Genomic DNA, 72,089 nt, shown 5'->3' with positions numbered 1-72,089 from the left:
CTGAAGATGGGCCATGTATGGATCTTTCAGCATGATAATGACCCAAAATATACCACAAAGACAACAAAGGAGTGGCACAAGAAGAAGCACATTAAGGTCATGAAGTGGCCTAGCCAGTCTCCAGACCTTCAAACTTCAAGTTGCCAAGCGACAGCCAAGAAACCTTAAGGATTTAGAGAAGATCTGTAAAGAAGAGTGGACCAAAATGCTTCCTGAAATGCATGAAAATTTGGTAACCAACTACAAGAAATGTCTTACCTCTGTGCTTGCCAACAAGGGTTTCCCCACCAAGTAAGTCATGTGTTACTTGGGGATCAAATACTTATTTTACTCATTAAACTGCAACTGAAAACTGCAACTGAATTTATAACATTTGTATCGTGTTTTTTTCTGGATTTTTGGTTGATATTCTGTCTCTATCATTTAAAATACACCTATGATAAAAATTATATATCTTTCATTTCTTTGTAAGTGGTCAAACTTACAAAATCTGCAGGGGATCACATAAATATTTTCCCCACTGTATTATTTACACAGGTTCTGAGGCTAATTTAATGCAGATAATGTGCTAAGTAAGTTTAATTACCACCATAATTAGCAACAGAACCTGTGTAACTAATATGTGTTCGGGTTTAAAGGGATGAGATGGCACCCCTAGTGGCAGGGCTGAAGTATACCACGATGTTGAAACCTTTGGCAGAAGAGCACAGCATGATTTTATAGCTTTGTCTGTAAGGAATATCCTCATGTTTTAGTAGCTGTCAGCAAGATTTAACTATAAGCAAGTTCGTACATCACATGCCTGCAGGTAAAGCCAGAGGCAAGACACTAAAAATGTGCTGAAACAATAACAGCCAAAACATATTTTTGCTAACATTTCAATGGTTACTGAACAATCACATTGATCTCTGACTTTCATAGGTAACCATTTGCATTATTAGTTATAGGCAGGATTTAAAACAATTTAAAGGGCGAGTTAGGCAAGTAAAAGTGGTAGGTGATGCTAAATGTGCCACCACTATTGGGTCACTCCGCTTCTAATTACATCATGAAAGCAGAACTCAATATATCATTTTTTATATGCATATATAGAGACACACTTGCAATACTCTCTGTCTTGTGGCATTTCCAGAATGTTACCCAGCTGCTGTACAGACATAGTATAAGACCTGCTGGGATTCTTAATGACCTTTTGGCTTCAGCTCTGCAGGCTGCACGGCCCGGAAGTCATAGGTTTTCCACACCTTTCCTTTTAGTATGTCTTATATTTGCATAAAGGGCAGAGACCATCACCACACAGAACAGTGTGGCTCCTCCAGTTTCATTGTGTGTTCTATTTTGATTGACACCCTCAATTGCATCTAAAATATGTAACAAAGCAGAGAAGAAGGTGCTTCTAAGTGCAGTAATAAAACACTTGAAGGACAAGGAAGGGTTAATATACTTACAAGATGGAAGTGAAAAACAGGCATATGAATTAATCCATAACATCCAGTGGTATGCCTCCTTAGAGTAAAAACAATTGCAGGTAGAAGTTTCAGCCGACCAGCAGTGGGAAACACTGTGTCTCTGATCCAAGATGGAGAGCCGTGCTGTCAGGGCCAGCATGGAATACCGGCAACTGGAAGTGACATCAGAGTGGGTGGGACATGTTTCGGAGCATGACCAGTCGCTCCTTCTTCAACAAATTGATTCCATGCAGGCCATGACAGCATGGCTCTCCATCTTGGATCAGAGACACAGTGTTTCCCACCACTGGTCGGCTGAAACTTCCACCTGCAGATGTCTTTACTCCCAGGAGGCACCCTGCTGGATGATATGGATTCATTGATTCGTCTGTTTTTCGCTTCCATCGTGTAAGTATTTTTAACCCTTCCTTGCCATTAAAGTGTTTTATTACTGCACTTAGAAGCACCTTGTTCTGCGCTTTGTTTTTCCTATAGAGTGTGCTTTCCTCTTGTGAAGTGCTACTGTGGTTCCTTAATCACATTTCAAGAGCCAGTCATGTACAGTTTGTAAAGTCTTCTTGTTATCCAGAGCTCCCTATTCTCCACACTCCTTAAAATAAGTAACATGAGGTAACAGGGAGGTTTAGGGTATGGATAGAACTGCTCTATCACACATACACACTTCCTGGCAAAGAATGACAAAAATTCATTAAAAAAAACCTTCCAGTGAGGGGATGACGTACATTAGGCATGTCCTAAGCATCTATGGAATAAAGCTCTCCCCCATTCAAGTTTCAAGGCTGTGCTGTCCGCTTTCCCTCCCCTGTTGCAGCAGTGCTGTGCATGTGCACTCCAGTGAAGCTGGGGGTGCATCCAACGTATGGGGGTGGTCACCGATCAAAAGCAGGAGAGCGCAGATCAATCCCAGTAATATTTTTTTTAGCCAGGCCGTGAGTGAAGGAAATAGGCTCACAGGTATGGTAATGAAATTAAGCTACTTATTTTAAAGTTACACAGTGTTTATAAAAGGCACCCTTTATTGCATTGAGCATTTTACTGCATAAGTGAGTCTACCCTTTTACCATTGCCTGTTCTCCAGAATCAGTACAAAAATAGATATAAAGGTGGTCTGCTAAACTTTTACTTCTTATCAAAGATCAGTTTAAAAAGGACCCTGCCAGGGAAGCCTAGTGACCCTATTTCTTACGGGAATAAAATATTAAAGGAGAAGTATGGACAAAGCTTTTTTGGTCCTACTTCTCCTATGGATCACAGGAGTGCAGTTCATTCTGCACTCCTGTGACCCATTTTCAGCTGGTCCAGGTGGGGGAAAGATCCAGACTTTACAGTCGGGATCCACCCAGATGCCTGGATTGGCTCAACCTCTCAGCTGCGCCACTGAGAACCTGAGCCAACCACTACCTCCCCAGCCCAGTGCTTCAGTGAGAGCCTGAGGAGCAGACTGACAGTCATCGCTCCCTGCTCAGCACAGAGAGGAGAATTGGGCAATCAGCTATGTTTGATCATTTCGTTCTCAGGGCAGAGGCGGTGGGGGACAGATGCAGCATCAGGTTGATGCTGCATCCACCTAGGTAAGTATATATATTTTTTTTTTTTTCTAATCCCATACTTCTCTTTTAAATGACTGTAAGGCAATGTGATCTCAGACTATGGATCAGAAAGTGGTCACTACATGCCAGAGAGGAATTTCTGTTGTATTTCATGCTAAACAGTCTGCATTATCCTTCCTATATACACTATATTGTCAAAAGTATTGGGACGCCTGCCTTTCCACCCACATAAACTTTAATGGCATCCCAGTCTTAGTCCGTACAGTTCAATATTGAGTTGGACTATCCTTTGCAGCTATAACAGCTTTGACTCTTCTCGGAAGGCTGTCCACGTGGTTTAGGAGTGTGTCTATGGGAATGTTTGACCATTCTTCGAGAAGCACATTTGTGAGGTCAGGCACTGATAGTGGACAAGAAGGCCTGGCTCCCGTTCTCTGCACTAATTCATCCCAAAGGTGTTCTATCAGGTTGAGGTCAGGACTTTGTGAAGGCCAGTCAAGTTTCTCCACCCTAAACTCGCTCATCCATGTCTTTATGGACCTTGCTTTGTACACTAGTCCAAATCATTTGGTGGAGGGGGGGACTATGGTGTGTGGTTGTGTTTCAGGGGTTTGGGATTGGCCACTTAGTTCCAGTGAAGAGAACCCATAAGGCGTCAGCATACCAAGACATTTTGGACAATTTCATGGTCCAAACTTTGTGGGAACAGTTTGGGGATGGCCCCTTCCTGTTCCAACATGACTGAGCACCAGTGCACAAACAAGGTTCATAAAGACATGGATGAGTGAGTTTGTGGTGGAGGAACTTGACTGGCCTGCACAGAGTCCTGACCTCAACCCGAAAGAACACCTGTGGGATGTATTAGAGCAGAGACTGTGAGCCAGGCCTTCTCGTCCAACATCAGAGCCTGACCTCACAAATGCGCTTCTGGAAGAATGGTCAAACATTCCCATAGATAGACACACTCCTAAACCTTGTGGACAGCCTTCCCAGAAGAGTTGAAGCTTGATAGCTGCAGAGGGTGGGCCAACTCAATATCGAACCCTACAGACTAAGACTGGGATGGCATTAAAGTTCATGTGCATGTAAAGGCTGGCGCTCCAATACTTTTGACAATAAAGTGTATCTACACGCAGGGCTTTAGGCATCATGCTGCCCTAGGCCCTAGATGACACCCTTTTGCACAAGCTTAGCTCCTTGTGTAATGTTATTATTGCAGTAACAAATAATAGGATGCACTATTGAAGGCAGCATGCTATCTCTTTTATATTAGGAGCTACTTTTTATCTTCATAGACCAACAAACAAGAGAGGGGGGGTGGGTAGGTGATTTTGCATTTCTTGAACCATAAGCTCCCGAATGTCCCTGATTTGGAGAGACTGTCTCTCTGCTGGAACCGAATCCCTGTGTCCCCCTTTCCTCGTCATTTGTCCCTCTTTTTAGTCTGATGTATAGACCTCTATAAAGAAATTTACTATCTAGTCACCAGAAATGTTATACTGCAGTAAACCGTACATCCAATCACTAAATATTTTAATTAGTTAGTAGTGATGGGCACCCCCACCAGAACATCTCGAACAGAGGAAAAGTTCTAGCAAACATTTGAACTATATTAAAGGCTATGGGACACGAACATGAAAAATCAAAAGTCCTTATTTTAAAGGCTTATAAGCAAGTTATTGCAATAAAAAGTGTATGGTTACCCGGGTACTGCCCTGGGTGACGTGCATCAATGCAAAAAAAAAAAATGTTTTAAAACAATCTTTTTTACAGGATCAGTGATTTTAAGGATGCCTAAAGTGAAACAATAAAAATGAAAACTTACTTTAAATATCGTGCCTGGGGGGGGGGGGGGGGGGTCCCCTTAATGTGCCTGCAAAGTGGCGCATTTGTACGATGCATAGATCTTGCTGCAGCAATACTGACATTTCTAAAGGAAAAATGTAATTTAATCTTGCTTGCAGCTGTAATGTATTGTAGGCTCCTGACAAATACAGATAAAAAAATTGAAAAAAATGGCGTAGGGACCCCCCAAAATCCTTACCATACTCTTATTCAAGCACGCAGCCTGGCAGGGCAGGAAAGGGGAGGGGACGAGCGGGCGCCCCCTCCTGAACCATACCAGGCCACATACCCTCAACATGGGGGGTGGGTGCTTTGGGGCAGGGGGCTCTGCACTCCCCCACCCCAGAGCACCTTGTCCCCATGCTGATGGGGACAAGGGCCTATTCCTGACAACCCTGGGCTGTGGCTGTGCGGGTCTGCGGGTGGGGGGCTTATCAGAATCTTGGAGCATCGTTTAATAAGGGGACCCCCAGATCCTGGCCCCCCCTCCCTATGTGAATTGGTATCAGGTACATCGTACCCCTACCCATTCACCCAAAAAGTGTATAAAAAAATAAACACATAAGATAGTTTTTTTAAAGTCCTTTATTCAAAAATCAAAAAAATAGTGTCCCCCAATGTAAATCCATCGTCAATCACGCAGCCCGCCACATCTGCCGACCCCAAAAAAAAAAAAAAATGTCGCTCTTGGTGAACGCTTCTCCCAGACTGCCTATTCGCAGTTTGACAGTTCTTATATAAGGAATAGGTGGGGCAATGGCAGTGACGTCATCCGGTGGTCCCGCCCCTTGTGACGTCACAGACCAATGCATGCTGGGTCAGTGACATAGCGAGGGGCGGGGCTGTCGGGTGATGTCACCAGTGTGGCCCCGCCAATTCCCTATATATAAAAACTGTCAAAACGCGAATAGGCAGTCCGCGGAAGGCGTTCACCGAGAGCGGAGCTTTTTTTTCCTTTCTTTGGGTCGGCGGGTGCAAGTGCGGGTCGGCGGGTGGCGTGATTGAGAATGGATTTACATCGGGGGACTTTTTCGATTTTGATTTTTGAATAAAGGACTTATCTGTTTATTTTTTGTACACTTTTTGGGTGAATGGGTAGGGGTATGATGTACCTAATACCCATTCACATGGGGGGGATGGGATCTTGTTAAAGGGGGCTTTCAGATTCCAATAAGACCCCCACCCGCAGACCCCCACAACCACAGCTCAGGGTTGTCAGAAAGAGGCCCTTGTCCCCGTCAACTTGGAACAAGGTGCTTTGGGGGCACACCAGAGCATCCTCCCCATGTTGAGGGCAAGCAGCCTGGCATAGTTCAGGAGGGGGGTGCGCTCGCTCGTCCCCCCTTTCCTGGTCTGACAGGCTGCATGCGCTGAAAAGTTTCTGCTATGGATTTTTGGGGGGACCCCCAGCCATTTTTTTTAATTTTGGTGTGAAGTTCCCCTTCAAATCTATACCAGACCCAAAGGGCCTGGTATAAATTTTAGGGGGGACCCCACGCCATTTTTTTTCTTATATCTGTCATAGGGTTCCCCTTAAAGCCAGCCGAGATGAGACCCAAAGGGTTCCCCAAGCTGTTTATATCTCAATTTTTTTTTACTTACATTTTCTTTTTACAATTATTATTTTTTTTAATTCAGCTCTCACCAGGGAAGCCTTAATAACCGATTGTGTCAGGTCCTGGACTTGAACCTGGGACCTCTGCTGTGTCTGGCAATGTCTCTGCTTGCTGAGCCACCTGGAATGCTGGACAGTTTCCCGGACAAATCCATGAATGATCCTGCTTTGAATCTTAATTGTCTTGAACCTTGAACCTTTTGCTCCCCCCCATGAACTTCCCAATTTAAGCAATGTCTCTGCACTTCCTGGTTGCCAGAATATTATGCCTTCACCAGCCAATATCTTGCTTGTCTCTCCTGCTGCCGATCGTATCTTTTGTTACTGACATTTGGCTTGCTGCTCGACCACACTTTTGCTTGATTCCTACCTGCAACTATTCGTTACCGACCTTTGGCTTGTTCCTAGGGTTGCCACCTCATCCCTTTAAACCAGGACACATATTTATTACACAGGTTCTGAGGCTACTATAATGCACATAAGGCACTAAGTGAGTTTATATACAACCCTATTCAGCCACAGAACCTGTGTAATTAATGTGTGTCCTGGTTTAAAGTGATGAGGTGGCAACCCTACTTGTTCCTCGACTACGCTTCTGCTTTATCCTTACCTGCTATAGCTGCTACTGGACCCTGGCTTGCTCACCTCCTGGTGGGGTGATCCTGAGGACTGCGACCTGGTGCTAACATGCAGCAAAATCCATATACACCATCAGGAGCTCTGGTGAACACTGGTTAGTACTTAGACTCCGCACCTCAGGTGAGCCTGCGTCATCTGCCAGGGTGACCTGCCTGCGTTCCTATCCTGCTGGTTCCTGTGTGAGCTTCCACTGCTATAGCAACTGGTCTTGGAGCCTGACCCCTGTTCGTGACATATTGACTGTGCAGTCGGCGGGCAAAACATCCTGCTAAGTGCCGAAAAAGTTCAGGTGTTGTGCGAGTACCTGAATGGGCGATGTTTAGGCCAAACTTATGCTTGGCCCAAACCGTTCACCCATCCCTAGTGGTGCCTGAACACTGTTACCCCTAACAGTTGCTCTTGCTGGCTGCAGGAATGAGCCCTGCTGTTAAAAATTAGAAACAAAAATTGAAATTATAATGTACTTGTCATACAGGTGCAGAAAAATTGGGCCTTGGGTGTTGGTGTTGCCTGAACACTGTAACCCCTTACAGTTACTTTTGCTGGGCGCAGTAACGGGCCCTGCTGTTAAAAAATTAGAAACAAAAATTTAAATTATATGCACCTATGATGCAGTTGCAGATAAATTGGGCCTTGGGTGTTGGTGGTGCCGTAAACCAAAAACATTGTTGGAAGCTAGCATTATCAAGATTCGGGAAAGAGATAGGCAGCATAGGCAGTTTTCAAGGGATCCCAGATCCCTAGAAAATTCAACCAGTTACATCAACATCAGGGGCTTGATAGCTGCTGTTTATCCAGGACTGATTCATTTTGATAAATGTCAGCCTGTCAATGGAGTCTGTGGACAGTTGCACTCTTTTATCTGTCACAAAACCTCCAGCAACACTGAATGTCCGTTCGGAAGCAGGACAGGACAGTAGCTCCATTGCATATTGAGCAAATTCTGGCCAGTGGTCCATCCTCAAGATCCTGTAACACAGTGGATGCTCAGTTGGAAAGGTTTCCAAGTCTGCTCTTGCCCCTAGATAATCCTGCACCATATGCTGCAGACGCTGCCAATGGTTGCTTAAACCTAACAGTCCTGGACGCTGAGGACTAGGGATGATTGAACGGTTCGGGTCGACCATCGGTTCGGCCCGAACATTGGGTGTTCGAGGTTCGGCCGAATTTAGAACTTTTTGCCCAAAAAGTTCGGAATTCGGCAACCAGAACCAACCAAAATGCAATGCTTCAGGAAATGGGCTTTAAAAGCCCGTGATTGGACCAGAACCATTAGCAAAAGCCAATTGAGTGGGCAGGAGAATGCTAGGAATGTGATTGGAGTGACTAGGGGGTCCCTAGACCAATCATTAGTGAATACGCCCCCCAGTATATAAGATCGCCCCCGCCATATTCCTAGCATTGTTATACTGGACATGGAAGAGAGTGGAAGCAGTTCTGTTAATTTTACTTTAAAAGTGTCATTTAGCTATTTATTAGTGTGAGGAAAGGGATATCTAGTGTAGTTAGAGTGCTCCTTTACACTTAAGTTAGCTTCAAAAATTTAGTTTCTGTAGGGAAAGTGTTAAGTGTAAAGGGACCGTAGTGTAGTGTAGGGTTAACTGGCAGTGACTGCTATGGCAGGGTGACAAAACCCTTCCATAGCAGGGTGACCGCTATAGAGAAATGATAATTTCTCTGAATTGCTTAGGCACAGGAATATGGCTTCTCACCAGCCAAGCATTTTTTATGCTGCAGGGGCTGCCACTGCCAGTGCTTTTTTGAGGAGTCATGTTTGATGTCAGACATGACATCTGAACATGTGTATAGGGGGTATATATACACATATATGTCTGTATATATACCCCTAGACATATATAGGTGTGATAGTAGCAGAAATAAATGCTTGCGCTAATGAAATCATTTACAGTAATATATTTCTGCTACTATCACACCTATATATGGCTAGGTGTCTATATACATATAATTATGTGTGTATATATACCACTATACACAAGTTCAGATGTTTTGCCTGCCTCAAAAGAACCCAAAAAAATGCCAAAAAAACGCTAGCGTAAAAAAAAAAAAAGTGCCCAGGTGTGTTTTTGCTGGCATTTTTTGGGGGGTTTTGGAGGCAGGCAAAACATCTGAACTTGTGTATAGTGGTGTATATACACACATCCATATATTTATATACACACCTAGACATATATAGGTGTGATAGTAGCAGAAATATATGCTTGCGCTAATGAAATCATTTACAGTAATATATTTCTGCTACTATCACACCTATATATGGCTAGGTGTCTATATACATATAATTATGTGTGTATATATACCACTATACACAAGTTCAGATGTTTTGCCTGCCTCAAAAGAACCCAAAAAAATGCCAAAAAAATGCCCAGGTGTGTTTTTGCTGGCATTTTTTGGGGGGTTTTGGAGGCAGGCAAAACATCTGAACTTGTGCGCAGTACCACTATACACAAGTTCAGATGTTTTTCCTGACTGCAAAGAACCCAAAAAATGCCTGCTTTGAAACCGGCAAGGTGTGAAAACCGAGGAGAGAAGCTAACCCCCTGAGCTGAAAGTTTTCTAATACATACAAAAATTTTTTTTTTCCCCCCAGACACAAAATCACACAAAAAAAGTTCTTAAAAAGTGTCATTTTTGATAAAAAAAGACAATTATTGAAAAAATTAAAAAAAAAGAGAGATTTTTTGATTTTTACTTTGGATTTCAGATCTGGGGGGGTCTAAAAGGTGTACATGTGATGTTTCAGCTCTGTAGCATGTCCAGAACCATAAAAAAAAGATTGTTTGTATTAGAAAACTTTCAGCTCAGGGGGTTGGCTTCGCTGCTGTAACACCTTGCCGGTTTAATAGAAGGCATTTTTTTGGGTTCTTTGCAGTCAGGAAAAACATCTGAACTTGTGTATAGTGGTACTGTGCACAAGTTCTGATGTTTTGCCTGCCTCAAAAAACCCCCAAAAAATGCCAGCAAAAACACACCTGGGCATTTTTTTTTTTTGACGCTAGCGTTTTTTTGGGCATTTTTTTGGGTTCTTTTGAGGCAGGCAAAACATCTGAACTTGTGTATAGTGGTATATATACACACATAATTATATGTATATAGACACCAAGCCAGATATAGGTGTGATAGTAGCAGAAATATATTACTGTAAATGATTTCATTAGCGCAAGCATATATTTCTGCTACTATCACACCTATATATGTCTAGGTGTATATATAAATATATGGATGTGTGTATATACACCACTATACACAAGTTCAGATGTTTTGCCTGCCTCAAAAGAACCCCAAAAAATGCCAAAAAAACGCTAGCGTCAAAAAAAAAAATTCCCAGGTGTGTTTTTGCTGGCATTTTTTGGGGGTTTTTGGAGGCAGGCAAAACATCAGAACTTGTGCACAGTACCACTACAGAGCTGAAACTTCACATGTACACTAGACCCCCCAGATACTAAATCCAAAGTAAAAATAAAAAAATCTCTTTTTTTTTTTTTTTTTTTTCAATAATTGGCTTTTTTATCAAAAATGACAATTTTTAAGAACTTTTTTTGTGTGATTTTGTGTCCGGGGGGTCTAAAGGTGTACCTGTGAAGTTTCAGCTCTGTAGCATGTCCAGAACCAGAAAAAAAGATCATGTAGGTGTTAAAGGAGGGTCCCACATTCCTGTTCTACTGAAAAATTATCTTTTTTTTTTTTTTCATGGTTCTGGACATGCTACAGAGCTAAAACTTCACATATACACTTTTTAGACCCCCCCAGATACTAAATCCAAAGTCAAAATAAAAAAATCTCTCTCTTTTTTTTCAATAATTGGCTTTTTTTATCAAAAATGACAATTTTTAAGAACTTTTTTTGTGTGATTAATAGTTAATGGGGCATGACCCAGAACCCTAGGCACTTTTTAGGGGCATTTATTGGGTTTTAGGGCTTAAAAATTGTGTTTTTTGATTACCGAAGTTCGGGTCCCATTGATTTCAATGGGGTTCTGAAATCCGGGCCGAACTCTCGGGAAGTTCGGATGTTCTGGCCGAACCAAACTTTTCAAAAGTTCGATCATCCCTACTGAGGACTAAAGAATTGTTTAAAGGCATCGGTAAGCCGGCCGCCTTCTCCACCACTCCTCTTTTGACCAAACAAAGCCTCAGAAACACGTTGTCCAGGAAATGGTAACCTCTCAGTGTCTGGAAAGGCATTACACACATTTTTCTTCAAGGCGTCCTCAAGATGTTTCATCCTCTGCTCCCTCTACGAAGGCAGGGTGAGCTCTGCAACTTTACCCTTGTAAGGTGGATCAAGAAGGGTTGCCAACCAGTAATGATCCCTCTCCTTGATACTACGAATCCTCTGGTTCTTTCGCAGGCTTTGCAGCATCAGGGAGCCCATGCAGCATAAGTTTCAGGAGGCATGAAATTCTGAGTTCTCTGGGTAACTAAGGGTGACATTGTCAGGAGCAACCTCTCCCCAGCCACATACAACTCCTGGGGTTCCTGGGGAATTAAAACCATCCCTTGAAGACTGCTGTATGTTATCCTCTACATCCATGCTGCCACAATCCCTCTCCTCCTTCTCTTCATCATGTGTGTTTTGTGGCCCTGCAGGTATCTGCATAAAAGGGACCTTGTGAGGAAAGGAAGTCCTCCTCTTACTCCCGCTGTTCTGCCTCAAATGCCCTATCCATAATTCCACGAAGTATGTGCTCCTGCAGGAAGACTAGAGGGACAGTGTCACTGATGCATGCATTGTCGCGGCTTACCATCCTTGTGGTCTCCTCAAATGGTGACAGGACAGTGCATGCATCCTTTATCAGCAGCCACTGGTGTGGCGAAAAGAAGCCAAGCTCCCCTGAGCCTGTCCTTGTGCAATAATCACACAGGTACTCATTGATGGCCCCCTGCTGCATGTACAGCCGCTGCAGCATTGCCAATGTTGAGTTCCATCTGGTGGGCATGTCACAAATGAGGCGGTTGGCGGCCAGGTTAAATTCCCATAGAATGTCAGCCAGCTGAGCACTGGCATTGCAGGACTGCCTTAAATGGCCACAGACTTTTCTGGCCTGCCTCAGAAGATCTTGTGGAGAGTAGGTTGGTGCCATTGTCGCATACTACCATTCATGGCTCAAGCTGGCTCAAGCTGGCATGGCGTCAACCACCTCTGAGCCTGCCCCTGCAGAGCTGATGGAATCTCTGCTTCGGTGTGGCTCCTGTCCCCTAGACAGACCAACTGAAGCACTGCATGACATATTTTAGCCTGGCTGCTTGCGTAGCCCCTTGAACACTTAGGCACTTAGGAAGCACTGCTGGTTAAGAGGACAATACAGCAGAAGAGGCCATAGAGGAAGAAGAAGAGGAAGGGGTGTAGCAGACAGATGTGTCAGAATCACCACTAGCTTTTTGGAGGCGTGGTGGTGGAACAAGCTCCAACATTGAACCCTGTCCTGCATCCTTCCCAGCTGCCAGCAGAGTTACCCAGTGCACTGTGAAGGAAATGTAACATCCCTGACCATACCTGCTGGACCATAAGTCAGCAGTAATGTGAACCTTCCTGCTGACCACTCTGTCCAACGAGGCCAGAACATTGCCTTCCACATAATGGTAGAGAGCTGGAATGGCCTTACATGAAAATAAATGTATTTTTGGAACCTACCACTGGGGTACAGCACATTCCACAAATTCACAAAAGGGGCAGAGTCTACCAGATGAAATGGCAGCAGTTGTAGTGCTAGCAATTTGGCCAAGCTAGCATTTAGATACAGAGCATGTGAATGGCTGGGACAGTAGTTTTTTTATGGTTCACCAACTGGGGTAGTGAAATTTTCCGGCTGGTCAAATCAACAGGTGTTGTACTGCTAGCAGATTGGGTTCAAGTACCTGCGGCACCCATTGCTATACCATCATTCCACTAAGTGCAGGTTTTTGAGAAGACTTGAGGTATAGTAGGGGTAGAGACCCCAGATGAGGAGCAAGGAGAAGTCTACCTTTTATTATGATGTGGGTCTTTCAGGTGCTGTTGCCAACAGACTGCATGGCAGGTCGTCATATGTCTTGTCAAGCATGTGGTGCCCAAGCTGCTGGTGTTCTGGCCACGCTTGATCCCCTTCAGACAGAGATTGCTGTTTGCTGCACATGTGTTGAAAAAACCCACACCAATGAACTTTTGGAAGTCAGCGGGGAGTTAGAAGCACCCTGCACCTGTGGAGCTCTGTGGTGTGATGCAATAGGCTGCCCTTAAGCCTGCCCCAGGAGGACATCCTGCCTCGTTGGAGTTATTCCACCTCCTTTTCCTCTTTTACTTTTGGAACATGACTGCTGGTTTCTTGTCCGTCATTGTCACCCCCTCTCTCTAGACTCACGTTATTCCCTTCTCAACCTAGGAACCAACATCAGAGCTTTCAAATTGCTGTGCATCCTCCAGCATCATGTAAGTGACACTATAATTGAATAATTCAGGTGACTCCTCTGTGCATGATGGTGAGCCTACGGAAGGTGTTCTGTGGATAAGGAGCCTGTGGAATAGGCCCCTTTGGCAGCTACGGTGGAAGGCAAACTAGTATGAGCCTGGGTACCAGAGGATGGGGAGCATGAGGATGGCTTAGTTGTCCACTCCACCAATTGTTCTCCATGTTGTGAATCAATAACACGGCCAGTGCTGGAAAAAAGGACAAGCGTGCCCCCCTGCAAAGGATGCACCATGTCCACGAGTACCACTTTTCACTGTGGACACAGAGGCTGCTTGCCCTCTTTTAGCGTCTGTCTCTCCTTGTTGGCTTTTTGAACATGATGGGGATTTTTAGGGGGGGGGGGGGGTTATAACTTTTTATTATAGAATGTGGGATGGAAATATGATGCTTGGGTGCAATACTTTTGTGCTTGGTACACTATAAACTGTTTTGTTTAATAAAGAAAAACTTAATAAAGCCAAAAAAAGAAAACCCCTGCTGACGCAGAAGGTATAGCACCTAAAACGCAAAAGGAGGGACAGCAATTATGTCCTAAATAAAATTACTGCTGCTGCACCACAAAACAAAACAAAAACCCCTGCTGATGCAGAAGGAATAGCACCTGTCATGCAGAAGGCAGGACAACAAATATGCCCTAAATATTATTTGAGCTGCTATGCCATGAAAAAAAAAAAAACACTGCTGACCCAGAAGGAATAGCACCTGTGATGCAGAAGTAGGGACAGCAATTATGCCCTAAATAGTATTAGTGTTGCTGTGCCACGAAAAAAAAAAGAAAACACTGCTGATGGAGAAGGGGGGACAGCAATTCGGCCCTAAATATTATTAGTGCTGTTGTGCCACGAAAAAAAAAACACTGCTGATGCAGAAGGAATAGCACCTGCGATGCAGAAGGGGGACAGCAATTATGCCCTAAATATTATTAGTCCTGCTGTGCCACAAAAAAAAACTGCTGAAGCAGAAGGAATAGCACCTGCGATGCAGAAGGGAGACAGCAATCATGCCCTAAATATTATTAGCCCTGCTGTGCCACCAAAAAAAAAAAACCCACTGCTGAAGCAGAAGGAATAGCACCTACGGTACAAAATGGGGACAGCAGTTATGCCCTAAGTAAAATTAGTGCTGCTGCGCCACAAAGAAAAAATCACTGCTGACGCAGAAGTAATAGCACCTGCGACACAGAAGAGGAGTACTACATTTGCAGCAACAGAACCTGATGCTGCAAAAAAAAATATCAATGAAAAAGGAAATAGGATGAGTGGGGTGACACAGACATGTTGTATACAGCAACACTTCAGTGGCCCCACTACACTGTGTTACACAAGAATCACAGCACAGCACTACACTGACTGCACTACACTGTGTTACACAAGAATCAGCACAGTACTACACATGGAACTGACTGCAGTACACTGTGTTACACAAGATAAATCAGCACAGCACTACACTACACTCACTGCACTACACTGTGCTACACAAGAATCAGCCCTAAGCTACACTGCACTGACTGCATTAAACATGAAAGCACAATCCACTACCCTACGTAATCTTCTCTCCTAACACATTACACACGGCTGCCTTGTAAGCAGCCTTATATAGTGTGGGGCGTGGACTTAGTCCCTGAGCCATGATTGGCTAAAGGCACTCTGCCTTTGGCCAATCATGGCTCTAACAGGACATTGCCCTGTGATTGGCTGAAGCATACAGGTCAGGTTCATGCTTTGGCCAACCACAAGCACTTAATGCACTGCAATCGCGCAGTGCAATATAGGGCGCTCATCGGCGGGCGAACGTCCCGCCGAGCGCCCCCATTTGTTTGTGTGTTCAGAGAACACACAAACACCCGATGTTCGAACAGGCATTATAAAGAAAAATAGTGGTGAAAAAAACACCTGTGGGGTAAACCTATTATTTTATGCCTACCAATTCTTCATGGTTCATGAAACTGGTGCATCTCAGGAATGTGTCCTTTGCCTACATACTTTACACTAAAAGGTCCTTTTTTCTCATCCGAGAAAGCTGGAAGGCATATTTGAACCATAGTAAGTCTTGCGACTCCATACAACATCCCCTACAACCTTGTCTGTTCCATTGCTGAATACAGCAACAAATGTCCAGAAGGTGCCAGATGATGGAAACAAAATAAAGAAAATGATATCAAAATGTGTATATTTCATGGCTTGATGCCCTAGGCACTGTCCCCTGGGTTCCATTATGGTACATACAGCTCTCTCTACAGGAGCCTTGAGAGCCGCTTATCACCTCTCATTAAAGCAGTAATAAACCCAAAACCAAAAATAAAATATGTTGCAGTTAACAATCATTAGACGTGGTGGTTGTTTTAGTTTATTTTTCTTAGGCTTTTTGCCCCTCTGTTTTTACCTGGTGATCTGTCCAGTAACACACCTCCTGAGTGCCCCTACTCTGGACGAAGGAGAACAGGGGGCACAGCAGACTGCCTCATTGTCAGTCTGTGGGGTGGTGGCATTAGATGTATTAACAGATTTAAATGAACTAACAAATTGAAGCCAAACTTTAGCACATACTGTAAAATAAGTTACAGCAAACGATTTTTTTCTTTTGGGATAAAGGTTTTACATACAGTAAATAAATAAAAGTTGATCAATATAAGCACCCCTGTCAGTGGTAAATGGTTTATAACATCCCTGAAACTGATACATTCTGTTGGAGAGTTTGCTCTTTTGGATAACAACAAACTAAGGCTGGCCATACACTATACAATTTTCTTGTTCAACTTTCCTTTAGATTTACCAAAACCATATAATATAAGGTCAAACCTAAACACTTTCAATTTGTATGCAATCAGACAAGGCCTTGCACTACATAGTTGAAGGTAAATCTAAAGGAAATTGAATAAGAAAATTGTATAGTGTATGGCCAGCCTTACTGGCCAGGTCATCAGATGAAAATAGAAGAAAGAAAGCCTAAAAAGGAAAACGAATGCAGGCATCACATCTAAGAATTGGTAAGTTGCAATATAATGAATGTTTGCTTTTGGGTTTACTACCACTTTAAAAGTCTAAGATATAAATTCAAAGTACAGCTCTGGCTTTAAAACACCACTTTAAACAGTTAAACGTTTTTTTTAGAGCCATTTGTCCACAGCATTTCTAAGATAGTATTTTTTTTTATATATTGGGTACACTCTTAGTCAGAGGAAAGGGGTCAAGGAGAGAATTTCTAAACAATGGCTGGTACTATCTAGTGCAAAAAGAAAGTGCAATGTTTACCCTAAGGGGCTTGCAAAGAGAGAACACTTTAGAGATGTGCTGATACTGGTAATAATCTGTTAAATCCATCTGTTTTTCCAATTGGGGAGTGTTAATTACATCAATTCGGGTAACAGTAGGGTACCCTAAACAACCCTTTTAGGTCTAATTTACCAATCTTCTCCAGTATTATGTAGAGAGGATGACTCTATTGGCCATTTAGTAGCCAGTCAGAAATTAAGCAGGTCAAATCTACATTTTCTGTAGCTGTCATCATAAAACAATTTCTATTATCACCAACAAAATACAGAAATTCCATTCAGACACCTCATCATCCACTTCTTAGATGCGTTAATGTACCTGTATGGCTGACAATGATTGAACTGTTTAAAGGTTGGGTCAAGCTTATGAATATCACAATGCATTGAAACTTACACACATAACAATCTGATTGCTCATATACTGGTTATATCAATTGTAAAATGTGAATTTTATTTTTAAGCTATAAAGGCCTTTGTCAACAGGAAATATACAGTTAAGGCTGAATCATCTTTTTGTGCATTCTTACTGCTGCTGATTTTCAGCTTGAAGAAGACTTTAATATAAAGCCCACACTACTGGTAAGTGACTCATTAAAAATAAAAATAAAGCTCTGCTATGTCTGTTTATCTTTAGAGAAGAGAACACTTTGAAAGGTCTCTGCGAGCAATTAGTAAGTGGCATAATGTGGAAGATAGCAACAGAAAACAAAATGTCCTTACAAGAATGTGATTGAAGGTTCTCGTCCTCCAAACAAAATCATGGAAAATCACTTTGTGACAACACACATTATATGTGTGTGTGTTACGTGGGTTAGTCTAACTGTAAAACAGTTAACTCTTTCCGTCATTGCACACCTGTATACGTCAGTTCAGGTCTGTCTGAGGCTATCATTCTGAATACAGGACTTCTTCTAAACAGTGGGGTCTCTCAAACCCCAGGACCACCCAATAGCCTCCTATTTAATCATGCTAGGGGCACCAACTAAGTGCAGTATTAAAGCACAAGTTTTTTAAAAAGCCAATGGGCAACTCACATGTAAAAAGAAAAAGGCAGGCATATCTGATTTCTCTGCAGTATGATAGTGGGCACAAGTCATGTTCTCTGACTGGACTCATGTTTTTGCTCCTCATCGTGCTCAAAGACCATAAGGGATTGCGACTGGAAAAAGCTGGGCCAGTGTGCAACAAAACCAGAAGTGACGTCACCAATGAGCCACAGGAAAGGGTGTGGTTATGCATTTCTGCTTCATAATCAAATATTTCTGCTTCTTCTGCTTCCAGCTTCTTAATCAAACCTAGGTTTGATATGTTAACAGTGCCTGTGACGCGGTTGTGAACTTTTATAGCACATGTACACTCAAAATGGCTGCCAAAATCTTGTGGCTGATCAGTGTCTAACTGTTACAAAAATGACCCCAGACAGTGCATGGAGCCCACAGCAGAAGACACATTAGTCATATCCTGGACTCACTCTAGTGCCAGCAGGAAGAGGGTGGGATGCCCATTGAAAGGATTCTACACAGATGAAAGGACATTTAAGGAGATTTACTAGCACCAATGAGAACTGCACAGAAATTCCACCAAGAAATAACAAGGAAGGCAAATAACAATGGGCCCTAACATCCTGTTACCTGTGCATATGTGTAAAATCAGTTGCAACATTACTTCAATGCAAAAATCCTAAGTGAATTATAGTGCAACTGTCAAGAACAACAACTGATCCACAGGTGAAACCGTCCTTTGAAATAAATATAACCTAGATGCTCCATTAGGCTTTGCTTTGGAGGATTAAAAAAAGAAAAAGACAGGCAAAAGAAACATATCAAATGCCATTTGTAGTTTGCTAAAAAGCAAAGCTAAAACACCAGGATATTTATTCTTATTTGCAAAAAAGTGATAGTTGAGTCCATTGAAATTTGAAAAGTTTAAAATTACAGTCACAATCCTGAGTGAATCATAGTCCCAGTGCTCCATCATAACTGAATTCAGTATTCAGATGCTTATGTATCCTCCTACCTGACAGTTCCAACTGTGGTGGACCACCTACCAGTCTATAGGGTGATGTCCTCCCAATAGTTCTATATAAACACATGCAAATGGGCGCCTGGGTTGAATTTGAATAAGGTTGTAAGGTACCTAAATCCCTAAAGGTTGTGCATAAAATGTGGGGAATATACCTAAGACCAACCTCCCAGTATGGTCAATAGGGGGAAGAAGGGGGGAAAGGGAGGGAAAGGGGAAAATAAATATTGGGACTTTCACGGTACAGTATTAATCAAATAGTCAATAGATAAAATATAACAATTTTATTACATATACAATATTAAAAACAATCCAACAAGGAAAACAGATGGAGAAAAAAGTGCTGTGTCAAAGCCAATGAACAATTATATGAGCATACATATAGTTTTGGTGATCCAGAGAAGTGTGGATTTTCAAATTTCAAGGTGTGTCTACCTCTACCTCAACATGTTTCGTGGCGGACCACTTCATCAGGAGGGTTTTAATGTATACACACAATGCTCATTCTAATAATGACAAAACATTTGGTTAGTATATGTTTAAAGTATCATACAACCCATAACTAGTGTACAATCAATCTGCACATAAACATCATTATGGGAGGACTATTTTACCTAATTGACTGGGCTCGCAAGGATCACAGACCACGGTGTGCAACCATCAAATCCTCTCATCGGCGAACATGGGAGACACTAAGTTTAAAAGTTAAATTGGACTCTACGTCATATTAATGCCTTTTGAAATGGAAGAGTTTGATATACATAATTTGTGGGGGGACCCCAAGTGGTGCACACCAATCCCAACCAGGAAGGGTGGGGCGGGAAGGATAGTAGTCCTGAGAGAGCAACACACCATGCTTCTAAAGACCAAATAGAAAAAAAAGAAAAAAATTGAGGAAATGAGGAGAAAGATAATGGAAGGGAGAAGAAAAAGGAAAGTAATGAATAGAAAATAAAGCTGAGACCAACACCAATGATAAAAAAGAGAGAAATGAGAGCCAGATCTAGATCACCAAAACCCAAGATACCATATAAGTCAAGAAAAGTAGATGTGTGTAGCTTCCCGAGTTCCCGTGAAAATTCCCAATAAGGGAGTGATAGAATAAAAAAAAATAAAAAATGGGGGTATCAACCTTACCAGAGATTTGCTGGTTATCACATATGGCAATAAACAGATCCAGAAGATCCGCCACCAGGGGATATATCATTGCTGAAAATCAGCTTATTAGGGCCAGAAATATTTGGAAAAAAGCTGGTTCTATAGGGCCTCACAGCCTCAGGGTAAGTCTTCACAAATTGGTCCACAAAGTGGCTTGGTCATCTAGTCATATGCCATATAATGCAAAAATAAAAAGAAATAGGTATGAGCAATTAGGATTAGTATGTCAGAGTCCATATGAGCGTGCATTATCGCACAGTCCAGAAAAAAGCAGGAAGCTTACCGGCCACTGGTAGATAATGAAGAGCCCAGGTGGAGGATCGGGATCAGATAGCGTTCGCCGCCATTGCTGGCAGCGACAGCTATTTAAGTGTCTACCGAGCGGCGCACGCAGTCACGCAACATCAAGTGGGCGTGGCTGTGCGCCGCGCATGCTTGAATACTCGCGCAGGCGCGGTATTGGAACGCAAATACAGGCATTCCACTAGTGGCTGGCGTCATCAAACGCCGCCACACATCGAGGTCACATGTCCGCCGGTCGAGAAGGGTCGCACATGCGGGGGAGGATACTAATAGAGCCCAATCACGGCAGAATAGGGATACAAAAAACAGTGCTGTAAATCCATAATATTGTTAGAAAAGCCCAATACAGACAATTATTTCGATACAACAATATATACAAGAAACAGATAAATGGACATACAAAGCAATTCAATCAATATACATATTTAAAGCGGAGTTCCACCCAAAAGTGGAACTTCCGCTTTAGGGAGTCCTGACCCCCCGACATGCCACATTTGGCATGTCATTTTTTGGGGGGGGGGGAGCGGGTACCTAGTTTTGACAGGTACCCGCTCCCACTTCCGCTCGGAGCGCCGCGGCACCCTGAGCGGAAGTTCTCCTCTCCCCCTCCCTCCCTGCAATCTTCTGGGACACGTCAGAGGTCCCAGAAGATTGCCGGCCAATCACGGTGCGCAGCGCGACTCGCGCATGCGCAGTGGGTACCCGGCTGTGAAGCCGCAAACTGTAACAGCCGGGTGCCCACAGCAGTGATGCCGGCGCCGAGGGAGAGGATCGAGGCTTCGGGCGGCCGCATCGCTGGACCGTTGGACAGGTGAGTAAATGGCTGGAACTCCGCTTTAAGGATGTACTGTGTATATCAATTCTGAAATTGATACACCATGATGCCCACTAGGGCTATCATAAAGCTACAATTTCATATTGAAACAAAGGGAAATACTAGAATGTTGGGAATATGGGGAGGGAGACAAAGGGAATTCAAAAATTAAAGGGAAAGAAGACACCAGGAAGGGAAAGGAAGGGGATAAACAAAAAGGGGAGAAACAAAAAAGGGGGGAAAAGACCAGAAGAAGGACCAAAGACGAATGGACACAGAGTAAAATAAAAATATATAAATGATGACAAATTCATCATATATGTCCATATTGGGATTACAAAAAAGGTTTGTAGCTATTCACCTCATTAATACCCGGAGGGATAACTGCATCTAGTTTCTCAATCCAGAGAGTTTCACGCTGCAAAAGGTCCCTGTCCCAGTTGCCACCCCTAGGATTGGGGGGAACCACATCTAGGGCAAAGAATTTAACCACATCAGATCGATATTTATGGTATAAGCCGATATGCCTACCTACCGCTGTGAGTTTGCCAGTGTTGGAACAATATAGGTGTTCCCCTATCCTTTGTCGTAGCTCACGTCTAGTTTTGCCCACATAGTAGGCCTTGCATTCACATGTCATCAAATAGATGACTCCCTTGGTCTCACAAGTGGTATGTGTCCGTGGTGAAAATTGCTTCCCATCAGGGAGACAATACGTGGATCCTGCCAATATCCAGGGGCACCTGGGGCATCCCCCGCACGGGAACGTCCCCTTAACCACTTGCCGACTGCCTAACGCCGATCTACGTCGGCAGTCAGCCCCTCACAGGCAAAGTGACGTAGGGCTACGTCACTAGCTTGTGAGGGTCTAGGGAGCGAGCGCGCGCCCCCGGAGGCGCGCTCCCGCTCCCGCGTGGTCACGGACCCCCCCGCGCGTGTGACCGGCGGACCCGATGTCCGCCGGTCACTCGGCGATCGGCGGGGGAGAGGGAGAATGTCAGGCAGCTTGTGTAAACAAGCTGCCTGTCATTCTCCTTGCTGTTAGGATACTGATCACTCGGATCTAGTATGTAGATCCGTTGATCAGTGTCCTTACAGCTCAAGCCCCAGCCAATCACAGTAGAAAGCACGCCCCTAGGGATACACACAGCCCCTCCCTCCCAAATAAAGTTAACCCCTTCACTACCAGTGTATTTTTACAGTAACAGTGCATATATATAGCACTGATTACTGTAGAAATGTCACTGGTAACCCCAAAAGTGTCAAAAATGTCAGTCAAGGGTCCGATCTGTCCGCCCCAATGTCGCAGTACCGCAAAAAAAATCGCAGATCGCCGCCATTACACGTTAAAAAAAAAAACAACAAAAATGACAGAAATCTTTCCCTTTGTTAGTAAACGCGATAACTTTTGCGCAAACCAATCAAAATACGCTTTTTGCGATTTTTTTTACCAAACATAGGTAGCATAAAACAAATTGGCCGAAAAAGTAAAAAAATTTTGATTTTTAAATTTTTTTTTTGGGGAATTTCATATAAAAAAATGTGAAAAATATTGCTATTTTTGCAAAATTGACGCTCTTTTTTTGTTTATAGCGCGTGATCAAAAAATCGCACAGGTGATCAAATACCACCAAAAGAAAGCTCTGTTTGTGGGAAAAAAAGGACACCAAATTCGTTTAGGTACAGCGTCGCACGACCGCGCAATTGTCCGTTAAAGTCACGCAGTGCCGAATCGCAAAATACCCCCTGGTCGGAATGGGGGTAAAATCTTCCGGGGCTTAAGTGGTTAATGCCTCTGCACTGACGTTCATCAATGTCGTAGTGACTGTGTATCAAGCTGTCACGTAGGGAAGTAGCCCTGCGGAATACCAACTCAGGATCTTCCCTGACATATTTCTGTAAAACATGATGTTCAGTTAATAAATGCCAATGGCGAGAAACAATGGTTCGAAGTGTATGATGGTGTGTGGAAAATTTTGTAATTAATTTAACAGTGTTTGGTGGGGGGGGCTTGGGAACTGGATATAATAAAGAGTGTCGAACCCTGGCTTGGGCTTTGTTAAACCCCTTTTTGAGTGTTGTACAAGTGTACCTTCTCTCCAAAAGGCGATTCCGTAGACCATCGCCTGAATGAGAAAATCCTCCTCACAAGAACAATTACGTCTTATACGCAAGAATTGTGCATACGGGATGCTTTTGACCAAAGATGTGGGGTGTGAACTTGTAGCGTGGAGGAGAGTAAAGGTCAGTATATAGGGATCCCTCAGGGGATTTTTTGATCATTAAGTCCAAAAACGAAATCTGAAGGTCACTATATGTGTATGTGAATCTCAGGTTCTACTCATTCTTGTTGAGTTTGTCCAAAAATTTGCCAAGAAGTTGTTCAGTGCCAGTCCAGGCAAGGAACAAATCATCTATAAATCTGTGCCAAAATGGCACGTGTTGTAAATAAGGTGTAAACTCTCCATTAGGAAAGACCATCCTCTCCCACCCCCCCAGGTATAAGTTGGGATATGATGGTGCACAGTTGGTCCCCATGGCCACGCCCTGTATCTGTAGATACATGTCATTCAAGAAGGTAAAATAATTCCTGGTAAGGATAAATTGTAAGAGTTTTAGAATGAATTGATTGAGTGAAAATGAGGAGCATCCCTGCTCCATCAAGAATGTCTTCACCACCCCGATGCCCAGCCCGTGGGGGATGCTGGAATATAGAGCTTCCACATCTATAGACATAAGCAGGGCCCCGGGGGGGAGTCGGACATCCTCGATGTGTGTCAGAAGGTCTGTGGTATCTTTGATGTATGAGGGCAGGGCGTGGACATGGAGAGCAAGATGCGCATCAACAAATCGACTGGCATTGTCAGTCAAAGACCCAATGCCAGAAACGATAGGTCTACCTGGGGGAGAGGAGAGGTTTTTGTGGGTCTTGGGGAGGGTATAAAAAGTAGGAGTATGTGGAAATTTGGTATGTAGGAAATCGTATGACACCCTGCCACCATGCTTCAGCAATTAGGCGATAGAATTCACATATATAATGTTGTACGGCAGAAGTAGGTATTACACAGTACCAGGTGTCATTACAAAGGACATCATAACACATCCTTTGATATTGTTCATGAGTCATCCCAACTGTGTTACCCCCCTTGTCGGAAGGTTTGATTATCACGTTTTTGTTGGTACGGAGTCTTTTGAGAGCTTGCTTTTGAGATGGAGTTAGGTGTTTTCATTCCATTATTATTTTTTGAGGTCCCTAACTGTGTTTTGTAGGAACGACCAAATAATGGGGCATGTCATTAAGTCGGGCAAATTGGTAGAACGAGGTTTAAAAGTGATTCCAGATTGAGGGACTAACCACGCATGGGTGTCAAAACCCGTGATAGGGGGTATCACAGGATCTGCCCCTTCATGCTGTGATTGATCCCCAATGGACCCTTCTTCATATAGAAGCATCAGATCTTTCAAACTCTATATTCGGCAGTAGAGAAGTGCTTAGTGCGTTCCACCAGCTCCTTTTCCAGTGCCAAGTCTCTTTGGCTTTTATCAAATATGAATTTGAAAGTTAAATTTCGGGCGAAGAGGTATAGATCTTTTATTGTGTCAGAAACGTCAATAGTATCAGATGGACAAAAACCCAGGCCTAGCTGTAATATTGAGATTTCATCAGGTGAAAGTGTGGGTGGAGTGAGATTGATAATGTTTAATTTTGAGGAGGTGTTTGTGTTGGTGGTGGGAGTGGGATGGGGGCTTTGAAGACAAAGGTATCCAGATTGCTCTGGAGTCTCTTGTCGGCTAGTGGGGGTAACCATAAAAAAACGCTCTCATTGGGCGGCAAAGTAACATTGGATGATGTGTTTATAGTGTTTAAAACTCTAGGAATAACATTGTGCAGAGTGGCTGGTGTTTCATTGGGAGTGACTTGAGAAGTGTGAGAATTGTAATTGGGGTGAGGTGTGAATGGTTTGTGAGGTCGTGATGGTTTTGATGTTTTCATGCTTTTCTTACCTTTTTTATTATCATTTGGTGGGGTGCTGCCTCCATAGCGAGACCTACAGGCGAATAGCTACAAACCTTTTTTGTAATCCCAATATGGACAAATATGATGAATTTGTCATTTATATATTTTTATTTTACTCTGTGTCCATTCGTCTTTGGTCCTTCTTCTGGTCTTTTCCCCCCTTTTTTGTTTCTCCCCTTTTTGTTTCTCCCCTTCCTTTCCCTTCCTGGTGTCTTCTTTCCCTTTAATTTTTGAATTCCCTTCGTCTCCTTCCCCATATTCCCAACATTCTAGTATTTCCCTTTGTTTCAATATGAAATTGTAGCTTTATGATAGCCCTAGTGGGCATCATGGTGTATCAATTTCAGAATTGATATACACAGTACATCCTTAAATATGTATATTGATTGAATTGCTTTGTATGTCCATTTATCTGTTTCTTGTATATATTGTTGTATCGATATAATTGTCTGTATTGGGCTTTCTAACAATATTATGGATTTACAGCACTGTTTTTTGTATCCCTATTCTGCCGTGATTGGGCTCTATTAATATCCTCCCCCGGATGTGCGACCCTTCTCGACCGGCGGACATGTGACCTCGATGTGTGGCGGCGTTTGATGATGCCAGCCACTAGTGGAATACCTGTATTTGCATTCCAATACTGCGCCTGCGCGAGTATTCGCGCATGTGCTGCATCGAGGTCTGGGTGGCGCGCAGCCACGCCCACTTGATGTTGCGTGACTGCGTGCGCCGCTCTGTAGACACTTAAATAGCGGTCGCTGCCAGCAATGGTGGCGAACGCTATCTGATCCCGATCCTCCACCCGGCTCTTCATTATCTACCAGTGGCCGGTAAGCTTCCTGCTTTTCTCTGGACTGTGCGATAATGCACGCTTATATGGACTCTGACATACTAATCCTAATTGCTGATACCTATTTCTTTTTATTTTTGCATTATATGGCATATGACTAGATGACCGAGCCACTTTGTGGACCAATTTGTGAAGACTTACCCTGAGGCTGTCAGGCCCTATAGAACCAGCTTTTTTCCAAATATTTCTGGCCCTGATAAGCTGATTTTCAGCAATGATATATCCCCTGGTGGGGGATCTTCTGGATCTGTTTATTGCCATATGTGATAACCAGCAAATCTGTGGTAAGGTTGATACCCCCATTTTTTTATTTATTTTTTATTCTATCACTCCCTTATTGGGAATTTTCACGGGAACTCGGGAAGCTACACACATCTACTTTTCTTGACTTATATGGTATCTTGGGTTTTGGTGATCTAGATCTGGCTCTCATTTCTCTCTTTTTTATCATTGCTGTTGGTCTCAGCTTTATTTTCTATTATTTTCTACTTCCCTTTTTTCTTCTCTCTTCCACTATCTTTCTCCTCTCATTTCCTCCTTTTTTTTTCTTTTTTTTCTATTTGGTCTTCAGAAGCATGGTGTGTTGCTCTCTCAGGACGACTATCCTTCCCGCCCCACCCTACCTGGTTGGGATTGGTGTGCACCACTTGGGGTCCCCCCACAAATTATGTATATCAAACTCTTCCATTTCAAAATGCATTAATATGACGTAGAGTCCAATTTAACTTTTAAACTTAGTGTCTCCCATGTTCGCCGGTGAGAGGATTTGATGGTTGCACACCGTGGTCTGTGATCCTTGCGAGCCCAGTCAATTAGGTAAAATAGTCCTCCCATATTGATGTTTATGTGCAGATTGATTGTACACTAGTTATGGGTTGTATGATACTTTAAACATATACTAACCAAATGTTTTGTCATTATTAGAATGAGCATTGTGTGTATACATTAAAACCCTCCTGATGAAGTGGTCCGCCACGAAACATGTTGAGGTAGAGGTAGAAATTTGGAAATCCACACTTCTCTGGATCACCAAAACTATATGTATGCTCATATAATTGTTCATTGGCTTTGACACAGCACTTTTTTCTCCATCTGTTTTCCTTGTTGGATTGTTTTTAATATTGTATATGTAATAAAATTGTTATATTTTATCTTTTGACTATTTGATTAATACTGTACCGTGAAAGTCCCAATATTTATTTTCCCCTTTCCCTCCCTTTCCCCCCTTCTTCCCCCTATTGACCATACTGGGAGGTTGGTCTTAGGTATATTCCCCACATTTTATGCTCTATATAAACACAGAAAAATAATTAATCTAAAAAGTGCGCAAAACCAAAATCTCTGTAGTGATCAATACAAAAATATGTTTGTGAAAACATACAGTTAACTTATATTAAACGATATTGAGCAATGTGCATCACATAAATGGTGAAATAAAAGTAATATATAATTCACTTATGCATAACAAAGAAGTAAACTTCAAAGAGAAATATATAAAAGTCCAAATTTGAAATCTTGAAAGTGATGAAAAGTCCATGGGTAAGATTTCCAAACCAGCTCACAGACAAGTGTGCCAGTTCCCTTACAAAACAGTAATGATCTTTCAATAATAAGAAATCAACAGCACAGAAATCATCTAATTGTAGGCCACCACACACGGTACCAGTGACTCCACTCCCTCTATGGTCCTTCACTGCTTATCCAAAGCCAGCACCTCAAAGTAATAATGGGTTGGAGAAAGAACAAAGAACCATAGAGTAGTATGCTAAAACCACATGATTTATTAAAAGTATATATACTCACAAAAGTTAGAATAACACAGACAAAAACACCACACCAGGCATCAACAGTGGGTGTACAACATCATATTCCCCTGGCCTCACCCTACGCGTGTTTCGTCTGGTGCAACTGACGTCTCTCATTAGTTCTGACTACTTCCTTCATCAGGACCCATGCAGAAGGCATCATGTAAACGTGTCTATTTAGAATACAGATGTGTGTTGACAGCCTCTCTTTCCAGTGACAACTGGTTCAGAGAAGTTTGCCACTTACCCGCAGCAAAGACCTGTCTGTTCTATACATCTGGCTGCTTTACAGGAGTATGGAGAGATTCTCGATATGGGGAAGTATTTGATTGCCTAGAAACAAATACAATACAATAACAATACAATAACTGGGGCACTGCAACCAAACACAGACAAAATGTGGTTTTACGATTTGCAGTGGAGATGGTGACCAAAACATTGAAGAGTATTTCCTAAGACTGGAGCAGACAGAATCTGGATCAGCTGTGCATATCAACCAATTAGCATCTTTCTTTCATTTTTAAATCTCAACCAAACAAGCTGAAGTCTAAAGCTGATTGCAGTGGTGTACTTTGGCTTTGTGCTGCTCCAGGCGAGACTAAAATTGGGCGCCCCCCTCCCCCCCATCCCATCTAGAGATTTGTCCCACCCCAGCTACTTTAAAATTGACAATCGACAAACAACGTAAATGTTACTATCCATAGGTGATGCCTCTAGGCACATGTGAAAGTAGACCTGTCATGACAGGATCATGGAGGCTGCTACTTACTTTTACTAAAAATGCTAGTTGCTTTGCTGTTATGCCTATCCTCCTGCTTAGTACTTTAAATGACTGGCCCAGGACAGTTTTCTGACTTTTCTTGGATTTTCCTAGTCCACATGCTTGTGCCAAAACAGTGATTCAGAAAATATTAAAACTAGTTTGTCAATATAATGTCCAGTCTAACATTTTTAGAAGCAGTCTTCCATGGATAGATTCAAGGGGAAGAGGTAACTCCCATTATTGGATAGGACATTAATGGCAACAAAACACCCAAGTTTGAGTAAAATGTAGGCATTTATCAATACATAATACATTTTCCAACAAGAATATACATAAACAAAAATAATAAACACACACAATTCAAGTTACATGCTAAAGTAAATGCGTATGTGAATTGCATGTTGTTTCCACTCTACCCGACTTGTTTTAGGTAAACCTTTCACAAGGGGTGAAATGGGGGAGATGCATATGTATAAGACATTCACATCGATTGATTATAATGAAATGGATCATATGTCAGGAGAGAGGATAGAACGCTATCTGTGTCTAACTGGTGGAAGAAGGCAACACATCATCCCACTAGAGGGGGGGAGGGTAGACACCTCACTGTCCCAACGAAGGTCCTCAGGCAAGGATGCTTCTGTAATCCGCAGATGGGGTGAGATTCATAAAAAGCAGAGACTTGTAGAAAAAGTCTGTAGAAAAAACCCAGAAGGTTGGTGGAGTAATTATTCCCTGTACATACAACAGTGGACTGCTACGGCCATGCTGGCGTCTGAGTGGCGTCTCTCTCTCTCTCTCTCTCTCTCAGAGTGCTGCAGCACTCCGTTACATTCGATCCATTTATTCATAATCAATCTATGTGAATGTCTTATACATATGCATCTCCCCCATTGCATCCCTGAAGAACGGTTTACCTTAAACGCGTCGGGTGGAGTGAACATATGCATTTACCTTAGCATGTAACTGGAAGTGTTTGCTTTTATTATTTTTGTATATGTATATTCTTGTTGGAAATGTTATTAGGTATCAATAAATGTCTACATTTTACTCAAACGTGGGTGTTTTGTTGCCATTAAAGTCCCATCCAATAATGGGGGTTTTCTCTTCTTGTTGAACTTACCTGGGATGTGGGCAACGCACACCCTGTTCTTACACGGTGGATACACAATTGCTGCAACTTCCATGAATAGACACTTGTGACATAGTAGCATGAGAAGCATTTTGTTAGGGTCATGCTGAGCACATTCTTTAGGGAGCATACGCAGCTCATAAGGCTCAATTCACAAAGCTAACACACCAGGGAAACCATCCTTATTTTTATATAAATTTCAAAAGTTTTTAGTTGCGTTCAATGAAATTTGAAAATTACAGTCACATGGCTAAAAATATGGTGCCTAAAGCTGGTCATATATTATACAATTTTCTTATTTAATTTCCTTTAGATTTACGTTTAGCTATTTAGTGCAAGGGCCTGCCTGATTGCATATAGATTGAAAGTGTTCCGGTTTGACCTCATATTATATAGATTTGGTAAATCTAAAGGAAACTTGAATTGTACAATGTATGGCCAACCTTAGGCCTCATGTCGATAGGCATTGTTTTCTTATATTTGCCATGTGCTTGAACGCACATTAACCTCAGGACAGCAAAATACCATTGATTGAGAACATTACATATGGCAATTCAGAGGCTGTGTTTAAATTGCTTTGCATTGTGCTGTGTTTCTTTTGACACAGAGGGGGAGATTTATGTAAATGTAACTATCAGCACAATAAATTACATATGTGATGCAGTTTGTCAATAGCATTAACACAACGGTTATCTAACAGATATATCACAAAACAATTTCAACAGCATTTTGCACAGACCAAAAAGGAGCAAATAAGAAAGGTTCCTTGGTAAGGTTTATATAAACTAGAGCTGCACGATTAACCGTTAAAAGATCATGATCTCAATTCTATCCCCCCCCCCCACACACACACACACGATCCTAATCCAGCATTTCCACAATTCATGTAAAAAGTGCAGAGCAGTTCCCCTGCTCACAGCTGTAAAAAAAAAAAGCAGCCAGCAATGTTTATCAAAACATTGCTCAGCAATGAAAGAGACAGATAAAATGAAACATTGTATCTTCTTATCTGACCTTCTGTTTATTCATTTACAGATGAAAATGTCCAAATTGGCGCCTAAGTGTCAATATTTTGTGTGGCCACCATTATTTTCCAGCACTGCCTTAACCCTCTTGAGCATGAAGTTCACCAGAGCTTCACAAGTTGCCACTGGAGTCCTCTTCCACTCCTACATGACGACAACCCAGGGCTGGTGGATGTTAAAGACCTTGCGTTCCTCCACCTTCCGTTTGAGAATGTCCCACTAGGGCTTAGGTCTGGAGACATGGTTGGACAGTCCATGAGCAATACCTTCAGCTTCTTTAGCAAGGCAGTGGTCATCTTGGAGGTGTGTTTGGGGTCTTTATCATGTTGGAATACTGCCCTGTGGCCCAGTCTCCAAAGGGAGGGAATCATGCTCTGCTTCAGTATGTCACAGTACATGTTGGAATTCATGGTTCCCTCAATAAACTATAGCTCGCCAGTGCCGGCAGCAGTCATCCAGCCCCAGACCATGACACTCTCACCCCCATGCTTGACTGTAGGCAAGACACACTTGTCTTTGTACTTCTCACCTGGTTGCCGCTACACACGCTTGACAGTATCTGAACCAAATAAGGTTATTTTGGTCTCATCAGACCACAGGAAATGGTTCCAGTAATCCATGTCCTTAGTCTGCTTGTCTTCAGCAAACTGTTTAAGGGCTTTCTTGTGCATCATCTTTAGAAGAGACTTCCTTCTGGGATGACAGTCATGCAGACCAATTTGATGCAGTATGCGGCGTATGGTCTGAGCACTGACAGGCTGACCCCCAACCCCTTCAACCTATTTCCCAAAGACAACCTCTGGCTATGATGCTGAGCATGTGCACTCAACTTCTTTGATCGACCATGGCAAAGCCTGTTCTGAGTGGAACCTGTCCTGTTAAACTGCTGTATGGTATTGGCCACTGTGCTGCAGCTCAGTTTCAGGGTCCTGGCAATCTTCTTCTAGCCTAGGCCATCTTTATGTAGAGCAATAGTTATTTTTTTCAGATCCTCAGGGAGTTCTTTGCTATGAGGTACCATGTTGAACTTCCAGAGACCAGTATGAGAGAGTGAGAGTGATAACACCAAATTTAATACACCTGCTCCCCATTCACACCTGAGACCTTGTAACACTAATGAGTCACATGAAACCGGGGGAGGGAAAATGGCTAATCGGGCCCAATTTAGACATTTTCACTTAGGGGTGTACTCACTTTTGTACACATTAATGGTTGTGTGTTAAGTTATTTTGAGGGGACAGAAAATTTACACTGTTATACAAGCTTTACACTCTCTACCTTACATTGTAGCATAGTGTAATCTCTCTAGTGTTGTCACACGAAAAGATATAATAAAATATTTACAAAAATGTGAGGGGTGTACTCACTTTTGTGAGATACTGTATATATATACAGTATATCTGCTATCAGTCTGTCCATACCCATACATAATATAGAGAGTCAGATCTTTTTGGCTGCAATAGGTCTCTGTAGACCACAGCCACCAGCTGTGTCCTTATAAGCCCTTCTCCAAAATGGCACTGTTATGGCCCAAAGAAGGAACGCATTCTCCGCAAATGCGTCGCCAACGTCTACACATCCCATCCTGAAAGTGACGTCACGGCAGTCTGACAGTGCTTTCCACAGACCCAGGAAGCAATGGAGTCCACCGATGCTGTCCTAAACACAGCAACACCGCTTGTTATATCCATCAGGAACTCCCAGGGCGTTGATGCCGAAGATTTGTATTACACTGCTCTATGCCAATGAAATACATACTTTTGTGAGTAACACTTGTTTTAACTTATATTAAATCTCCAACATGCTATACTTAGAAGGCACTTTTGTTCTCTGCCTTGTTGTCCTTTAGAGCTGCTTCCTACTCAAACACTGAGCTGCCACTACAGTGAGCATTCTAAATGACATTCATGGACTTTCTTATTTGAACTCTTATTTGAACTGTGATTATTTCCACCACAATCTCTAGGATCACACACCGTGCCTGCGTTTGCACCAATATTGTTGTTGTTATTTTCCTTTGTTCATAAGAAGTCACATTGTGCTGCAACAAAGGTTTCTGTGGGACTCTGTAGCTTTATTCACAGTTTCAGGCAGGGGTCACCCCTGGCCACCTTATATATCGATTGTCAATTTATCTATATCCCTGCATATGTTTTTAAGGACCCAGTTTTTAATTTTCATTTTTTCATTAGTCTCATTACTTATTTATCTTGTGCACATGTGTTGATTTTATACCTATTAGAACAATGAAGCTTTTACATGAGAGAGAATCTGCCAAATATGATTTTTTAGAAGATCTGTATACAATGTTCCCAGCAGAGCTATTCCTATCCCAATTTATCCTACCTTTTAGTAAGTTGAAGGACCATTGCAGTATTTTCAGAAAGATTGAACAACTTATTATATCAGCAAACCACCAATGGTGGGACAAATTCTTTTGAGGAAAATATATATCTCACACTTTTTCTTCCCAAGGTCTGAGGGTCCTCAAGACCTGTCCATTTTTAACATCAGATTTGGAAACTGTTCCAGATATCAGAGTTCTGCACCCGTAAATGGATGCAAATAATCACAAAACAGCGAGATCACAAATATAAAGATCAAATCAATTGGATCAAACACCAAATATCCAAATATCCAGTCTTGCAAAACTCACTCCACAAATACTCACCAGATGGTTTCTTACCCTCAAAAAACATACCAAAAGAAATGAAGATTGGTTACTCAAAAACAAACTTGGAAAAATCTGAAGAGATTTTGATGACTATAATTTCCATAGGTGTTTAATTGGAAAAAACGCGTAACATATCCAGTTCCTCCTCTGCCCCTCATAACCCTATACCACTTGTACCTCTTATGTCCTGCAATCCTGCACCCAGACCATGATCATCAGATCCTTCTATTACATCCAGGTTTGTGGCTTGTCATTCCCCTGTCCCCTCCATGGGTTCAACGCCGTACATACTATGCACACCCATTTCCCAACTTAACACCAATAGTTCTCCCACCCCAAAACCCAGAAGGGACAAGAAAAAGTATAATGGTAAAAAATTCTACTCTCCTTCAACTAGGGTAATTCAGTCTAAAAATAACACCAATACTAATAATAATTCTGATCCACTCATGAATACCCCTCCTCAAACCAAAGAGAATTCTGTGGATTCCACACCCTCCATACGGCCCCCTACTGTGGCTCCTACCATCTCAATTAGCCCTGACCCCCTATCTTCTTCAGAAATGTCTTCGTTGAATCGAGGTCTCAATTTTGCCTCATCCATGTTTCCTAATCCTTTCACATTTTAAAAAGGCCTAAATTGTTTCATTCGCAATCTCACATTAAAACAGTAATACAGTATCCAATCCGCTAAGAACAATCCTATTGTGTCCAACTCTCCTCCATGGGCCTTAGAGGCTCTGACTGACATTGATTCAGTAGGTCTAAAATCATTAGTGGACCTAAACATTGAGGATGAAGATGAGGATCTAGCTCTATTCACACAGACTGCGATCATCAGATCCTTCTATTACATCCAGGTTTGCGGCTTGCCATTCCCCTGTCCCCTCAATGGGTTCAACGCCGTACATACCAAGCACACCCATTTACCAACCTAACACCAATAGTTCTCCCACCCCAAAACCCAGAAGGGACAAGAAAAAGTACAATGGTAAAATTTTTTACTCTCCTTCAACTAGGGTAATTTAGTCTAAAAATAACACCAATACTAATAATAATTCTGATCCACTCATGAAGACCCCTCCTCAAACTATAGAGAATTCTGTGGATTCCACACCCTCCATATGACCCCCTACTGTGACTCCTACCATCTCAATTAGCCTTGACCCATTGCCTATTTAATGTACTACTGAACTAATAGATTCCATGCCAATAAGCCCTTCAGAATTCTTCTGTCTCAATACTCACCAACTTCGTGTCCATTGCTCCCTCGCGCTCATCGAGGTCTCAATGTTGCCCCATCCATTTTACCTAATCCTTTCAAATTATACAAAGACCTACACTGTTTCATTCGCAATCTCACGTTAAAATAGTAATACAGTATCCAATCCGCTAAGAACAATCCCATTGTGTCCAACTCTCTTCCTTGGGCCTTAGAGGCTCTGACTGACATCCATTCGGCAGGTCTAAAATCATTAGAGGAACTATACATTGAGGATGAAGATGATTATCTAGCTCTATTCACACAGCACCCTTCCACTCCCCCCCCCCCCCCCCGGTACAATATACCAAGTTTAAACCAAAATCCGTTTTTTTTTTTTTTTTTTATTTATTAATTTTCAAGAATGCAAATCACACCATAAAATATTTTCATCCAATTATAATTTTCCCCCATTAACCTTCCCCCCCCTCCCCCCCCACTCTTTCTCTAATTAACTTCCTTCTTCTCCCCTCTCCAGATTCCATTCCAACTCATTCCAATCCTCCCAGATGTTGGCCCATTCCTCTGTCTCGTCTTCTCCTCCATTTCTTACAGTAAGTATTCCATAGTTCTTATTCTCTCTACCCTTTTGATCCAGTCACCTACTGTCGGGGCCTCATCTTTCTGCCAGTATAGTGGGATCAATCCTTTTGCGGCGTTCATTAAATGGGGGATCAAGGTTACTTTGCATTGTTTTACTGTACTCTTTATACCATGGAATAGACAGAACCAGGGCTCTTCCGGGACCTCTACATTTGTAACTTTTTTAATTTGAGCTAAGACCTCCTTCCAGTATTTTTTTATTTTCGGGCATTCCCACCATATATGTGCCATTGTACCGACTTCCATACAACCCCTCCAACAATATTTTGATTTCTCCTTCTGATAGTTATGGGCTTTTTCTGGGGTGTTATACCATCTGGCAATACATTTATAATTCATTTCTGCTGTGTTCATGTCTACTGCAGAGCTGTGTACCAACCTCAGACCTTTTTCTAAGTGAAAATCCTTATTCTGTGTTCCCAATTCCCATTCCCATTTTTCTATGAAAGGTGGTACTACCGGTGTCATCATAGTCACTAAAATTTTATAAATATTTGAGATGCTGTTCTAGCAACTCCTGAAATCCGTATTTAACCCAGTTCACGCAAAGGGACCGTATTTGCAAACATTTTACCAGGTGGTATATTCTGAAATTCTGCAAATGTGCCACTACACCAAAACAGTCTATCCTAAATATTCCAACTTAACTCCAGGTGAGAAACAGGCTTTCAGGACCTTACTCAAAACCACAACTTTATCATAAAAATAGCTGATAAGGGTGGAAGGATAGTGGTACAGGATAGGGTAGAATACCTAAATGAGGCCTGTCGGCTCCTTTCTGATACCACAACATACCAAAAACTTCATGCAGACCCCCTACCTGTATTTATTGCAGAGGCCCAGGCTTTAACTAAATGGGCCAAGGATGCAGGAGTTAATAAAAAACAAGCACTAGTCTTTTCCAATAGAGATTTTTTCTCCATGCCTTACTTTTACCATATACCCAAAATCCACAAGGATTCTGTCAATCCACCAGGTAGGCCAATAGTAGCAGCCATGGACAGCATCACCAGTACTTTTTCCCAGTACATCGTTCAATTTCTCCAGCCCCGGCACAAAATCTCCCCTCATACATCAGGGACAGAGTATATCTCCTTGAACAGTTGGCCAATTGCACCTGGGAACCCACCTACATGGGGGCCTTCGACAGTCATATATTTCCTCATGGAAGACCCATGACTCAATTCACAGCAGGCCTAATTTATAGTGGATGATACAGAATTTTGTTTGATCTGTAACTATTTTGAGTTTGATAGGGATTTTTTCTTTCAGGTGACTGGCACAGCTGTGGGGGCAAATTTTGCCCCCAATTATGCCAACCTGACCATGGGGCTCTGGGAGACAAACAATATCTGGCATTACAATCCTTATATTTCCCATGTCATCTTCTACAGAAGATACACAGAAGATATCATCGTCATCTGGGATGTCCTAGAGCCCCAGTTCCAGAAATTCGTTGAGCATTGTAACAATACTCATGGCTTGTCATTCACTTCAGTATGGGATCCTGCCTACTTGGCTTTTTTTGGACCTTATGCTTTACCATCAGGAAGGACAAATTCTGGCAATAAAATTGTACTAAACCCACAGCTGGCAACTACTTTTTACATTATCAGAGTTGCCACCATCCAGGGTGGGTATCCAATAATCCAAAAAGCCAGTTCTGCCACTGACGGAGGATTTGCACCAAAGAAACGGACTACATAGAATGAAAGCACATTGCTCACGCATAAATTTGAAGAAAAAGGCTATTCCCAACCCTTATTAGAACAAACTTACTCTTATTACCTGTTAGACCATCGCCCAATTTCCAGAGAACAACAGGGTCTGAGTATGCAACCCATCCGTTTTACCACCCAATTTCATGCCAAATTTAAAAAAATGGAACAGGTCCTGGCTAAACACTGGCCAATTTTACTAGAGGATCCACACCTTAAATCCTCTTTCCCTCCCAAACCCAAAGTCTCATACAGAAAGGCAAGAAATGTCATAATCAAACGGGCGCTGCTCCCACTTGATTATTGCTTTTGTATAGGATTGTAATCTACCTATAGAGCTGGCTGCCTTTGTTGTTACAACGTCCTGATTGCTGTGTGTTTTGTGATTCTAAGCGCAGCTATCTGTCTCTTTCTTTTGTAAGAAAAGTGATAAATCTAGTGGCCCGAGCAAACTAAAGTCCAAACCCATATTGAATACACAAATTGCGTGTCTTTTCCCACTAATAGGCATGTACCAATGCCAAAAGGCCTTATGCCTAACTTGTAAACACTTCAACCCTAGTCAGAAAAATTTCACTGTCAAAGATAAAACATACCCTATAAACAATTTTATAGTTGTCCTACAGAATTCGTTATTTATTGCCTGACCTACCTTTGTGGTCTGTTTTATGTGGGGAGGACCATTTGAACACTAAGGAAGAGATTCGGAGAGCATTGCTGCCTTGCTGAAGGTGGCGATGACAAACACACTGTCCCTCAACACTTTTTGGAACATCATGACAAATCCTCCACGGGAAGATATATTGAATCCAAACTGAAAAGAGACCGCTCCAGGTGAGGAAATATCAGGTGCTGGTCGGAGCCGTAATCCAGACACTGCTAGTTCAAAAGGAAAATGACTGCACTCCGAAATAAATCAAACAGGAGTGTATTTATTCCACATCAAAAATAGGCATCTTCTTGGTAATGAGTAAGCGACATTCCTAGTCGTGAAACGCGTCTACCTTTGTCCTGGGTCTCACAGTTTGTAGTTTGATGCCTATTTTTGATGTGGAATAAATACACTCCTGTTTGATTTATTTCGGAGTGCGGTCATTTTCCTTTTGAACTAGAAATCCTCCACGGGACTCAAAGTGTGGGTTATTGAGTCCATTCCAGGTTCTTTCCCAAAGGCAGGGCATTTCAAACAGCTCTGCCACAGAGAAACTTTTTGGATTTATACCCTTGATACTCTTATGCCTGGAGGCCTCAATGAGGAGGTAGAAGTCAATACCTTACTCTAGAGCAAATGGAAGAGCACAAAAAGCCGCACAACCGGTTTGAAGATGCAAAAAATAAAATCCAAATTTTATTGCAGACAAAAAGATAAAATCATCCAAGATGAGACCACAACAGTCGGAGACATGGGGGAAAAAGAAAGCACGGCGGTTGACGCGTTTCACGGAGTCTTCCGCTTAGTCGTAACCATGCTTATACAATACAAGACACTGCTATAAATAGAGGAAAAGACATTTCAATTGGCATGTACCTCCCAGATTGTGCTTGATTGGGCCCACACAGCTGCAGATAATAAATCCCAATTAAGGGCACACAAACAGCCAGCAGGAATTGTATGTTTGTTTTTGGTTCACCTTTGTCCAAGCGCATAGCAAAAGATTCTATGTATACATATACGAAAAGACATATGTAATTTGTACAATAAAAGTACTAAAGAAAAAATATAAAAGAGATAACAACTGGTAAAAACCAAAAACAAGAAAGAAAAGAAAAAGAAAAGAAAAAGAAAACTAGAAAGTAAAGAAAACACAACAGTATAGAATGACATAAAACTGAAAAGATATAAAGATGCTTAAATAAAGATGGAACTAGAATATAAAGAGTAATCATATATAATATATGGAAAAAATTATTATACATAAAGAACATGTATATATATATATATATATATATATATATATATATATATATATATATATATAGTACACATAAAAGTATATATGCGACTACACATACATACACAACGTTCATGTTCCATAAAAACATATATAAATATAAAAAATAATAATAATAAATATATGTATAAATTTTCAGTATCGTATAGCCACATCCATTGAGTAGCATATCTGCAACTGTGTTCACATACATAAGGCAATCCACCCAATCAAAAGAATATATAGATAACTAGTCAAATATATAAAAGCACCAAAACTTTCTTATGAAAATGAATAGGTAAATAGACATGATAGTCATGTTAATCACTATCAGCATGTTAGCAAATACATATATATACAGAAATGCATAACCTACAAGCTGCTACATAGCACAAAAGAAATATAAATAGAGGCATATGTATAAGCCTATACTAAAGATAATAAAAGCTACGTGTAGGATTTATCTCATATGGGTCTAAAACAGAAACCCAATTGGAAAATCCAATGGGAATAACGAACATGAGAAAAAAATTAGAAAAATTATATGTATATACTGTCAAAAGTTTCAAACATCCATACACATATATACCATCCAAATAAACCCATGGCCAGGAACACATGCATACGGGTACATGTCCATTTCAGACCGTACAGAGCACAGTGTATAATGTGCACATGTATGTACCACCGTGCATAGAGCACAATAATAAATATCCATAATGTCAAAAGAATCTACAGTGGAATACATATATATATGGCCATGGAGGCAAACCGGATGATACAATATGCATACATGTCAGGGAACATATGCATTCCAAGGAAAATAAGAACAGAAATAGAAAAAAGAAAGGAAAAGAAAAGAAACAATTAGGACACAGAATGACCGATCAAAAAAACATGTTCCATACACACATGCAGGATGTAAATAAACCTTTTGTATGTACAGTGAAATGTATGTACCCCGAAGAAATATCTGAATCACTATTGTGAGTAGAAGTGGGTAACATCCCATTCAAAATTCAACCCGCCAGGTAAGCGGGTCTGGAGTCTGTGAATCCAGAAAACCTCCCGCTTACACAAAAGGCGGAACACATCACCCCCTCTTACAGGAGCAACCACACGTTCGATCACTTGGACCGATACCAAAGACAGATCACCATCATGTTCTAAATTGAAATGTCGGGCCACGTTTGTGGATTTCTTCAATCTAACATCACTAAGGTGTTTCCTAAATCTGTCTTTGAGTTTTCGTGTGGTGCGACCCACGTACTGAACAAAACACTCTCTACAGGTAATGAGATAAATGAGATATGTAGTATTACAATTAAAAAACCTATTAATTTTGTATGTTTTATTCTCAACAGAGGATTGGAAATTATCACCCCCTAAGATATGGGGGCATGTGATGCAGTCTTTGACACCACATCTGAAATTACCTTTCAGCATGGGCGTAGGGGACGGGGGGGACACATCCCCCCCAGGAAATAATGCGGGGGGGACGGGTATGGTGAAATCCCCCCCAGTTTAGCAGTGGCTGAATCCCTCTGCGCATCCGAGCGCAGTACAATTGAATGTCCCGCGCTCGGACTGCGCAGCCACAGACGTGGCGGCCAGGGAGCAGCAGTGCGCCCCAACCCGCCCATTCTGTGACAATAGCGAATGAGAATTCGCTATTGTCACACGGATCCCTCCTCCCGGCCAATCAGGGAGCGGGTCCTCCCGCTTCCTGATTGGCCGAAAGGCAAACACCGTGCCATTGGACGAGGAGGAGGCGCCGCGGGAGGACTGAAGACTCGGAGACGCAGGGAGCCGGGACTGCAGAGAAGCTGCGAGACCGTCCGTGAGGTAAGTGCGGGGGGGTCGCTGGCACTCTGCAATCATTAGGGGCAATGCTGTGGCTGGCACTCTGAAATCATTGGGGGCAATGCTGTGGCTGGCACTCTGCAATCATTGGGGGCAATGCTGTGGCTGGCACTCTGCAATCATTGGGGGCAATGCTGTGGCTGGCACTCTGCAATCATTAGGGGCAATGCTGTGGCTGGCACTCCGCAATCATTGGGGGCAATGCTGTGGCTGGCACTCTGCAATCATTGGGGGCAATGCTGTGGCTGGCACTCTTCAATCATTGAGGGCAATGCTGTGGCTGGCACTCTGCAATCATTGGGCATTGGGGGCAATGCTGTGGCTGGCACTCTTCAATCATTAGGGGCACTGCTGTGGCTGGCACTCTGCAATCATTGGGGGCAATGCTGGGGCTGGCACTCTGCAATCATTAGGGGAACTGCTGTGGCTGGCACTCTGCAATCATTAGGGGCACTGCTGTGGCTGGCACTCTGCAATCATTGGGGGCACTGCTGTGGCTGGCACTCTGCAATCATTGGGGGCAATGCTGTGGCTGGCACTCTGCAATCATTAGGGGCAATGCTGTGGCTGGCACTCTGCAATCATTAGGGGCAATGCTGTGGCTGGCACTCTGCAATCATTGGGGGCAATGATGTGGCTGGCACTCTGCAATCATTGGGGGCAATGCTGTGGCTGGCACTCTGCAATCATTAGGGGCAATGCTGTGGCTGGCACTCTGCAATCATTGGGCATTGGGGGCAATGCTGTGGCTGGCACTCTGCAATCATTGGGCATTGGGGGCAATGCTGTGGCTGGCACTCTGCAATCATCGGGGTCAATTCTGTGGCTGGCACTCTGCAATCATTGAGGGCAATGCTGTGGCTGGCACTCTGCAATCATTGGGCATTGGGGGCAATGCTGTGGCTGGCACTCTGCAATCATTAGGGGCAATGCTGTGGCTGGCACTCTGCAATCATTGGGGGCAATGCTGTGGCTGGCACTCTGCAATCATTAGGGGCAATGCTGTGGCTGGCACTCTGCAATCATTAGGGGCAATGCTGTGGCTGGCACTCTGCAATCATTGGGGGCAATGCTGTGGCTGGCACTCTGCAATCATTGGGGGCAATGCTGTGGCTGGCACTCTGCAATCATTAGGGGCAATGCTGTGGCTGGCACTCTGCAATCATTAGGGGCAATGCTGTGGCTGGCACTCTGCAATCATTGGGGGCAATGCTGTGGCTGGCACTCTGCAATCATTGGGGGCAATGCTGTGGCTGGCACTCTGCAATCATTAGGGGCAATGCTGTGGCTGGCACTCTGCAATCATTAGGGGCAATGCTGTGGCTGGCACTCTGCAATAATTAGGGGCAATTCTGTGGCTGGCACTCTGCAATCATTAGGGGCAATGCTGTGGCTGGCACTCTGCAATCATTAGGGGCAATGCTGTGGCTGGCACTCTGCAATCAATAGGGGCAATGCTGTGGCTGGCACTCTGCAATCATTAGGGGCAATGCTGTGGCTGGCACTCTGCAATCATTGGGGGCAATGATGTGGCTGGCACTCTGCAATCATTGGGGGCAATGCTGTGGCTGGCACTCTGCAATCATTAGGGGCAATGCTGTGGCTGGCACTCTGCAATCATTAGGGGCAATGCTGTGGCTGGCACTCTGCAATCATTAGGGGCAATGCTGTGGCTGGCACTCTGCAATCATTGGGGGTCCTGTCCTGTCCTTGGGGGTCCTTTCCTGTTCCTTGGGGGGCCCTGTCCTGTCCTTGGGGGTCCTGTTCCTTTGGGGGGTCCTGTCTTATCCTGAGGGGTCCTTTCCTGTCTGGGGGGGGTCCTGTCTTGCCCTGGAGGGTCCTGTTCTGTCCTACAAACACAGGCTGGCAGGCGGGTGGGGGGGGGCGTGCACAGCGGAGTGGCATCATGCAAGACGTCTCACCAGCATAGGGAGAGTGCGCGGCGCGCACCAAGCACCCAGCCTAGGCGGCCAGGCCTAAAGCGCATGCGGGAGTGGCGTCACATGGACAGTACTGACTGACTACCTAGCAGTCTGTCCACTGTGTGTCGGGGACTGGGACCGGACAGTGAGGAGGTTCCGGTGGCAGCGCAAGGCAAGGCACTGGCAGCAAGCATATGCCAGCCCAGCCAGCAAGCCAAGCAGCAGCACCAGCACTAATTTTTTATTAATGCCATGGGATTAATTTGGGGGTTCATTTTTATTAATGCCAGGTGGGTTAATTTTTATTAATGCTATGTCGGTTCATTTTTATTAATGCTATGTGGGTTATAATAAACAAATTCGATGAATTAATTGTATTGCACGCACACACACACTCTCTCTCTCGCAGTTTACTGAAAAAGCATATACCTGGCGAGTAAAAATGCTGTCCCCCCCAGATTTGTGTGGGTTCCTACACCCTTGCCTTTCAGGTGCAGCCACGTTTCCGATGTGTTTTTAGTAGTGTTGAACAAACTTGGGGATAGCTGGTTTCCCAGTGTTTTAGCCCTCTTAGCGACAATATTTACTCCTCCCTCTAGAATTCTGGCACAGTCCCTATCACCATACAGAATAGGAATATGTTTATTGATGATTTGTTTAATCCTATTGAATTCCAAACTGTATGGGATAGTGAGATTGATAGAACCATTATTGCCAGACGTCTTAGATTTATTGGGGGGTTTCTTTGGTGCAAGAAGGCTTTTTCTGTCTCTATTAAGGGCAATAGAGTATGCCCTATCAAGAGTCCATCTTGGATAACCCCTGGCCAAAAAACGTTTATATAAGAGTACTGACTCCTTATTAAAAACGTCCAGGTCACTACATATCCTTCTAATACGAAGGAATTGACCTACCGGAATGCCCTTTCGAGTATGGAAGGGATGACTGGAGTCAGCATGTAACAAATTGTTTCCAGCTAAGGGCTTCCTGTATAGGCTAGTGACCACCTGATCTTGTCGATGTTCCAAAGTGACATCCAGGAAGTCAATTCTATCAGCATTGAATTGGCCCATAAATGCCAGATTGTAATCATTCCGATTAAGATATTCCAAAAACAAATCAAAAGGGAGGCCTTGTCTAGTGATGAGGATCAAATCATCTATATACCGATAGAATATGACAATGTGGTTCCTATAGGGGTTACTATCTCCAAAAATGTGGGCCCTCTCCCACCAACCCATGTAGAGGTTGGCCAGGGAGGGTGAAAAAATAGCCCCCATGGCTGCCCCACACTTCTGGAGATAGTAAACCTCATCAAACATAAAATAATTATGCCCAAGAAGGTATTCCAAAACCTCCAAAATGTATGTCTTGGCCACCTCAGCTAGATCAGTATAGTGGGTAAGTGAAAAATGCACAGCTACCAGAGCTAAACTGTGGGGGATAGAGGAATAAAGGCTCACCACATCACAAGTCATCCACTGGTAGTCTGGCTGCCAACAAATCTCACTGGTGATATTCAAAAGATGCATAGTATCCTTTAAGTAACTGGATAAAGTGTGCACAATGGGTTGAAGCTGGCCATCTAGCCACTCTCCCAGTCGTTCATTGAGAGACCCAATGCCAGCGACAATGGGTCTCCCCCGAACCGGGCGAACCCCCTTGTGCACCTTTGGGAGGTGATGAAATATAGGGGTGATGGGAAAATCCGGCACCAATTTATCGGACTCCTTGGGGGTAAGAATACCCAGAGAAGCACCTCTATCAATGAGTTTTCGCAAAGTACCTCTGAACTTGTTTAAGGGGTCACAGCTCAACCTTGTATATGTATATGTATCTGTATCGGACAGTTGTCTAAGTGCTTCCATCCTGTATTCACCTTTGTCTAATATGACTACCGATCCCCCTTTATCCGCATTTCTAATAACAATAGAATCATCCTCCATCAAAGTTGTTAAAGCCTTCCTTTCCTGAACATTCAAATTGTCATTTCTCACCTGTACCTTATTAGGGACCATTTGTTTCAGTTCAAAAATGTCCTCTTCAATTTGTTTCTGGAAGGTATCCATCTGGGGAACCCGTGACTGAACAGGATAAAAATATGAGGGTACTTTGAATGAAACTTTGTTGACACAATCCTCCCTCTCCTGTACAACATCTCGATTTTCCATCATTAAATCCTCCAAATCAATAACCGCACACCGTTCTCTAAAGGATCTAGGAGATTCTGGGCCGTTATCCCCTAGTGTTGTCACAGGTTGATCCAAACCCATACCATTGTCCACATCTTGTGAATTATGTGAAGCCGTATCCTCAGTCAGAAAATGCTTACGCAGGGTCAAATTCCGAACAAATTTATTTATATCCAAGATCGTGGAAAACGGATCGAAATGTGTATGTGGGCAAAAGTTCAAACCTTTTGATAAAAGGCTCAATTCTCCCATGGTTAACATCTTTCGTCATAGGTTAATAACATTGTTGATTTCCACATCCTCATGTTTTAGGTTACTCACAATAGTGATTTAGATATTTCTTCGGGGTACATACATTTCACTGTACATACAAAATGTTTATTTACATCCTGCATGTGTGTATGGAACATGTTTTTTTGATCGGTCATTCTGTGTCCTAATTGTTTCTTTTCTTTTCCTTTCTTTTTTCTATTTCTGTTCTTATTTTCCTTGGAATGCATATGTTCCCTGACATGTATGCATATTGTATCATCCGGTTTGCCTCCATGGCCATATATATATGTATTCCACTGTAGATTCTTTTGACATTATGGATATTTATTATTGTGCTCTATGCACGGTGGTACATACATGTGCACATTATACACTGTGCTCTGTACGGTCTGAAATGGACATGTACCCGTATGCATGTGTTCCTGGCCATGGGTTTATTTGGATGGTATATATGTGTATGGATGTTTGTAACTTTTGACAGTATATACATATAATTTTTCTCATTTGTTTCTCGTGTTCGTTATTCCCATTGGATTTTCCAATTGGGTTTCTGTTTTAGACCCATATGAGATAAATCCTACACGTAGCTTTATTATCTTTAGTATAGGCTTATACATATGCCTCTATTTATATTTCTTTTGTGCTATGTAGCAGCTTGTAGGTTATGCATTTCTGTATATATATGTATTTGCTAACATGCTGATAGTGATTAACATGACTATCATGTCTATTTACCTATTCATTTTCATAAGAAAGTTTTGGTGCTTTTATATATTTGACTAGTTATCTATATATTCTTTTGATTGGGTGGATTGCCTTATGTATGTGAACACAGTTGCAGATATGCTACTCAATGGATGGGGCTATACGATACTGAAAATTTATACATATATTTATTATTATTATTTTTTATATTTATATATGTTTTTATGGAACATGAACGTTGTGTATGTATGTGTAGTCGCATATATACTTTTATGTGTACTATACATATATATATATATATATATACATGTTCTTTATGTATAATAATTTTTTCCATATATTATATATGATTACTCTTTATATTCTAGTTCCATCTTTATTTAAGCATCTTTATATCTTTTCAGTTTTATGTCATTCTATACTGTTGTGTTTTCTTTACTTTCTAGTTTTCTTTTTCTTTTCTTTTTCTTTTTCTTTTCTTTCTTGTTTTTGGTTTTTACCAGTTGTTATCTCTTTTATATTTTTTCTTTAGTACTTTTATTGTACAAATTACATATGTCTTTTCGTATATGTATACATAGAATCTTTTGCTATGCGCTTGGACAAAGGTGAAGCAAAAACAAACATACAATTCCTGCTGGCTGTTTGTGTGCCCTTAATTGGGATTTATTATCTGCAGCTGTGTGGGCCCAATCAAGCACAATCTGGGAGGTACATGCCAATTGAAATGTCTTTTCCTCTATTTATAGCAGTGTCTTGTATTGTATAAGCATGGTTACGACTAAGCGGAAGACTCCGTGAAACGCGTCAACCGCCGTGCTTTCTTTTTCCCCCATGTCTCCGACTGTTGTGGTCTCATCTTGGATGATTTTATCTTTTTGTCTGCAATAAAATTTGGATTTTATTTTTTGCATCTTCAACCGGTTGTGCGGCTTTTTGTGCTCTTCCATTTGCTGCTGTCAGGATTGCGGATCCGTGCCTGCACCTGGGTTGAATGCGTTTGGGACTACCCCCTCACCTAAGCGGTTTTCTTCCCTCCTGACTATACCTTACTCTAGAGCACAGGTGTCAAACACAAGGCCAGTGGGCCGAATGCGGCCCTCCGGGCCATTTCATGTGGCCCTCGCACCTCTCCCGCAGCTGCAGCACCCCCTTGTCTCTGCCCCCACTTTCACAGATCAGCAGAAAGGGCAAAAGAACCGCTCCAGTGATAAGGTAATCCCAACCATCAAAATAAGGTGCAGCAAGGATCCGCAGTCCAGGCAACTATAATGTATAGAAAGAAATAGCCGCATTCCAACTTGAAGGTGAAAAATATAAAATCAGTTTTATTCGTATCCAAAAGATAAAATCAATTCAAAGTGTATCCATAATACAGTCAGAGACAAGAGATGAACGCATAGTAGTTGACGCGTTTCACGGATAAACGTCCGCTTAGTCGTAACCAAGTTACGTGGTTACAAGGTGTCTATTTACTTGGAGTAACATTATCTTTCACATTATGGAAAAAATTGGGCTAACTTTACTGTTTTCTTCTTTTTTAATTTAAAAAAGTGATTTTTTTTCCCAAAAAGATTGCGTTTGGAATACCGCTGAGCAAATACGGTGTGATAAAAAATATTACAATGATCTCCATTTTATTCTCTAGGGTCTTTGCTAAAAAAATATATATATATAATGTTTGGGGGTTCTAAGTAGTTTTCTAGCAAAAAAAAAAAAAAAACTGATTTAGCTTGTAAATACCAATGTCAAAAATAGGCTTGGTCTTAAAGTGGTTAATGAGTTCCTATATCATGGTCATTGATTTTCAGATATAAACCCAATCTAGCAATTCCTTTTTCTCCTTTGTTCCCCCCCCCCCCCCTCTATTTTTCCATGCTACTCCTTAATAGCTTGGTTTTTGTAATATTGGTAAGGCTATAATGTGTGTCATATATACATATATATATATATCTCGCATATAATAATGCATAATACATCACCTATCACATGTTTCCTATTCAGGTATATTAATACTCTGTGTGGGACTATTTAGATACACTAAAATTAAGTAACACAATACCGGAATCAAACTATCGCAAATAACTTATAAAACAGACCCAAGGTACTGTGAGAAATTCATAACTGTCATTGTCCTTTTTCTCCCTTTTTACCCTTCATCTTCCCATGTTACTGCTATTTCATTTTTAGCTATGCAAAATAACATTTACTAATTATATTTTCTAAGTAATAATGACACATTATATACTTTTCAGCTCAACGCAACATATGTTTATTGTTTCTGCTATCAGTCTGTCCATAGCCATACATAATATAGGGAGTCAGATCTTTTTGGCTGCAATAGGTCTCTGTAGACCACAGCCGCCGTCTGTGCCCTTATAAGCCCTTCTCCAAAATTGCACTGTTATGGCCTGAAGAAGAAACGCATGCTCCACAAACGCGTCGCCAACGTCTACACATCACATCCTGAAAGTGATGTCACGGCAGCCCAACAGTGTGTTCTACAGACCCAAGAAGCAACAGAGTCCACCGATGCTGTCCTAAACACGGGAACACCACATGTTACATCCATCGGGAACCCCCAGGATGTTGATGCCGAGGACTTATTTTACAGTGCTCTATGCCGATTAAATACATTGTTTTGTGAGTAACACTCGTTATAAGTTACACTTAGAAGGCGCTTGTGTTCTCTCCTTTGGTCTCTCCACTCTGTCAGCACCTCCAAAAGATCAGGGACCGCATTACAGTGACAGGCCGCATTAGTGATATTGAGGATCACATTCCTTCCCTGACCAGAGACCTCTGCTCGGCTTCTCATATGGTGGCAGCTAACACCTCTAAAGCGGATGATATATATATATGAATATATACATACACTTTTATAAATAAATGTAAACAAACATTTTAAGCGGTATTAAAACATTTTTAATTAAATAAACAATTATCAATGTATACCATAGATCCCCTTTAGAGCAGGGTCCTTATAGATCCCCCTTTACAGCAGGGTCCCCATAAATCCCCCTTTAGAGCAGGGTCCCCCATATAACCTCCTTTAGAGAAGGGTCCCCATAGATCCCCCTTTAGAGAATGGTCCCCATATAATCTATGGGGACATTTCTCTAAAGTGGGGAATCCTGCTCTAAAGGGGGATCTATGGGGACCCTGGCCTGCTCTAAAGGGGATCTATGGGGACCCTGGCCTGCTCAAAAGGGGATCTATGAGGATCCTGCTCTAAAGGGAGGACTTATGCCATAGATCCCCTTTAGAGCAGTGTCCCCATAGATCCCCTTTAGAGCAGGCCAGGGCAGGTCCCCCATAGATCCTCCTTTACAGCAGGCCAGGGTGAGATGAGGTCCTCTATATAGATCCCCCCTTACAGCAGGCCAGGGTGAGGTGAGGTCCCCCATATAGATCCCCCCTTACAGCAGGCCAGGGTGAGGTGAGGTCCCGTCCCCTATATAGATCTCCCCCCTTACAGCAGGCCAAGGTGAGGTGAGGTCCCCCATATAGATCCCCCCTTACAGCAGGCCAGGGTGAGGTGAGGTCCCGTCCCCCATATAGATCTCCCCCCTTACAGCAGGCCAGGGTGAGGTGAGGTCCTCCATATAGATCCCCCCTTACAGCAGGCCAGGGTGAGGTGAGGTCCGGACCCTGGCTGCTGTAAGGGGGGATCTATATGGGGGACCCCAGACCTAACCTCACCCTGGCCTGCTGTAAGGGGGGATCTATATGGGGGACCCCGGACCTCATCCTGGCCTGCTCGTAAGGGGGCGGGGGGAGATCTATATGGGGGACGGGACCTCACCTCACCCTGGCCTGCTGTAAGGGGGGATCTATATGGGGGATCAGGTCCCCCATATAGATCCCCCCTTACAGCAGGCCAGGGTGAGGTGAGGTCCCCCACAGAAGGCCAGGGTGAGGTGAGGTCCCATCCCCCATTTATATCTCCCCCCTTACAGCAGGCCAGGCAAGGGCAGGTCCCCATAAAATAGATCCCCTTTACATAGTCTTCTTCTCACTCAGTCAGACAGTCACTAGTACAGCCAGTACTACAGTACTACTCTTACCTACCTTTTTTTCACCTGCTCCAACTCCCCAGGCTAGGTTTTCCTCCTGCAGCACCAGCACCACAGACCATAACCAGGCTCTCTGGCCTCTCACCTGCCTTCTTTGCTGAAATTGCTGTCTGACTGTTCTGACTCCTGTGACTCCTGTCGTCCTCCTCCTCGCCGCGTCGGCTTCTTCTGCTGCTGGCCTGGTGGTTCTCTCCTATGCTGCGCTGGGCAGCCGCTGCACAGGCTAGCCCCTCCCCCAGACAGTCCCTCTCCGCACGCCTGTCTCCCCCACCACTCCACAGTGGGCGACGCCAGCTGGATCGGATTTGGGAGCCGAGCGGCCGAGCTGCCAAGCCGAAGCCAGCCAGCAGTGAGAGAGAGCAGAGAGCAGACTCAGTGGGCACCGGCGGCCAGGGCCGGACTGGGAATAAAATTCAGCCCTGGAAATAATTTCATACCAGCCCCATAGCATTATTATACCGACCCAACAGCATAGCGCCATTATTTTCTTGTTCATAAAAGGGAAAATGATGCATTTTAAAGCACATTTGAAGAGTGTATTATATATAGATAAGAAAGATATGAAAGCATGTAGTGCTTCATATATATATGAGCAAATTCCGGTTAAAAGTGGTAAAAGTGCAGACATGATAAAGGAGATGCAGGGGCTGCGGGCATGGTCCAGGAGATGTCGGGGGCTGTGCGGACATGGTCCAGGAGATGTCGGGGGCTGTGCGGACATGGTCCAGGAGATGTCAGGGGCTGTGCGGATATGGTACAGGAGATGCCAGAGGCTGCGGACATGGTACAGGAGATGTCAGAGGCTACGGACATGATACAGGAGATGTCAGAGGCTGCGGACATGGAACAGGAGATGTCGGGGGCTGCGGGCATTGTACAGGAGATGTCAGGGGATGTGTGGACATGGTACAGGAGATGTCAGGGGATGTGCGGACATGGTACAGGAGATGTCAGGGGATGTGCGGACATGGTACAGGAGATGTCAGGGGATGTGCGGACATGGTACAGGAGATGTCAGGGGCTGTGCGGACATGGTACAGGAGATGTCAGAGGCTGCGGGCATGGTCCAGGAGATGTCGGGGGCTGTGCGGACATGGTACAGGAGATGTCAGAGGCTGCGGACATGGTACAGGAGATGTCGGGGCTGCGGGCATGGTACAGGAGATGTCAGGGGCTGTGCGGGCATGGTACAGGAGATGGCAGAGGCTGCGGGCATGGTACAGGAGATGTCAGAGGCTGCGGGCATGGTACAGGAGATGTCAGGAGCTGTGCGGGCATGGTACAGGAGATGTCAGGGGATGTGTGGACATGGTACAGGAGATGTCAGGGGATGTGCGGACATAGTACAGGAGATGTCAGGGGCTGTGCGGACATGGTACAGGAGATGTCAGAGTCTGCGGACATGGTACAGGAGATGTCAGAGGCTGCGGACATGGTACAGGAGATGGCAGAGGCTGTGTGGACATGGTACAGGAGATGGCAGAGGCTGTGTGGACATGGTACAGGAGATGGCAGAGGCTGTGTGGACATGGTACAGGAGATGGCAGAGGCTGTGTGGACATGGTACAGGAGATGTCAGAGGCTGCGGGCATGGTACAGGAGATGTCAGAGGCTGTGCGGACATGGTACAGGAGATGGCAGAGGCTGTGCGAACATGGTACAGGAGATGTCATAGGCTGCGGGCATGGTACAGGAGATGGCAGAGGCTGCGGGCATGGTACAGGAGATGTCAGAGGCTGCGGACATGGTACAGGAGATGTCGGGGGCTGCGGGCATGGTACAGGAGATGTCAGGAGCTGTGCGGGCATGGTACAGGAGATGTCAGGGGATGTGTGGACATGGCACAGGAGATGTCAGGGGATGTGCGGACATAGTACAGGAGATGTCAGGGGCTGTGCGGACATGGTACAGGAGATGTCAGAGGCTGAGGGCATGGTCCAGGAGATGTCGGGGGCTGTGCGGATATAGTACAGGAGATGTCAGAGACTGCGGACATGGTACAGGAGATGTCAGAGGCTGCGGACATGGTACAGGAGATGTCAGAGGCTGCGGACATGGTACAGGAGATGGCAGAGGCTGTGTGGACATGATACAGGAGATGGCAGAGGCTGTGTGGACATGGTACAGGAGATGTCAGAGGCTGCGGACATGGTACAGGAGATGTCAGAGTCTGTGTGGACATGGTACAGGAGATGTCAGAGGCTGCGGGCATGGTACAGGAGATGTCAGGGGCTGTGCGGACATGGTACAGGAGATGGCAGAGGCTGTGCGAACATGGAACAGGAGATGTCATAGGCTGTGGACATGGTACAGGAGATGTCGGGGGCTGCGGGCATGGTACAGGAGATGTCACGGGCTGTGCGGGCATGGTACAGGAAATGTCAGGGGTTGTGCGGGCATGGTACAGGAGATGTCAGAGGCTGTGCGGACATGGTACAGGAGATGTCAGGGGCTGTGCGGACATGGTACAGGAGATGTCTGGCGCTGTGCGGACATGGTACAGCAGATGTCACGGGCTGTGCGGGCATGGTACAGAAGATGTCAGAGGCTGTGTGGACATGGTATAGGAGATGTCAGGGGCTGTGCGGACATGGTACAGGAGATGTCAGGGGCTGTGCGGACATGGTACAGGAGATGTCTGGCACTGTGCGGGCATGGTACAGGAGATGTCTGGCGCTGTGCGGGCATGGTACAGGAGATGTCTGGTGCTGTGCGGACATGGTACAGGAGATGTCTGGTGTTGTGCGGGCATGGTACAGGAGATGTCAGAGGCTGTGCAGACATGGTACAGGAGATGTCTGGCACTGTGCGGGCATGGTACAGGAGATGTCTGGCGCTGTGCGGGCATGGTACAGGAGATGTCTGGTGCTGTGCGGACATGGTGCAGGAGATGTCTGGTGCTGTGCGGGCATGGTACAGGAGATGTCAGAGGCTGTGCGGACATGGTACAGGAGATGTCAGGGGCTGTGCGGAAATGGTACAGGAGATGTCTGGCGCTGTGCAGACATGGTACAGGAGATGTCAGGGGCTGTGCGGACATGGTACAGGAGATGTCTGGCGCTGTGCGGGCATGGTACAGGAGATGTCTGGCGCTGTGCGGGCATGGTACAGGAGATGTCCGGCGCTGTGCGGGAATGGTACAGGAGATGTCTGGCGCTGTGCGGACATGGTACAGGAGATGTCTGGCGCTGTGCGGGCATGGTACAGGAGATGTCTGGCGCTGTGCGGGCATGGTACAGGAGATGTCTGGCGCTGTGCGGACATTGTACAGGAGATGTCTGGCGCTGTGCGGGCATGGTACAGGAGATGTCTGGCGCTGTGCGGGCATGGTGCAGGAGATTTCTGGCGCTGTGCGCACATGGTACAGGAGATGTCTGGCGCTGTGCAGGCATGGTACAGGAGATGTCTGGCGCTGTGCGGACATGGTACAGGAGATGTCTGGCGCTGTGCGGACATGGTACAGAGATGTCTGGCGCTGTGCGGGCATGGTACAGGAGATGTCTGGCGCTGTGCGAGCATGGTACAGGAGATGTCTGACGCTGTGCGGACATGGTACAGGAGATGTCTGGCGCTGTGCGGGCATGGTACAGGAGATGTCTGGCGCTGTGCGGGCATGGTACAGAAGATGTCAGAGGCTGTGCGGACATGGTACAGGAGATGTCTGGCGCTGTGCGGACATGGTACAGGAGATGTCTGGCGCTGTGCGGGCATGGTACAGGAGATGTCTGGCGCACCACACTGGATATCCAGAGCAGAGATCACACACACATCCACAATGGAGGCAGAGTTCAGGCTCCTTAATATTACCAAGAGAAAAAAACCCTAGAAAATGGGACACTCAGCCATAGCATGGATGAAACCGGACTGCTCACTCAGACACTCACTCTCATGACTCAGGCTCACCCCTCACCTGCGATCACATGCTGATGGTGCGTGAAGTCTCGTCGTCTGTGTGGGAGACTGGGAGGGGGAAGGATCGTCGACGCCGTGACAGCCAGCCAGTCAGCTTGCCTCAGTAACTTGATGCACCAGCACCGCCGTCCGCCGCGCAGGGCGCAGGCGCAGCCGCCCCGTGACGTCATGTCGCTCACAGCGGCTGACGTAGAAAGAGACGGATGGTCACGGACCGTCATTCTGGAGCGCAGCGGGGGCCGGGGGGCGGGGCAGTGCAGCCTGCACAGCGGCCATCATCAGCGGCAAGCGGCCCCAATCAATGCAGCGGCGCTGCGGGCGGCCCTATTAAGGCGGCCATGGCGGAAGAACAAGGGTGATTAGGGTGTGCCTGGGCACACCCGACACACCCCGTGTGCACGCCTAAGCTGCTGAGGGCAGGGATCCCACTAAATTTGTGGAGCATTGGCTACTGGAGCTCTTCAGTAAAGACTCCTTTACCCTCCTCTTAGCGGTGGAGCGAGCCCATCGCACTCCACCGCAGCTACAACCACCTGGCCTTCCGCCATGACCTATGCCGCCATGCTTACTGAACTATAGAGATTGTGAGACAATTCTACACCTGGCGGGTACTAGTTAATATCCAGTATAATGGTGCAAAGATTTATTTCTACCCGGACTTCTCGACGGAGGTCCAGCGTAAAAGTGCAAGATTCGTGGAGGTGAAGATATGCTTACAGGGCCTTCATCTGTCCTATGTTATGTTGTACTGTGGCTGAGAGTGACCACTAATGGGCAGGCTCACTTCTTTGATACAGCGAATAATGCCTCCGAGTGGCTGGACACTGTTGAACACAGTCTGAGTCACAGGTGAAGATGACTGATTTACTCCTGTTTTTTTGGCCTCAGTACTGGAACACTAGGAAAAGCACCACCATTACCATGCTTTTTTTACATCCTTTTTGAGAAACAGTTCATCTAGATGTGCCAGCGAGAGGTTACCTTACAACTGGATCTACAAGGAGTACTTCCTGCTTTGCTCCTGCTGTTTTAGCGCAGTTTTTCTTTCACACAGCACTGCACTTTTGTTACCCTGTTGGCATTTGTTGAGCTTTAACATAGCTTACATAGTGGGTTTACTTCAGGGAGATCATGTCAAACAAATCTTATAGATTTTTTTGACTGGGTGACTAAAATAATAGACGGTGGAGGTGCAGTAGACATTGCATATCTAGATTTTAGTAAGGCTTTTGACACTGTCCCACATAGAAGACTTATCAATAAACTGCAGTCATTGAGCATGGACTCCCATATTGTTGAGTGGATTAGGCAGTGGCTGAGTGACAGACAACAGAGGGTTGTAGTCAATGGAGAACATTCAGAACAAGGTCATGTTACCAGTGGGGTACCTCAGGGATCTGTACTGGGACCAATTTTGTTTAATATCTTCATAAGTGATATTGCAAAAGGCCTCGATGGTAAGGTTTGTCTTTTTGCTGATTACACAAAGATATGTAACAGGGTTGATGTTCCTGGAGGGAAACGCCAAATGGAAAAGGATTTAGGAAAACTAGAAGAATGGTCAGAACTCTGGCAACTGAAATTTAATGTGGATAAGTGCAAGATAATGCACCTGGGACATAAAAACCCAAGGGCAGAATATAGAATATTTGACACAGTCCTGACCTCAGTATCTGAGGAAAGGGATTTAGGAGTAATTATTTCAGAAGACTTAAAGGTGGGAAGACAATGTAATAGAGCAGCACGAAATGCCAGCAGAATGCTTGGATGTATAGGGAGAGGTATAAGCAGTAGAAAGAGAGAAGTGCTTATGCCGCTGTACAGAACACTGGTGAGACCTCACTTGGAGTATTGTGCGCAGTACTGGAGGCCATATCTCCAGAAGGATATAGATACTCTAGAGAGAGTTCAGAGAAGAGCTACTAAACTAGTTCATGGATTGCAGGAAAAAACTTACCAGGAAAGGTTAAAGGACCTTAACATGTATAGCTTGGAAGAAAGAAGAGACAGAGGGGATATGATAGAAACTTTTAAATACATAAAGGGAATCAACTCGGTAAAGGAGGAGAGCATATTTAAAAGAAGAAAAACTACCACAAGAGGACACAGTTTTAAATTAGAGGGGCAAAGGTTTAAAAGTAATATGAGGAAGTATTACTTTACTGAGAGAGTAGTGGATGCATGGAATAACCTTCCTGCAGAAGTGGTAGCTGCAAATACAGTGAAGGAGTTTAAGCATGCATGGGATAGGCATAAGGCTATCCTTCATATAAGATAGGGCCAGGGATTATTCAGAGGATTCAGATATATTGGGCAGACTAGATGGGCCAAATGGTTCTTATCTGCCGACACATTCTATGTTTCTATGTTTCTATGTTTCTATAGTGGTACTGTTAGGAACGCTCCCTGTGCACACTGAAGTGCTGTCATGAAGCTGCCACTTAAGGGTTAACCTAGTGCAGACTAATAGCAGTACTGTGTCTTTGCTGCCTTGTCTGCAGCTTTACCTGTACTTCCTGATCCTGAACCTGCTGTTTCCTGTTGACTTCCTGATCGACCTCCCGCCTTGTCCACTACTTTGTCTGCTTGCTGCCCGCCCTGACCTTGGCTCATTCCTGTGACCACTCTCCTTCCTTATCCTTGTCGGCTTATCTGCTTCCGGTTCTGGACTTGTTGACCTCCTGGTGGGGCAACCCTGAGGACCGTGACCTGGTGTTCAGCACGCTGCAAAATCCATCCTCACCATCAGAGGCTCTGGTGAAGACCTGCTGTCCGTGTTCCTGTTTTACTGGATCCCAAAAGGCTACCTCTGCAGGTCAGGCTCAGCCACCAGCACCATTACAGGTACCTATTTGTACACCACAGGGAATGGCGATAAGACTGTCCCACTCTTAGACCTCGGCCTCTCACTTTTTCTGCCTATTCCGACTGGATTTCTTTATTGAAGCTTGGAGTGCCATTGCATTTTGCCATTTTTTTTTGGTGTCAGCAGTATACCCCAGGCAAGCGCCTTGATTTTTTTGTACATGTTTTCTCTCACAGACTGCCATCACAAATCCACCAACCTTGCGTCTTCAGCTCTGGTGGAGACTGCACCAGTATCATAGTGCTCAGTTCCCTATGCGTTGGGCCATCAGGCCTGGTGTCCCTTATGTTACTCTATTCTCTTGAGATATCCTTTAGCTATGTCTGTTATGACAGCTATACCAATTGTATTGTTGAATGTGTAGGGGGTCCTTTGAAATTACCATGATATCTACCTTTCTACACAAGTTCCACCCTGCTATTATTGGTCTTCAGGAGACTCACCTCACAAGCTCTATATTTAGCGGGCCTCCGGTTTGCTTGGGTGGGCTGTGAATTTCACTCTACCCATACCTCCTTTTCTCGCAGCGGTGAGTGTCCTGGTACACCGTTCTTTAGACTTCCACTCCTCAATAGATTCTGAAGGTCGCTATATATTTCTTTATTGCAGATTAGCCACTGTTACTTTTGTCTTTTCTTGCATTTATTTACCACCTTCCTTTTCTAGAGTGGTGTTTCAGTGGTTGTTGTACCTGGTTGACAAGCCTGATGTTCTGATTCTGATTATGGGAAATTTTAACGGTTATATTAATCCCGCCCTGGAAAGACACCCCCTGTAACAACTAGTATGAGCCACAGGAGCGCAACACTATCTCGCTTCCTGGAAAAGGTGGGTTTGTCAGGACCTATGGAGGCATAAGCATCTCTTGACAAAACAATCCTCTTGCATCACACTTAACCCTTTCTAGAATCAATTTCTGTGTTGGTACCATGTCTAAGGGTCTTCTGCTTTCCAAAATTGAGTACTACCCCCATGGGGTGTCTGATCGCTCTCCCCTGGTGGCTTGGGTTACTGCCCAACCACTAGTGTGTCTAGAGCTTCTTGGAATTTCAATGCTTTCTGGTTACAATTATGACCATATCGTTCAACAAATTTCCTCCAATTTCAAAATTCAGGAAAGCGTTCAGGAGGCATTTAAAACTTTTATACGTGGTGTTTTTTGTGCAGAAATAAATGGGGTTAAGCATTCTTCCTCAAGGTTCCATATTCCAGTGAAAAAACAAGTGCAAGCTGGTATATATTACTAATCCTTTGAACACTATGTGTGAGGCATGGCATCCCTAACTGTACCTGATTCCCCATGTTTAGGTTCCACAGCACAAATAGCCCTCTCCTTTACACATAGGGACTCAATCCCAGAGGGACTTGAATCTCAGGCTTTCAGCAAACCTAATAAACATTTCCCCACTTACAATCTTATACAAAAGATTTGGAATAAGGCCAGGTACCTGTAGAGACTTATGGGCCTTACCAAGTATAGTCCAATCTGGCATAATACTTCTTACGAAGAGTTAGCTAAACTGCAACATTTTGGGGTTACCCATTTGCACCATATTTTTACAGACAGGGTCTTCCCATCTTTCTCTGAGTTGCAAACTGTATTTGCTTCGCCTTTGTTTATGTACTATTATTACGCGCAACTACGTTGTGCTATTAAGGTTTAGGGGATACTCCTGAGTGGGGTCAATCCCCTACACCTCTCTTTAACCTATTTTCTACTGCTGAGTCCTCCAAGGGTTTTAGCTCACAATGTTACTCTATGTTTATGTCTGAGTATCTTAAGAAATACCCCATAAGTGTCCTAGTACAATGGGAGAAGGATTTGGGCCCAATGTCGGGAGATCAATTGGAGGAAGCCTTTGAAGCAGTTACTACCTGTTCTCTCAATGTGTCACAAAAACTGTCCCAATTATAAATCCTACTTAGGGTACATTACACACCGGTATGTGTACATGGAATGACTATCCAGCCAGACCCCTGCTGTATTAAATCAATAAATGGTGATCTTATACATTTATCTTATATTTTTTATTTTGTCTATGTCCCAAACTCTATTCCTATTGGAAGGGGGTGATTGATACTGTTAATTCTGTGTTCCAAGCTACTATACCCATAGACCCCAAGTGCTGCCTGTATAGTATTTTGGGAGATGTAGAACCTAGAGAATTTACCTTACTACTGTATCTCCAGGGTCTTTTTTGTGCCACATAAATTGCTTTTGTTCCACTGGAAATCTGTAGAACCCCCTGTCAGCGGGAATGGATCTGTTTTCTCAGTGATTCTTTGCGGTTGGAAAAATATGTATATCAGCATAGGGGTTGCCCTGGCAAATTTGAGAGGCTATTGGATCACTTGCTAAATACCCCTGGACTTGGTGCTCTGGAGCTGGTTTATTTGCAACTTTTGCAGGTTCCTACAGGCTGATGTTCATTCTCTCATTTTTTCATTTGTCTCTGTGGATTTTCTGCCTCAGCAGCATATGTACACTATACTACCTATTGCCTAAAATGTTATATTTTTTTTAAGAGACTGTAGTTTGGGAGTTGTATTTCTTTATGTGTTTGCTAGCGCTAGACTGCTGTACATTTGTTTGTGCTCAATAAAATCTTCATTGATATAAAAGATATACAGTATATATTGTACCGCTCTCCAGCCCCTCGCAAAACAACTGTCTATTGCTACAGCCATTTATTCATCAGTTCACAGCACCTGTTGCCATTTTTCTGCACCCCATTGCTTATGTTTTAATGCATAGGACATTGAAACAAGGCTAAGCGACTCAGCTATTTGCATAAACAAAGCAACAGGGGTGCATAAAAATGGCAGCCGGTGCTCTGGACTGATAAGTTAAATTTTAAATATTTAGCTGTAGTAAAAGGCAGTCTGTTCAGGAATAGCTGGAGGGTAGCACAATAATGAGTGCCTGAAGGCAACAGTAAATCATGGTGCAGGTTCCTTGTAAGTTTACACCTGAAAGTATTTCTGAATCCATTCTTAAAGTGGAACTATACTCAACTCTCCTCCAGCAATGTTGTGTCCCGGAGCTGCCCTCCCAGCCGCTGACATCTTGGGGCGGCCGGCTTCGGGGTTTCAAATGCTGGCTGCTTTTATTGGCCAATGGGGGGAATGATTTCACTCCCATGCATGTGAAGAAGTTTAGTCAGATTCGGCATTGCTGCTCACTGTACAGAGGCGGACAGGCAGGTAAGTAGCTTTAATACAGAAAAGATAAAGCACAATAAAACGTGGGTGTGTGTGTGTGTGTGTATATATATATATATATATATATATATATATATATATATATATACATACAGTATCTCACAAAAGTGAGTACACCCCTAACATTTTTCTAAATATTTTATTATATCTTTTCATGTGCCAAAACTGAAGAAATTACACTTTGCTAGAATGTAAAGTAGCGAGTGTACAGCTTATATGACAGTGTACTGTAAATTTGCTGTCCCCTCAAAATAACAACACACAGCCATTAATGTCTCAACCGCTGGCAACAAAAGTGAGTACACCCCTAAGTGGAAATGTCCAAATTAGGCCCAAAGTGTCAATATTTGTTTGGCCACCATTATTTTCCAGCACTGCCTTAACCCTCTTGGGCATTGAATTCACCAGAGCTTCACAGGTTGCCACTGGGGCCCTCTTCCACTTCTCCATGACGACTGGTGGATGGAGCTGGTGGATGTTAGGGACCTTGCACTCCTCCCCCTTCCATTTGAGAATGCTCAATAGATGCTCAATAGGGTTTAGGTCTGGAGACATGCTTGGCCTGTCCATCACCTTTACCCCCAGCTTCTTTAGCAAGGCAGTGGTCATCTTGGAGGTGTGTTTGGGGTCGTTATCATGTTGGAATACTGCCCTGCGGCCCAGTCTCCGAAGGGAGGGGATCATACTCTGCTACAGTGTGTCACAGTACATGTTGGCATTCATGGTTTCCTCAATGAACTGTAGCCCCCCCAGTGCCAGCAGCAATCATGCAGCCCCAGACCATGACACTTCCACCACCATGCTTGACTGTAGGCAAGACACACTTGTCTTTGTACTCCTCACCTGGTTGCCGCCACACACGCTTGACACCATTTGAACCAATCAAGTTCATCTTGGTCTCATCAGACCACAGGACATGGTTCCAGTAATCCATGTCCTTAGTATGCTTGTCTTCAGCAAACTGTTTGCGGGCTTTTTTGTGCTTTATCATTAGAAGAGGCTTCCTTCTGGGACGACAGCCACGCAGACCAATTTGATGCAGTAATGCAATGCTGGCAGCACTCATACATCTATTTCCCAAAGACAACCTCTGGATATGACACTGAGCACCTGCACTCAACTTCTTTGATCGACCATGGCGAGGCCTGTTCTGAGTGGAACCTGTCCTGTTAAACCGCTGTATGGTCTTGGCCATCATGCTGCAGCTCAGTTTCTGGGCCTTGGCAATCTTTTAATAGCCTAAGCCATTTTTATGTAGATCAACAATTCTTTTTTTCCTATCCTTAGAGAGTTCTTTGTGATAAGGTGCCATGTTGAACTTCCAGTGACCAGTATGAGAGAGTAAGAGCGATAATACCAACTTTAACACACCTGCTCCCCATTCACACCTGAGACCTTGTAACACTAACGAGTCACGTGACACCAGGGAGGGAAAATAATGGATTGGACCCAATTTGGACATTTTCACTTAGGGATGTACTCACTTTTGTTGCCAGCGGTTTAGACATTAATGGCTGTGTGTTGAGTTATTTTGAGGGGACAGCAAATGTACACTGTTATACAAGCTGTACACTCACTACTTTACATTGTAGCAATGTGTCATTTCTTCAGTGAAAAGACATAATAAAATATTTACAAAAATGTTAGGGGTGTACTCACTTTTGTGAGATACTATATTTATACAGTATCTCACAAAAGTGAGTACACCCCTTATGTTTTTTAAAATATTTTATTATATCTTTTCACTGAAGAAATTACACTTTGCTACAATGTAAAGTAGGGAGTGTACAGCTTGTATAACAGTGTACATTTGCTGTCCCCTCAAAATAACTCAACACACAGTCAATAATGTCTAAACCACTGGCAACAAAAGTGAGTACACCTCTAAGTCAAAATGTCCAAGCTGGGACCAAAGTGTCAATATTTTGTGTGGCCACCATTATTTTCCAGCACTGCCATCACCCTCTTGGGCATGGAGTTCACTAGAGATTCACAGTTTGCCACTGGAGTCCTCTTCCACTCCTCCATGACGACATCACAGAGCTGGTGGATGTTAGAGACCTTGTGCTCCTCCACCTTTAGTTTGAGTATGCCCCACAGATACTCAATAGGGTTTAGGTCTGGAGACATGCTTGGCTAGTCCCTCACCTTCACTCTCAGCTTCTTTAGCAAGGCAGTGGTCATCTTGGAGGTGTGTTCTGGGTCGTTATCATGTTGGAATACTGCCCTGTAGCCCAGTCTCCGAAGGGAGAGAATCAAGCTCTGCTTTAGTATGTCACAGTACATGTTGGCATTCATGGTTCCCTCAATGAACTGTAGCTCCCCATTGCCGGTAGCACTAATGCAGCCGCAGACCATGACACTCCCATCACCAAGCTTGACTGTAGGCAAGATATACTTGTCTTTGTAATCCTCACTTGGTTGCCACCACACACGCTTGACACCATCTGAACCAAATAAGTTTATCTTGGTCTCACCAGACCACAGGACATGGTTCCAGTAATCCATGTCCTTAGTCTGCCTGTCTTCAGCAAACTGCTGGCTTTTTTGGGCCTAATCTTTTGAAGAGGCTTCCTTTTGGGATGACAGCCATGCAGACCAATTTGATGCATTGTGCGGCGTATGGTCTGAGCACTGACAGGCTGACTCCCCCCACCACTTCAACTTCTGCAGCATTGCTGGCAGCACTCACACGTCTATTTCCCAAAGACAACCTCTGGATATGATGCTGAGCAAGCGCACTTAACTACTTTGGTCGACCATGGCGAGGCCTGTTCTGAGTGGAACCTCTCCTGGTAAACCGCTATATGGTCTTGGCCACCGTGCTGCAGCTCAGTTTCAGGGTCCTGGCAATCTTCTTATAGCCTAGGTCATCTTTATGTAGAGCAACAGATCTTTTTTTAGGTCCTCAGAGAGTTCTTTTGCTATGAGGTGCCATGTTGAACTTCCAGTGACCAGTATGAGAGAGTGAGAGCGATAACACCAAATTTAACACATCTGCTCCCCATTCACACCTGAGAACTTGTAACACTAACCAGTCACATGACATCAGGGAAGGAAAATAGCTAAATGGGCCCAATTTGGACATTTTTACTCACTTTTTTTGCCAGTGGTTTAGACGCTAATGGCTGTGTGTTGCGTTAGTTTGAGGGGAAAGCAAATTTACACTGTTATACAAGCTGTGCACTAACTACTGTACATTGTAGAAAAGTGTCATTTCTTCAGTGTTGTCACATGAAAAGATATAATAAAACATTTACAAAAATTTGAGCGGTGTACTCACTATTTTGAGATACTGTATATACAGTGCCATTTGGAAAGTATTCAGCTCTTCACTTTTTCCACATTTTGTTATGTTTCTGCCTTATTCCAAAATGGATTACATTTATTATTTTTCTCAAAATTCTACAAACATGTAATGACAAAGTTATGGCCTATAGCTGAAAATGGCTCAAATATGTCACCGGTTAAAAATGGCACTGTCCTTAAAAATCAAAGATTATTATTTTCTATGTAACAGGAAGGAAATTTCTATTTTCAGAACTAAAATAGGACACCTAAAAAAAAAAAATCTAAAGGCTCATCAATAAAATGACAATCAGTCTGCAAATGTACTTAGCAGAACAGCCAATAACCAGCAGGACGCCTTGCTAACAAGTAAACCCTACTTTAAAAGGTGACTAAAATCACACAGAGAAGTAGTTCCATGAATACTGCCTCAACAGAGCATAATAATCAATATAAATTTACAGACCAAGTATTTGTTCCAAAACTTGTAACTCAAAATGTTACATCATTCCTGTAGTTCTGTGCAGCACACAACAAGAGTCCAGAAGCTAAATTGTGCTTTTATGAGAATGTTTTCCATAACTAAAACAATTCTCTGCACAGGATTTCGTTATGACAAGAGCCAAAAAAGAATTTTCTGAGATTCTAAAAATCTAATTTTCAAATTTGACTTCAGAAGAGCTATTCGATTTAAAAGAAACATGTTAATGGAGAAACATGGTGACTGCCTTTGCTAAGCGCTCTCTCTGAAAATGTTAGCTGCTTGGCTTCAGTATTTTACATTGCTGACCTGACACAAGTGTACTGACAAGGTTTTGACTTTTCTCCAACTTTCCTGATGTGCATATTTGTTTCAGTCAGTGACTCAGAAAGTAGATAGTTGTGAACATACAATCGTATAGACACTTTCTAACACAGTTCTTACTATGCAGGTTCCATTACTGATTTTGCTTAATTTCAGAAATTATTATTTTTTACCTTTTTTCACAAGGTTAAAAAGTTCTGTCATGTGACCATGCATGTCTACTAGTGATAGTGGGGGCAAAGTTACAGGACACTGTGCAGACATACAGTGTGTCTGTATTCCATACTCTGTTCAGCCTGAGTCATGAGGCAGGCTGTGCTTGAGCAGGGGGTATGTTCAAGAGGTAGGCTGTGATTGGGTGAGAGTGTGTGCCAGAGGCAGACTGTGATTGGTCAGTAGGCATTGTGGCTGAACAACCTACTGCAGCACTCACCCTTGAGGGGTCACTTGAAATAGGCAAGTTCTCCCAAACTGCAAATCTTCTCTCACACTAGGTACCTCCCAGGGGAAGCAGCCCCAGGAGAACTGGAACCCTCCCTGAGAATAAAGTACACACTGGAAAAACCTCCCAGACATTTATCACCTCCCCAGCCACCTTCTGTGAATCTCCTTCCCAGGGATTGGCTGGGTTCTGATAAATAATCATAAATCAGGGGTTGACCCTCCTGTTTTATTTTCTGGAAGCTTCCTCCAGAAGTAGACAGGAGAAACCAATCACTGACCTTAAGAAAACCCTGACCAGACAAAAAAAAAAAAAAGATCATTGCTCCACTGATAAGAGGCGTAACTAGAACCTTCAAGGCCCTGATTCAAGAAATCATGAAGGGCCCCCCTGACCCCCTGGTTCTGGGGCCCTTTCTGTTGATTCTGGGGCCCTTTCCTATGGTCCTGAGGCCCTTCCCTCCAAGCCCTGGGCCCTTTACTCCCACCGTTGGGCCCTTTATTACAGTCCCTGTTAGGGATATTACGGTAACAGGCGAATGCACGTGCACAAGAATGTTCGCGTGTGTACAAAGGTTTGCCAAATGCAAATGCCTATGCGCATGCATGCGCGTTAGCCGTTTAGCATTGGTACCTAAATGGCATATATAAGGGCACCAGCTGCACTTGTGCAGTGCTGTCTGATCTGCAGCTTTACCTGAGTTCTATTCCTGTGCCTGTATTTAACCACTTGCCGACCGCCGCGGGACTATTTACTGCGGCGGTCAGCCGCTCCTGGGCAAACCGACGTAGGGCTACGTCGCTCGCCCAGGAGCCTGTAGGGGGTGAGTGCGCACCGCCGGTAGGCGCGCTCCCGCCCCCGCTCGTTCACATGGATACCCGCGCGTGTGACCGGAGGCTCCGATGTCCGCCGGCCACTCGCGATCTCCCGCTGGAGAGGGAGAAAGGCAGACCGCTGATGTAAACACAGCCGTCTGTCATTCTCCCTGATGCAACTGCAGAGACTATACGATCCTGCTATGTAGGATCGTATGTCTCTGTGGTTACATCACAAGCCACGCCCCCCCACAGTTAGAATCACGCCCCTAGGGATACAGTTAACCCACTGATCATCAATAAAGTTAAACCCCTTCCCTGCCAGTGTCATTTTTACAGTAACAGTGCATATGTATAGCACTGATTACTGTAGTAATGTCACTGGTACCCCCAAAAGTGTCAAAAATGTCAGTCAAGGGTCCAATCTGTCCGCCGCAATGTTGCAGTCCCGCAACAAAATCGCAGATCGCCGCCATTAATAGTTAAAATAAAAACAATAAAAATCACATAAATCTTTCCCGTAGTTAGTGAACGCCATAACTTTTGCGCAAACATTTTAAAATACGCTTATTGCGATTTTTTTTACCAAAAATATGTAGCAGAAAACAAATTGGCCTAAAATGTTTTTTGGGGGGGAATTTCATATAAAAATGTGAAAAATATTGTTATTTTTTCAAAATTGTCGCTCCTTTTTTTGTTTATATCGTAAAAAGTAAAGATCGCACAGGTGATCAAATACCACCAAAAGAAAGCTCTGTTTGTAGGAAAAAAGGATGTCAATTTCATTTGGGTACAGCGTTGCACTACCGCAAAATTGTCCGTTAAATTCACGCAGTGCCGAATCGCAAAATAGGCCCTGGTCTTTGAGCAGCCAAATCCTCCAGGGCTTAGGTGGTTAATTCCTGTATTGACCTGGCTTGTCTGACTACGTTTGCTATCTCCAGTCCTGACCCCGGATTGCCTAGACTCTGCTATACCTGCTTTCCTGCCTGATATCCTGCTGCCAACCTCTGCCTATACACCAACTAGTCTCTGCCTGCTGCTTGAATCATATCTGATTATCTGTGTCTGAACTGCCTATCCTGCTCCATCCAGTGCCTGGTGACGCTGTCCTGCATCTACACCGCACCTGCATCTGCACCGCTGTACCTGCTTCTACCTGTTGCTCAGCAATCCAGCCCTGTCCAGTGACTCATCGGCTACTCATCTCGGCTGCCAGCGGAAGACCAGCGCAGGCACTCTTACCCCACTGCTCTCTCGCATCCACTGTTGCAACTCCAGTGGTGCCTGAGCCAGGGCTGTACGACCCTCTGCACGTCAGGCTCTGTTAGTGCTCTGCAGTGTGATGGAATAGGTGGAATGCTCTGCAGTGTGTCATGGGATAGTTGTAATGCTCTGCAATATAGGATGAGATAGACAGAATGTTCTGCAATGTCATGGAATGGGTGGAATACTCTGCAGTGTTTAATGGGATGGGTTCAATGCTCTGCAGTGTGTCGTGTGATGGGTGGAATGCTCTGCACACATATACATACATGCAAACAGATATAAAAGCACACATACACACATATAAACACACATTTTTGTAAATATTTTATTATATCTTTTCATGTGACAACACTGAAGAAATTACACTTTGCTACAATGTAAAGTAGTGAGTGTACAGCTTGTATAGAAGTGTAAATTTACTCTCCCCTCAAAATAACTCAACACACAGCCATTAATGTGTAAACCGCTGGCAACAAAAGTGAGTACACCCCTAAGTGGAAATGGCAAATTGGGCTCAAAATGTCAATATTTTGTGTGGCCACCATTATTTTCCAGCACTGCCTTAATCCTCTTGGGCATGGAGCTGACTAGAGCTTCGCAGGTTGCCACTGGAATCCTCTTCAACTCCTCCATGATGACATCACAGAGCTGCTGGATGTTAGAGACCTTGTGCTCTTCCACCTTCCGTTTGAGGATGCCCCACAGTTCCTCAATAGGGTTTAGGTCTGGTGACATGCTTGGCCAGTCCATCACCTTTACCCTCAGCTTCTTTAGAAAGACAGTGGTTGTCTTGGAGGTGTGTTTAGGGTCATTATCATGTTGGAATACTTCCCATAGCCCAGTCTCTGAATGGAGGGGCATTCATGGTTCCCTCAATGAACTGTAGCTCTTCAGTGCCGGCAGCACTCATGCAGCCCCAGACCATGAAACTCCCACCCCCATACTTGACTGTAGGCAAGATACACTTGTCTTTGTACTCCTCACCTGGTTGCCGCCACACACGCTTGACACCATCTGAACCAGATCATTTTATCTTGGTCTCATCAGACCACATGACATGGTTCCAGTAATCCGTGTCCTTAGTCTGCTTGTCTTCAGCAAACTGTTTGCGGGCTTTCTTGTGCATCATCTTAAGAAGAGGCTTCCTTCTGGGAAGACAGCCAGGCAGACTGATTAGATGCAGTGTGCAGCGTATGGTCTGAGCACTGACAGGCTGACCCCCACCCCTTCAACCTTCAACCTTCAAACAGCAATTCTGGCAGCACTCATACCTCTATTTCCCAAAGACAACCTCTGGATATGAGGCTGAGCATGTGTACTTAACTTCTCAACTATGGCAAGGCCTGTTCTGAGTGGACTCAAAAAAGGGGATGGGATGACTAGAAAAAGAGATGTCACCCCAAAAAAAGCGCCATACAGTAGAGTAACAGGGGTATAGCTTCACAGAATTGAGTCTCAAAAGAAAAAACAACGGAACCACTGCTAATAAAAAAAGTAAATTTTATTGAATACAAAAAGCAGAACACATGGTAACGTTGTAAAATAGAGGCACAACACCTTCCACCTCACCCCTAAAAATGAACCACGTGGTTAATTAAAAACAAAGGACAAACACAGATATTGTAGGTGGACTGCTGTCACCTAAAGAGCAATCCACATGCACACATGAGTAGCCGAGTCACAAAAGCACTGATAAATAGAGCACAAGTCAATAGTGACCCCACAGGGGCAAGGATTCAGACGAGTCAACACTCAGGTGGTACACGATCGTCTGAAGCGACAAAATCAAGTAAATCGCATTGAGTGATCGAACCTGTTCTGAGTGGAACCTGTCCTGTTAAACCACTGTATCGTCTTGGTGGCCACCGTGCTGCAGCTCAGTTTCAGGGTCTTGGCAATCTTCTTATAGCCTAGGCCATCTTTATGTAGAGCAACAGATCTTTTTTTCAGGTCCTCAGAGAGTTCTTTGCCATGAGGTGCCATGTTAAACTTCCAGTGACCAATAAGAGAGAGTGAGAACGATAACACCAAATTTAACACACTTGCGCCCCATTCACACCTGGGACCTTGTAACACTAACGAGTCACATGACACCGGGGAGGGAAAATGTCTAATTAGGCCCTATTTGGACATTTTCACCCTAGGGGGTGTATTCACTTTTGCTGCCAGCAGTTTAGACCTTAATGGCTGTGTGTTGAGTTATTTAGAGGGGACAGCAAATTTACACTGTTTTACAAGCTGTACACTCACTACTTTACATTGTAGCAAAGTGTCATTACTTCAGTGTTGTCACATGAAAAGATATAATACAATATTTACAAAAATGTGAGGGGGGTACTCACTTTTGTGAGATACTGTATATACAGTGCCATTTGGAAAGTATTCAGCTCTTCACTTTTTCCACATTTTGTTATGTTTCCGCCTTATTCCAAAATGCATTCAATTTATTATTTTTCTCAAAATTCTACAAACAATACCCCATAAAGACAACGTGAAAGAAGTTTGTTTGAAATCTTTGCAAATTTATAAAAAATACAAAAAGGAAAAAAATCCCATATACAGTATATAAGTATTCACAGACTTTGCTCAATACTTTGTTGAAGCACCTTTGGCACCAATTACAGCCTCAAGTCTTTTTAAGTATGAGGCTACAAGCTTGGCACACCTATTTTTGGGCAGTTTCTCCCATTCTTCTGTGCGGGACCTCTCAAGCTCCATCAGGTTGGATGGGGAGCGTCAGTGCACAGCCATTTTCAGATCTCTTCAGAGATGTTCAATCGAGTTCAAGTCTGGGCTCTGGCTGGGCCACTCAAGGAAATTCACAGAGTTGCCCCCTAGCCATTCCTTTATCTTGGCTGTGTGCTTAGGGTTGTTGTCCTGTTGGAATATGAACCTTCGTGCCAGGCTCTCTGGAGCAGGTTTTCATCAAGGGTGTCTCTGTACATTGCTGCATTCATCTTTCCTTAATTTATGACTAGTCTCCCAGGTCCTGCAGCTGAAAAACACCCCCACGGCATGATGCTACCACCACCATGCTTCACTGTAGGGATGGTATTGGCCAAGTGATGAGTGGTGCCTGGTTTCCTCCAGACATGACACTCGCCATTCAGGCCAAAGAGTTCAATCTTTGTTTCATAAGACCAGAGAGTTTTCTTTCCCATGGTCTAAGCGTCCTTCAGGTGCCTTTTGGCAAACTCCAGGCAGGCTGTCATGTGCCATTTACTGAGGAGTGGCTTCCTTCTGGCCACTTTACCATACAGGCAGGGGCGTAACTACAGGGGTTGCAGGGGTTGCAATTGCAACCGGGCCCCATGCTCCAGGGGGCCTGTGCAGCTCCCCTGTACACCTGGATAGGAGGGCCAGCGGGGGCAGCATGTAGAGAAATCACTGTTCAAATTTTTCCTCCTGTAGCTGCAGGAGGAAAATGGAGGAGATTGGTTCCTCTGTATGCTGCACCAGCCACTCCTCCTATCCAGTTCACTTGTGTTCTGCTGTCTCTGGGCCCCTGTGTGCTCCCCTGGTCCCCCCCCCACTGTGCTGCCCCCCCCCCTCACACTGTGCTCCCTCCCCTCTCCTGCCGGCTGATGCAGGGGATGTGTCACAATAGAGAACCAGGAAGGGGTCAGTAAATATGTGATTTACCAGCTCCTTCCCTTTCTAAATGGACAGAGTCATAGTCAGTGACATTGTAAGAAAATAAAATGATAAGAAATAATACAATTAAAATACCAAAAAATAAAAACTACTGACACCAGTGGGTGAACTTCAAGGATCAAAAAGGTCACACTTGTGACCGGGCCCTGGCATTCCACCACCATGGGGAGGCCCCAAGATGGCAGGAAGGGGGCCCACTGCAGAACTTGTGAAAGGGTTCTGCTGCAGGACCGTAATAAAGGGCCCCACAATGGAAGTAAAGGCCCCCCGGATCAGTGGGAAGAGCCCCAGGCTTGAAGGGAAGGGCCCCGGCCAGGGGTCATGGGGGCCCTTCATTGTTTCTTGCACCGGGGGCCCTGAAGGTTCTAGTTACGCCTCTGCATACAGGCTTGATTGGTGGAGTGCTGCAGAGATAGTTGTTCTTCTGGAAGGTTCTTCTCTCTCCACAGAGAAATGCTGGAGCTCTGTCAGTGTGACCATCAGGTTCTTAGTCACCTCCCCTACTAATGACCTTCTCCCCCGATCGCTTAGTTTGGCCGGCGCCCTCTCTAGGAAGAGTCCTGGTGGTTACAAACTTCTTCCATTTATGGATGATCGAGACCACTATGCTTATTGGGACCTGCAATGCTGCAAAAATGTTTCAGTACTCTTCTCCAGAACTCCAGAGTCTCAGATGTCTGCAAACAATTCCTTGGACTTCATGGCTTGGTTTTTGCTCTGAAGTGTACTGTTAACTGTGGGACCTTATATAGACAGGTGTTCGCCTTTCCAAATCATGTCCAATCAACTGACTTTACCACCGGTGGACTGTTGTAGAAACATCTCAAGGATGATCAATGAAACCAGGATGCACCTGAGCTCAATTTTGAGATTTTGAGTGTCATGGCAAAGGCTGTGAATACTTATGTACATGTGTTGGGTTTTTTTTTTTTTTTTTTTAGTTTTTTATTTTTAATTAATTTGCAAAGATTTTAACTTCCTCGCATCCGCGCTACAGCCTATATACGGCTGCAGCGCGGACTCAAATTTTCGGGAGGCCGTTTTTAAACAGCCTCCCAGAAGCAGGCTCCCCGCGCGCTCCCGCGAGCGCGCATCGGGGAGAATCTGTGTCGGCCGTGTCCCTTGGACACAGCCAATCACAGATCGTGGTGAATGGCCAATCACAGCGGCCATTCACCACGTGATCGGACCATCCAATGAGAGATGATCTCATATGTAAACATATGAGATCATCTCTCATCGCCGGCGCTCCTTCCTCACACGGAGCCTGCAGTGTGAGGAAGGAGGGGGAGCCGTCAGCCGCCGGGGACACAGAGACATGTAATCAGGGCACTGATCACCAGTGCCCTGATTACTAAAAGGTAAAAAAACATACAAATTGCCCCCAACAGTGCCCACAGTGCCAGCCATCAGTGTCCCCATCAATGCCCACAATCAGTGCCCATAGTGCTGCCAGTCAGTGCCCATCAGTGCCTGCTCATCTAGGCACTGATGAGCACTGACTGGCAGCACTATGGGCACTGAGTGTGGGCACTGATGGTGCTGCCCATCAGTGCTCATCAGTGCCGCCCATCAGTGCTCATCAGTGCCACCCGTCAGTGTCCATCAGTGCCATCCGCCAGTGCCCATCAGTGCCGCCTCTCAGTGCCCATCAGTGCCGCCCGTCAGTGCCGCCTCTCAGTGCCCAGCAGTGCCACCTCTCAGTGCCACCTCTCAGTGCCCAGCAGTGCCACCTCTCAGTGCCCAGCAGTGCCGCCTATCAGTGCTCATCAGTGCCGCCTATCAGTGCCACCTATCAGTGCCGCCTATCAGTGCCGCCTATCAGTGCTCATCAGTGCGGCATGTTAGTA

This window comes from Pelophylax lessonae, assembly GCF_965119305.1.
Source record: "Pelophylax lessonae genome assembly, chromosome: 4".
NCBI classification, from domain to species: Eukaryota; Metazoa; Chordata; class Amphibia; order Anura; family Ranidae; genus Pelophylax; species Pelophylax lessonae.
This window is presented reverse-complemented; position numbering follows the sequence as displayed.